The sequence below is a fragment of the Bufo gargarizans genome, chromosome 2 (assembly GCF_014858855.1).
Source record: "Bufo gargarizans isolate SCDJY-AF-19 chromosome 2, ASM1485885v1, whole genome shotgun sequence".
Classification (NCBI taxonomy): Eukaryota; Metazoa; Chordata; class Amphibia; order Anura; family Bufonidae; genus Bufo; species Bufo gargarizans.
In genome coordinates this window covers 439179937-439252025 of record NC_058081.1, presented here as the reverse complement: position 1 = coordinate 439252025, position 72089 = coordinate 439179937, and positions in this window count along the sequence as shown.

The following is a 72089-nucleotide window of genomic DNA, read 5'->3' as shown; positions in this document are numbered from 1 at the left end:
ACTGTGCATAACATCATCCGAAGATTCAGAGAATATGGAACAATCTCTGTGCGTAAGGGTCAAGGCCGTAAAACCATACTGGATGCCCGTGATCTCCGGGCCCTTAAACGACACTGCACCACAAACAGGAATGCTACTGTAAAGGAAATCACAGAATGGGCTCAGGAATACCTCCAGAAACCATTGTCAGTGAACACAATCGACCGTGCCATATGCCGTTGCCAGCTGAAACTTTACAGTGCAAAGAAGAAGCCATTTCTAAGCAAGATCCACAAGCTCAGGCGTTTTCACTGGGCCCGGGATCATTTAAAATGGAGTTTGGCAAAATGGAAGACTGTTCTATGGTCAGACGAGTCACGATTCGAAGTTCTTTTTGTAAATCTGGGACGCCATGTCATCCGGACCAAAGAGGACAAGGACAACCCAAGTTGTTATAAACGTTCAGTTCAGAAGCCTGCATCTCTGATGGTATGGGGTTGCATGAGTGCATGTGGCATGGGCAGCTTGCATGTCTGGAAAGGCACCATCAATGCAGAAAAATATATTCAGGTTCTAGAACAACATCTCTTTCAGGGAAGACCCTGCATTTTTCAACAAGATAATGCCAGACCACATTCTGCATCAATTACAACATCATGACTGCGTAGGAGAAGGATCCGGGTACTGACATGGCCAGTCTGCAGTCCAGATCTTTCACCTATAGAGAACATTTGGTGCATCGTAAAGAGGAAGGTGCAACAAAGAAGGCCCAAGACGACTGAACAGTTAGAGGCCTGTATTAGACAAGAATGGGAGAGCATTCCTATTTCTAAACTTGAGAAACTGGTCTCCTCGGTCCCCAGACGTCTGTTGAGTGTTGTAAGAAGAAGGGGAGATGCCACACAGTGGTGAAAATAGCCTTGTCCCAACTTTTTGGGGATTTGGTGACACCATGAAATTCTGATTCAACATATTTTTCCCTTAAAATGGTACATTTTCTCAGTTTAAACTTTTGTTCCGTGATTTATGTTCTATTCTGAATAAAATATTAGAAGTTGGCACATCCACATCATTGCATTCAGTTTTTATTCACGATTTGTATAGTGTCCCAACTTTTTTGGAATCCGGTTTGTAAGTAGTGTTAGATAGTAATAGGGAATTGTGTAGCTGGTCCAGTGCAGGGTGTAGTGTAGGTTATAGAGAAAGTTAGCTGAGATATATAATCCATATAGTCAGTGTTAGATAGTAATAGGGAATTGTGTAGCTGGTCCAGTGCAGGGTGTAGTGTAGGTTATAGAGATAGTTAGCTGAGATATATAATCCATATAGTTAGTGTTAGATAGTAATAGGGAGTTGTGTAGCTGGTCCAGTGCAGGGTGTAGTGTAGGTTATAGAGATAGTTAGCTGAGATATATAATCCATATAGTTAGTGTTAGATAGTAATAGGGAGTTGTGTAGCTGGTCCAGTGCAGGGTGTGGTGTAGGTTATAGAGATAATTAGCTGAGATATATAATCCATATAGTTAGTGTTAGTTAGTAATAGGGAGTTGTGTAGCTGGTCCAGTGCAGGGTGTGGTGTAGGTTATAGAGATAATTAGCTGAGATATATAATCCATATAGTTAGTGTTAGATAGTAATAGGGAATTGTGTAGCTGGTCCAGTGCAGGGTGTAGTGTAGGTTATAGAGATAATAAGCTGATATATATAATCCATATAGTTAGTGTTAGATAGTAATAGGGAATTCTGTAGCTGCTCCAGTGCAGGGTGTAGTGTAGGTTATAGAGATAGTTAGCTGAGATATATAATCCATATAGTTAGTGTTAGATAGTAATAGGGAATTGTGTAGTTGGTCCAGTGCAGGGTGTAGTGTAGGTTATAGAGATAGTTAGCTGAGATATATAATCCATATAGTTAGTGTTAGATAGTAATAGGGAGTTGTGTAGCTGGTCCAGTGCAGGGTGTAGTATAGGTTATAGAGATAGTTAGCTGAGATATATAATCAGGGGCGGACACAGACAGCAGAGGACCCCTGTGCAAAGTATGTACCTGGGCCCCCCAAAAAAAAAAAATACCCACACAGATATAAATATATACGTGCAAAATAAAAAATACTAATATATTTTTTTCATACTAGGTCACGCCTCTAACTCCTCCCAAGGCCAGCACATAGTAGTAACCCCCACACTATGCCCCCTTCACAGCACCTATGCCCAGATATGTGCCCCCTTTCACAGTAGCTATGCCCAGATATGTGCCCCTCACAGTAGCTATGCCCAGATATGTGCCCCTCACAGTAGTTATAACAGATATGTGCCCCTCACAGTAGCTATGTCAGATATGTGCCCCTTCACAGTAGTTATACCAGATATGTGCCCCTTCACAGTAGCTATGCCCAGATATGTGTCCCTTCACAGTAGCTATGCCAGATATGTGCCCCTCACAGTAGTTATACCAGATATGTGCCCCTCACAGTAGTTATACCAGATATGTGCCCCTCACAGTAGCTATGACCAGATATGTGCCCCTCACAGTAGCTATGACCAGATATGTGCCCCTTCACAGTAGCTATGCCAGATATGTGCCCCTTCACAGTAGCTATGACCAGATATGTGCCCCTCACAGTAGCTATGACCAGATATGTGCCCCTTCACAGTAGCTATGCCAGATATGTGCCCCTCACAGTAGCTATGACCAGATATGTGCCCCTTCACAGTAGCTATGACCAGATATGTGCCCCTTCACAGTAGCTATGCCAGATATGTGCCCCTTCACAGTAGCTATGCCAGATATGTGCCCCTCACAGTAGCTATGACCAGATATGTGCCCCTTCACAGTAGCTATGCCAGATATGTGCCCCTTCACAGTAGCTATGCCAGATATGTGCCCCTTCACAGTAGCTATGACCAGATATGTGCCCCTCACAGTAGCTATGACCAGATATGTGCCCCTTCACAGTAGCTATGCCATATATGTGTCCCTTCACAGTAGCTATGCCAGATTTGTGCCCCTTCACAGTAGCTATGACCATATATGTGCCCCTTCACAGTAGCTATGACCAGATATGTGCCCCATCACAGTACTGATATCTAGATATGTGCCCCCTAGGGGTGGAAACAGAAAGCAGAGGGTCTGCCCCCCCTTCCCCTAGTCCCCCCGCAACCACACATACAGAAATTAACATAGGCCATAGGCAAAGATTAATACATAGTGACGTGTGACAGCAGAAGGCACACCAGATTGTCAGCTCCTTCCGATCCTTTAGGGGGAGGAAGGGGTGATCAAGGGCATCAAAGATGGTGGAGACCGTTCAGATCCTGTGGTCCATATTAATGCCCCCTTAATGCCCTCACACAGTAATTATTGCCCATTTGTGCCAGCACACAGTAGTAATATCCACATTGTGCCCTGTCACAGTAGTTATGCCAGATATGTGCCCCTCACAGTACTATGCCCTGATATGTGCCCCCTCACACAGACCCATTGAAATGAATGGGTTTGGATTCAGTCTGGATGATATGCATTTGCTGCACACATCGCATCCAGTAGGAAAATTCGCTATTGAAAGAGGATTTAATCTGGCATCACATGTGGAGGGCGCCGGTGCATGCCATTTGTCGACACCAGACAAAGCAACCATGCAACGCTCAGCAAGTATCGTACATGGACCCTTCTGATTTGATAATTGTTGGGTCTCAGAAATGTTTTTGCTCTTTCTCCGTCTCTGATCAGAAGAACCTGAGGGGGTCATTTATTATCCCAAAATACGCCTATATTTCAGGTGCAGTCGCCGCAATCTGCGACTTTGCCCCGCTCACGCTATGTCTAAATGAGTAGACGGGGAAGGGGAGGGGCCGACAGGCCGGTCTCATTCACCATTGTCTACGCCTGGTTTAGGGTTAGAAAATGATCTACATCTAGAACTGGAACATGTAGAACTGGCGGAGGATCCGCCAAGGGTTATGGAGAGGCCGGCGCCTCTCCATAACTTCGGCGGAAGCACCGCCAGATATAGGGGTTATTAAGATGGGGGTCTAAAACACTGGTCTTAATAAATGACCCCCTGAGCAACACTTTTAACCAATTTACACGACACAAACCATATGCATTTTGTGATCTGCAAATTACGGATGACGTCCATGTGCCATCTACCTTTTTTTTGCAGACCCATTAACTAGCCTGCATGTTGGGGACCAGTATAGGACATGTCACATTTTCTATCCTCTGGGGAACAGACATACGGATGCAGAAAGCAAATTACTTCTATATGCTTTCCATATCCGTATGTCCGTTCTGCACAAAACAGAAAATGTGACACGTCCTATACTTCTCTACAAAATGCGGACTGCAGGCCCATTTAAGTCAATAGGTCTGCAAAAATATGCGGATCGCACTGAGACCACATCCATATCTTGCCGATCCACGGACCGCAAAATACATGAGTGTGGGCCAGGGCCAGTCATAGGAGGGCCAGAGGGGGACAGGGGTGATGGGTGGGGTAAAACAAATAACATACCAAGTGTCAAGTTCAGTGTTTGGCAGGGACAGTGGGCACAGGGGACACCTCCAGTCCTCACTTACTTTCTCCTGAGTTGCTGGTTTGCTGCAGGCCTCACACATTAAGCACCAACTCTGAGGTGCTGAACAGCTAGGAGAGGACCAGATGTGGGTGAAGTGACCGATGAGTGCGACCATCATCACTAGACGGGGGCGGAGCTACCGTCATCAGTAGCCGGGGGCGGAGCTACCGTCATCACTAGATGGGGGCGGAGCTACCAACACCGTGAAGTGGCTCAGCACAGGCCTGCCACAGGAGGCAGGGCGATCACAGATACAGCTCAGGACGGGCTGCCCAGGCCCTGCTGCTCAGAGCCCATTAGAATAATCACCTGTCTGTGCGTCCTGTGGAGGGCCCCCTCCGATGCTGGGCCCCTGTGCAGCTGAACCGGCTGCACAGGCGGTATGTCCGCCCCTGTATATAATCCATATAGTTAGTGTTAGATAGTAATAGGGAGTTGTGTAGCTGGTCCAGTGCAGGGTGTAGTGTACGTTATAGAGATAGTTAGCTGAGATATATAATCCATATAGTCAGTGTTAGATAGTAATAGGGAATAGTGTAGCTGATCCAGTGCAGGGTGTAGTGTAGGTTATAGAGATAGTTAGCTGAGATACATAATCCATATAGTTAGTGTTAGATAGTAATAGGGAATTCTGTAGCTGCTCCAGTGCAGGGTGTAGTGTAGGTTATAGAGATAGTTAGCTGAGATATATAATCCATATAGTTAGTGTCAGATAGTAATAGGGAGTTGTGTAGCTGGTCCAGTGCAGGGTGTAGTGTACGTTATAGAGATAGTTAGCTGAGATATATAATCCATATAGTCAGTGTTAGATAGTAATAGGGAATAGTGTAGCTGATCCAGTGCAGGGTGTAGTGTAGGTTATAGAGATAGTTAGCTGAGATATATAATCCATATAGTCAGTGTTAGATAGCAATAAGGAATTGTGTAGCTGGTCCAGTGCAGGGTGTAGTGTAGGTTATAGAGATAGTTAGCTGAGATATATAATCCATATAGTTAGTGTTAGATAGTAATAGGGAATTGTGTAACTGAATAGCTGATAGGGTCCAGTGTAGGGTGTAGTGTAGGTTATAGAGATAGTTAGCTGAGATATATAATCCATATAGTTAGTGTTAGATAGTAATAGGGAGTTGTGTAGCTGAATAGCTGATAGGGTCCAGTGCAGGGTGTAGTGTAGGTTATAGAGATAGTTAGCTGAGATATATAATCCATATAGTTAGTGTTAGATAGTAATAGGGAGTTGTGTAGCTGGTCCAGTGCAGGGTGTGGTGTAGGTTATAGAGATAGTTAGCTGAGATATATAATCCATATAGTTAGTGTTGGATAGTAATAGGGAATTGTGTAGCTGGTCCAGTGCAGGGAGTAGTGTAGGTTATAGAGATAGTTAGCTGAGATATATAATCCATATAGTTAGTGTTAGATAGTAATAGGGAGTTGTGTAGCTGGTCCAGTGCAGGGTGTGGTGTAGGTTATAGAGATAATTAGCTGAGATATATAATACATATAGTTAGTGTTAGATAGTAATAGGGAATTGTGTAGCTAGTCCAGTGCAGGGTGTAGTGTAGCTTATAGAGATAGTTAGCTGAGATATATAATCCATATAGTTAGTGTTATATAGTAATAGGGAGTTATGTAGCTGGTCCAGTGCAGGGTGTAGTGTAGGTTATAGAGATAATTAGCTGAGATATATAATCCATATAGTTAGTGTTAGATAGTAATAGGGAGTTGTGTAGCTGGTCCAGTGCAGGGTGTAGTGTAGGTTATAGAGATAATTAGCTGAGATATATAATCCATATAGTTAGTGTTAGATAGTAATAGGGAATTGTGTAGCTGAATAGCTGATAGGGTCCAGTGCAGGGTGTAGTGTAGGTTATAGAGATAATTAGCTGAGATATATGATCCATAAAGTTAGTGCTAGCTAGTAATAGGGAATTGTGTAGCTGGTCCAGTGCAGGGTGTAGTGTAGGTTATAGAGATAGTTAGCTGAGATATATAATCCATATAGTTAGTGTTAGATAGTAATAGGGAATTGTGTAGCTGAATAGCTAATAGGGTCCAGTGCAGGATGTAGTGTAGGTTATAGAGATAGTTAGCTGAGATATATCTTCCATATAGTCAGTGTTAGATAGTAATAGGGAGTTGTGTAGCTGGTCCAGTGCAGGGTGTAGTGTAGGTTATAGAGATAGTTAGCTGAGATATATAATCCATATAGTTAGTGTTAGATAGTAATGGGGAATTGTGTAGTTGGTCCAGTGCAGGGTGTAGTGTAGGTTATAGAGATAGTTAGCTGAGATATATAATCCATATAGTTAGTGTTAGATAGTAATAGGGAATTGTGTAGCTGAATAGCTAATAGGGTCCAGTGCAGGATGTAGTGTAGGTTATAGAGATAGTTAGCTGAGATATATAATCCATATAGTTAGTGTTAGATAGTAATAGGGAATTGTGTAGCTGGTCCAGTGCAGGGTGTAGTGTAGGTTATAGAGATAGTTAGCGGAGATATATAATCCATATAGTTAGTGTTAGATAGTAATAGGGAATTGTGTAGCTGGTCCAGTGCAGGGTGTAGTGTAGGTTATAGAGATAGTTAGCTGAGATATATAATCCATATAGTTAGTGTTAGATAGTAATAGGGAGTTGTGTAGCTGGTCCAGTGCAGGGTGTAGTGTAGGTTATAGAAATAGTTAGCTGAGATATATAATCCATATAGTTAGTGTTAGATAGTAATAGGGAGTTGTGTAGCTGATCCAGTGCAGGGTGTAGTGTAGGTTATAGAGATAGTTAGCTGAGATATATAATCCATATAGTTAGTGTTAGATAGTAATAGGGAATTGTGTAGCTGGTCCAGTGCAGGGTGTAGTGTAGGTTATAGAGATAGTTAGCTGAGATATATAATCCATATAGTTAGTGTTAGATAGTAATAGGGAATTGTGTAGCTGGTCCAGTGCAGGGTGTAGTGTAGGTTATAGAGATAGTTAGCTGAGATATATAATCCATATGGTAAGTGTTAGATAGTAATAGGGAGTTGTGTAGCTGGTCCAGTGCAGGGTGTGGTGTAGGTTATAGAGATAGTTAGCTGAGATATATAATCCATATAGTTAGTGTTAGATAGTAATAGGGAATTGTGTAGCTGGTCCAGTGCAGGGTGTAGTGTAGGTTATAGAGATAGTTAGCTGAGATATATAATCCATATAGTTAGTGTTAGATAGTAATAGGGAATTGCGTAGCTGGTCCAGTGCAGGGTGTGGTGTTGGTTATAGAGATAGTTAGCTGAGATATATAATCCATATAGTTAGTGTTAGATAGTAATAGGGAATTGTGTAGCTGGTCCAGTGCAGGGTGTAGTTTTAGTTATAGAGATAGTTAGCTGAGATATATAATCCATATAGTTAGTGTTAGATAGTAATAGGGAATAGTGTAGCTGTTCCAGTGCAGGGTGTAGTGTAGGTTATAGAGATAGTTAGCTGAGATATATAATCCATATAGTTAGTGTTAGATAGTAATAGGGAATGTGTAGCTGGTCCAGTGCAGGGTGTAGTGTAGGTTATAGAGATAATTAGCTGAGATATATGATCCATATAGTTAGTGTTAGATAGTAATAGCGAATTGTGTAGCTGGTCCAGTGCAGGGTGTAGTGCAGGTTATAGAGATAGTTAGCTGAGATATATAATCCATATAGTTAGTGTTAGATAGTAATAGGGAATTGTGTAGCTGGTTCAGTGCAGGGTGTAGTGTAGGTTATAGAGATAGTTAGCTGAGATATATAATCCATATAGTTAGTGTTAGATAGTAATAGGGAATGTGTAGCTGGTCCAGTGCAGGGTGTAGTGCAGGTTATAGAGATAGTTAGCTGAGATATATAATCCATATAGTTAGTGTTAGATAGTAATAGGGAATTGTGTAGCTGGTCTAGTGCAGGGTTTAGTGTAGGTTATAGAGATAGTTAGCTGAGATATATAATCCATATAGTTAGTGTTAGATATTAATAGGGAATAGTGTAGCTGATCCAGTGCAGGGTGTGGTGTAGGTTATAGAGATAGTTAGCTGAGATATATAATCCATATAGTTAGTGTTAGATAGTAATAGGGAGTTGTGTAGCTGGTCCAGTGCAGGGTGTAGTGTAGGTTATAGAGATAATTAGCTGAGATATATAATCCATATAGTTAGTGTTAGATAGTAATAGGGAATTGTGTAGTTGGTCCAGTGCAGGGTGTAGTGTAGGTTATAGAGATAGTTAGCTGAGATATATAATCCATATAGTTAATGTTAGATAGTAATAGGGAATTGTGTAGCTGATCCAGTGCAGGGTGTAGTGTTGGTTATAGAGATAGTTAGCTGAGATATATAATCCATATAGTTAATGTTAGATAGTAATAGGGAATTGTGTAGCTGGTCCAGTGCAGGGTGTGGTGTAGGTTATAGAGATAGTTAGCTGAGATATATAATCCATATAGTTAGTGTTAGATAGTAATAGGGAGTTGTGTAGCTGGTCCAGTGCAGGGTGTAGTGTAGGTTATAGAGATAGTTAGCTGAGATATATAATCCATATAGTTAGTGTTAGATAGTAATAGGGAATTGTGTAGCTGGTCCAGTGCAGGGTGTAGTGTCGGTTATAGAGATAGTTAGCTGAGATATATAATCCATATAGTTAATGTTAGATAGTAATAGGGAATTGTGTAGCTGGTCCAGTGCAGGGTGTAGTGTAGATTATAGAGATAGTTAGCTGAGATATATAATCCATATAGTTAGTGTTAGATAGTAATAGGGAATTGTGTAGCTGGTCCAGTGCAGGGTGTAGTGTAGGTTATAGAGATAGTTAGCTGAGATATATAATCCATATAGTTAGTGTTAGATAGTAATAGGGAGTTGTGTAGCTGGTCCAGTGCAGGGTGTAGTGTAGGTTATAGAGATAATTATATTGATCATTGGCCTTGTCTCTTGCATACATGAACTTCTTAGTGTAGTTTTTTTTGCAGATTGGTGAACCTCAGCCCATCTTTGCTTCTGGGAAACTCTGCCTTTTTGACATACTCTCTTTATATGACTTACTAGCAAATTGCTCCTGTAGTTGTTTTTATTAGTAACACTTGCTATTCTAGCCCCTATCCGATCTATTTTGAGATGCATTTTTTTATGAAATGGTAAAATGTAACTTTCAACATCTTAGGTGTTCAATGATCTAGTGTAAATAAAATATAGGTCTTTGAGATCTACAAATCATTGTATTCAGTTTTCTTTTTTCATTTTACACAGTGCCCCAACATTTTTTTTATTTAGTTTGTGGTTCATCAAAATAAAGTGTTGCTTTGTGAGCTACTGTGCGTGTTGTTTTTTTAAAGAAGACAATTTAAAAAGGTAAATGAATTGTGGATTGTTGCAAATAAAAAACAGACAACATTTTTTTGGCAAAAACAAAATGTAAGCAAAATATGGTAAAATGTCACTTTTAACATCTTATGTGTATTTGGCCATGGGGTAGGCCGTACTGGGGGTGTGGGGCGAAAGAAGGCGCTTGGGTGGGTTGTGTCTGAATTTGGAAGTGTCCAGGTCTTTGGGGATGGCCGGCATTTTCTAAATCATTCTTCCAGGAGTTTAATTTTCCCAGAATGTCGCCATGATTAGGCAGTGAGAACATTTTCATGACGACTGCTATTGAAGCCACGCACTCGTGATGCTCATTTTCATTGACTTTCTTCATTAGGGACCCTAATCCCCTGAGCATCTTCTCCTCCACACCATCACTCCGCCTCTGGGCAAGAAAATCAATGACGTGTGCGTCAATAACCTCACGACTCTCTTGCCCAGAGGTAGAGGGAGGGACTTGGTGGCGACGTCTGGTCTGTGGCTGAATTAACCGGGGTGGACTGGCCAGTGGTTGTGGGGCCTGGGCCAGTGATGATTCCTCCGGATCCTCTGCCGGCGTCGGTGCTGGACTTGTTGCTGGCGAAAAAATTGCAGGGGTTTCACTCCCAGCAGAATCTGAATCGTCAGAGGCATCCAGACTGTCCACAGTACTGTTTTTGAAATAAAAAAATTAGATCATTTTATTTCAACATTTCAAAATTACATCATTTATATTAGGTGTAACCAGCCGTGTATATACAATATATATACGGAGTGGCACCATACAACAAAAATTTGAGTTTACACAATGAACACAAACATCTATGTGAATGGTGCAATTTCTAATGTAATTCCAATTTAAATGCCACGATGGGACACTTCTTGCAAAGGGCTAATGGTAATGTAATGGGAAAACATTGATTGCCGGTTGGAGCTGTCCAGCGTCAGAAGAGGATTACTCATTCAAGGGCCAAAACCAGTGCGGATATTGACGCCATCTCAACAGTATGTGGCCTGCTTCAACCATACCAACATACAAGATGTAATATTTAACTTGTAGAACTTCATTTACGGCTAAGAATTAACATGTACTAGGCCACACTTGAGCATGCTGAGAGTAGTCGTTTTGAGCCGGCTGGTCAAGCCTTGTTGGAACATCATTATAATCCATTATCATAGGATTCTGTTATTGTCATTTTATAGGAGCAATGAAAGGAATCCATGTTGTGGTTGGTGCTATACCATAAAACCAATATAAATGACATGGGCAATACCTAATGGGTATCAATTTCCAAAATTACAAAAAGTAAGATAATAGGTATCTATGTGAAAAAAATTACGGCACCCTATAAAGGCAAAAATGATACACTATTCTGGCTTCCCATAAAAATGGGAGACATTAGCACAATTTTTAGAAGAACAGACCTATCCCGAGGATATGTACCAAAGAATATATTGGTGTATGACCAACAGCCGACAAACACGCTGAACATCTGTATGATGCATCTCGCAGCGAAATTCATTATCAGATTGAAAACATCTATGTTCCAGGACCGTCCAAAAATTGGTGCAGCAGGAACAAAACAGAGAGGGGGGTGCTATGTGCGCACTACACGTGTCGTCTCATCATACAGCTCATCAGCGGGGTTGACTGGCGTGACTCCGCCACATAAATGATGGACACAACCAACACCAGGCATGTACAAACTGTTGCCCACCATCTGATGCACAACGACAACTCCGAGCAGGACTGGTTAACTTACAGCTATTCTGGCATGCTTGGCGTTTAACTTTAAAAAAAGCTGGATGGAGTCAGTTATGACATGGCAGGCCTACAGAAAGTATATGTCTTCAATAGTACAACACAAATGAACCCATTACTTTCGTGTACACTTTAGGTGAGCAATATACAAACGTAAGTTTCTGCAAAATGTGAAATGGAACTACAAACCAAAAAATACTTACGGCCTCAAGTCCATTACAGGTTTTAAAAACTGCAACTGTGCAGTGTATATGTAGGGCTGCTTCCTTGAAGTACCCTCTCCACTCCGGCCTTTACTGGATACCTCACGCCGGAACTGGTCCCGGCAACTGGCCCAGCGGGTTTTAGTTTGTTTCACTGTCAAAAAATGACATAAAAATAAATTGTGCACCAAATAAAAATGTACCGAAAAAATAAATTAAATAACATTTGTTTGGAAAAAGAAAAAAAAAGGAAAAAACAATAAAACATCCAAAATGGACAGAATAAACAGCACATGGTACACTCCAGCAGGTGTCTGGATACTAATGAAGAATAACAAGATGGAGGAGACTAGTCGTGGAAGCCATTTGGACAAAAATACTTTACAATATGTGAAGGTGACAACTGTAAGATGCTCAATTACAGGGACATGTGTCAGGCAAAAAAAAGGGCACAGACATGTGATTATATACATGAGTACTGTATGCTGTAGCAAAGGGAGGGACAGCCATTTAAATATAGAAATGGTGTTGTATGGTATCTAATAGACGTCACTTTTACAAACCATGTTCAGCCCTTTATGGAAAATGAACTGGACCACCAAAAAAACACTATTGTGACCTCAGGGATTTTAAAACTATATCTTGTTGGCACCCAGAGGGCAAGGACAGCACAACAACATTGCTCTCACTTACCTAATTCTGCACGGCCTCGGCTATCTGCTTTGGCCCATTCATTTTTGCGCAGGCTCCGGGCCACTTGCTCCCACGCAGCATCCTTTCTGGTACGGTCCAAGTATGCATTGCTTTCAAGTCAATGGGGCCGCGAACCGTTAGCCGTGAAAAAAATAGGACAGGTTATATTTTTTTCACGCCCAGGAAATACGGGTCACGGGCATGGGTGACAAAACGGTGCAGAAGCCGAGTTTTCAACGGTCCCATTGAAAGTCAATGGGACCGCAGAAAATCACGTCAAACGGAACAACGGCGCGGATGCACACAACGGTCGTGTGCATGAGGCCTAAAGGTGTTGACAATGGAATGTGTATGGGGCTCCAATGGCAGATGTGAGAGTAATAAAGGAAACTCCATATGGATTTCACCATGCAGCTTCCTTTAATCAAACATACGCAATAGACCCCATGTTTTTGTGGCATTCTGGAGAATTAGTTGTCAGGGAAAATCACTTGCCAATTCAATGTGTATAGCCACCTTTACTCCTTCTACTGCAAAACAGTACAACAGCTATTGAAGGAATTAAATACATAAATATGATTGCTGTTGAATTATTAAATGGAGTAATAATGTTATGCTCAATTTACTTTTGCACTCAATTTGTTTTCTAATCGCTAACATTTGCTTTTGAAAATTGATCAATAACGTTTCAGTGAATTATTGTAGTACACAAAATTATTACACTTTACACTAAAACTGACATTTTTCCTTGGCAAAGAATTTGCCCCATATGATGTTATTTCTGCCTTTTTAAGAGGCTTTTAAAATATTTTACAGTTATAATGCTGTTAATGAGATCTCCTGGAATAAAAAGTAGTGTAAATAATGAAAGCAGCAGTCATAAAGTTGCTAATAAAGCTAGCACCACTGCTTTGATGCAAATTTTCACCCATTCCCCATACTCACTCCCACACACATGTTCACAAAGCCTTTGTAGTGAAGTGAAATCTGAGGTTGAGTGGTAATATATCTGTAGAATAATCTATGGTATTGATTACTCTAGTACACTAGAACCAGAACATAACCATCAACTTCACATTTATCTAATGCTAGTAATTTCTACCCCTTCTCCAGCCAGCATATTGATGGAAAAACTTGACAGCTACAAGTCAAATACAGAGGGTTCTGGTGATATCTGAAAATACTTATATCAATTTTGCTCCTGAAAGAGACTATGAATACAATAGATAGCACTGTTCATGAGTAGTGTAGATTGCAAATTTTCCATGCAAATGGTTTTTCAGCTGAAAAACAAGGCAGATTCTGCTCATTTGCATGTCTTTTGCATATGTGCATGTTTATGCAAATTAGTTTTTACATGACAAAACTGTATAGAATGGTTATTGAATATTATGTTAGTACAATCAGAAAACGTTTGGTCACCCTAATGATAATGATCTAGGTGCACAGGTCCACCCAAGCTATCAAACAGATGTGAAGCAACTTTGAGGCTTACTGGCTCTCAGTTAGATGAGAGCTGGTTTGGAATGTATCATAGTGCGCAAGGCTGCCATTGTAAGGTATGCTGACTGTTATCTGTCTCATGGATATATTGTTGGCTTCTACATACCTGGCTGTTGGCATATAGGCTTTGTGTGGTTGTCTATTGTATATCATAGATAATAGGAGTCCAATACACATCCAGCCATCCTCTTAATGCTGTTTCCAAACCATTTTGATGGGGTTTGCATCAATTTCTAACCTTTTTGGGTGAACCAGACACACTCTTCTCTTCCAAACAGGGGGTGCCTGGGGTTCTCCCATTGACTTCCATTATGCTCAGGTGCTCAGTAGAGCACTCGAGCATACCAATGTGCTCGGCCAGAGCACACGAGCACTTTGGTGCTCGATCAACACTAATAGCTATTATCCCCTTACTCTCTTAGGTGTATGATATTACAACGCAATTCAGATACAAGTCAGCCAAATACTGAATGTAAGCTGATACATGCAACTTGGATGACATAGAATTGCGTCCAAGCTGCCTGCCAAATGCTTACTTACCACTCTCCAAATCTACAGGTCAGAGACCACTATTTCAAAAAAGGGAAAAAAATTAGAAAAGGCATGGATTGCACATCCCCATGCTATATTGCTCCTCCGCACAATTTGCGTCACTTCTCAGCATAAACAATAGTATACCAAGCCCTAATCTACATAATGTACATGAGGCATTAGTATACATTTTGTTAAAAATGCATAGGTCCACTCACCACGCCAAGGTTGTGTCACCGCCAGCTCTCTGAATAGGTCTGGCAGACGTTCTTCTGTACCTATTGCATGATGTTCTTTGTTTTGGTTTCACTTTGTTATCTCCTTTCCTTCTCCCAGCTGTCACCTATTTACACTAATTGCCTCCCTTTTATTCCCTCCCATACTGCCTCACTTTGCGGTTTATACTACTTCCTGGATTGAAGTGATCACTGCTGGAGACTTCTGTTACTGTTTGTTCAGATAAGTCCTTTCATGTATTGTGTTTCCTTGCTGGCTTGATTCTAGGTGACCCTGACTCCCTCCGTATTTAGTGCAGGGAGCCGGTGGTCGTGTCCCCTCACTATTATAGGGTTTTCAGGTGTCACACAGTCTAGGTATGAGGGCATGCAATTGTCTACCTCTGAGACCCTTGTATGTGCTAAGCAGTCAGGGTGAGCTCTTAGGGTTTTACAGGGGTCACCTGTATGCTCCTTAGTTTGGGATCAAGCCAGTCAGATGTTTATCCATAACTTCCAGCTATCTGCAACATCATCCTTGACAGGTTGCCGCTACGAGTGGGTACCTACTCTAAATTGGTGCAGTGACACATGGTAACCACCATCGATTCAACACCACGCCAGCAGGCGCTGTAACCCTACTCTCCGTGGCACTGGGCAGCACCAACCCCCAGAAACAGCACCGCAGCCACCACGCAGCACTGTACCATGTGAGCAGATTTTAAAAGCCCACCTTTCCATGTGATCTCAGGAACTATAAACTGGGACCTAGTAGAAGTTTATTAAACCTTCTGCGGTCTCCTGTTAAATAAATGCAACTGGGGCACATGGGAGGAGTGCTGATACCATAGGAAAGAGAAAGACTATGATAAAATTCCAAGAAAAAAGCATGGATTGCATATCCCCATGATATGCATTTATCTATTATTGCTTCTCAGCACAATTCATATCGCTTCTCAGCGTAAACAATAGTATACCAAGCCCTAATCTACATACTGTACACGAGGCATTAGTATACATTTCGATCAAAATGCATAGGTCCACTTATCACGCCTTTTTTACTGCTTCACCTGACTGGAACACTACACTACCAATGAACATTTCTAAAGACACAAGACCATGTGATATTTGCCTCCCCAATGGAACTATTCCAGACAAACCTGACGTGTCAACCATACTTGACTGTCCACATCTTCATTTTCTACAGTAAACTAAACTCTCTAACTGACAATATTCAACATGCAGACTCAAACAGAACTTCTTCCTAGTTTGAAAAGATTGTATTGCAATATAAGCCCCTACACAAAGTAATTGCACAAACATATAGTGCCCTCATACATGAACAGGGGATGACAGAACTGCCTTACATTAAGGCTTGGGAAAGAGACCTAAATTGCTTGTTCACTGACCTCCAACTCCAACATCTATTAGCGACCCCAAAACTGGTTTCTCGATGTGCCAGGACACAGGAAAACACATACAAAGTGCTAACTAGATGGTACTTAACTCCTAAATAGCTGAATAAAATAATCCTCACATACCCAACGGGGTTGGTGGAAATGCAAAGAACGAGATGGCTCATATACAGTCAGGTCCATAAATATTGGGACATCGACACAATTCTAAAATTTTTGGCTCTATACACCACCACAATAGATTTGAAATGAAACGAACAAGATATGCTTTAACTGCAGACTGTCTGCTTTAATTTGAGAGTATTTACATCCAATTCAGGTGAACGGTGTAGGAATTACAACAGTTTGCATATGTGCCTCCCACTTGTTAAGGAACCAAAAGTAATGGGACAGAATAATAATCATAAATAACTTTTTAACTAACTTTCACTTTTTAATACTTGGTTGCAAAGCCTTTTCAGTCAATTACAGCCTGAAGTCTGGAACGCATAGACATCACCAGATGCTGAGTTTCATCCCTGGTGATGCTCTGCCAGGCCTCTACTGCAACTGTCTTCAGTTCTTGCTTGTTCTTGGGGCATTTTCCCATCAGTTTTGTCTTCAGCAACTGAAATTAATGCTCAATCGGAGTCAGGTCAGGTGATTGACTTGCCATTGCATAACATTCCACTTCTTTCCCTTAAGAAACTCTTTGGTTGCTTTTGCAGTATGCTTTGGGTCATTGTCCATCTGCACTGTGAAGTGCCGTCCAATAAGTTCTGAAGTATTTGGCTAAATATGAGCAGATAATATTGCCCGAAACACTTCAGAATTGATCCTGCAGCAGTCACATCATCAATAAATACAAGAGAACCAGTTCCATTGGCAGCCATACATGCCCACGATATGATACTACCACCACCATGCTTCACTGATGAGGTGGTATGCTTAGGATCATGAGCAGTTCCTTTCCTTCTCCATACTCTTCTCTTCCCATCACTCTGGTACAAGTGGATCTTGGTCTCATCTGTCCATAGGATGTTGTTCCAGAACTGTAATGGCTTTTTTAGATTTCATTTGGCAAACTGTAATCTGGCCTTCCTGTTTTTGAGGCTCACCAATGGTTTACATGTTGTGGTGAACCATCTATATTAACACTGGTGAAGTCTTCTCTTGATTGTTGACTTTGACACACATGCACCTACCTCCTGGAGGCCTTTCTATCTCTCTGATCAGTTTGTTTTGTTTTTTTAGCCTAATGATGGCTTGCTTCACTGATAGTGACAGCTCTTTGAATCTCATCTTGAGAGTTGACAGCAACAGATTCCGAATGCAAATAGCAAGAAAGAAAACAAAAGATATTTTGTGTGGTCTTCCAAGTGGCCTAATCAGCAGCAGTCCCAAACAACAGGAGTAGGTCTCTTCTCCTTTTTTAACCAAAATAAACTGCAATTCAGGGTCCGGCTTGAACTTCATCAGTAAGGAACATTTCACACACAGCAACGCTTCCACAATACGATTTTATCTCGATCTCCTCGGTCACAATAGCCACCAGCAATCACAGCTCTTTTATTATTTAAAAGGAACACGACATAGTGCAATACCCACGGGTTATTGAAACACTACATATTTTTTTTTACTTACAAGATCGACACTTGTTCACATCACATATAAAATCAATTTGCCCGACCCGGGTTTCGCTGTCCGCTTCTTCAGGGGCATTCCTCTCCTCTCTAATTGACACAACTGAAAAAAACTCCAATCTCTGGTCACACGTGGTAAGTCTCTGTGTTATTTCCGTTAGATCAACTTCCAAACTTTTTTTTTTTTAAATACCTAAAAAAACGTATCCCAATAAAAATAAACATCTGCATGTCATATAGCATACATCAAAATCTAAAAAAATAAAAATATAGGTTATTCCCACACAGTTAAAAATGATACCACTTCATATACAGGGCAATTATGTATGACTATACTCATTCCCTTATGTTAAAGAGAAACCCGGGTCGGGCAAATTGATTTCTTTTAAAGGATAAAAGAGCTGTGATTGCTGGTGGATATTGAGACTGAGGAGCTGGAATTGTTTTGAATCAAGATAAAATCGTCTTGTGGAAGTGTTGCTGTGTGTGAACTGTTCCTTACTGATGAAGTTCAAGCGCGGACCCTGAATTGTTGTTTAAATGCAAATAGCACACTTGAAATTTTTTCTCTGCAGATCCTCTCAAGCTCTGTCATGTTTGATGGGGACCATAGGTGATAGGCTATTTTCAGGTGTCTCCAGAGATATTCGATTGGATTCAAGTCAGGGCTCTGGCTGGGTTACTCAAGGACATTCAGAGTTATCCCTAAGCCACTCATATGTTGTATTGGCGGTGCGCTTAGGATCATTGTATTGTTAAAAGGTAAAAACTTCAGCCCAGTCTGAAGTCCAGAGGACTGGAAGCATAATGCTTCACCGTAGGGATGGTTTTGTCGGGAAGGAAGTTATTGGTTGGCTTACTTTGAGAGATTTTTTTACCCAAATATTGACACTAAATATTGATACTAAGCGTCCTATGAAGCTTTGCTCCACCCCCTTTCAGGGGAATTGGAAAACAATTATTTAAACCCTAGTTGCACCAAATTATCCCAATTTGTGCCACTTTTTAAACAAATTCTAAGCACAGACACATTTGTAAATCTGGGGGGATATATGGAAGCAAGATTTATCTTACTCACTTATATAGCACTGACATATTCTGCAGCACTTTACAGAGATTATCATTGCTTGCTGTCTCCAATGAAGCTGACAAACTAAGTTCCCTATCAGTATGCCTAGTGTGGGAAGAAACCGCAGTAACCTCATGCATACACAGAGAGAACATACAAACCTCATGCATATGTAGCCCAGATTTAAACCTAAAACCCCAGTGCTGTAAGGCACCAGTACTAATAACCACTGAGCCCCAGTGCTGCCTAGAAATCATAGTCCACACTAACACAAAAAAAAGCAACCTGCAAAATACTATATATTCATGTCAGAAGTTGTGCTTTTTTAATTTTTAGAAGATACAGCCATTTTATTTGATACTTGTGTTCTGATTCTTTTTTCTCTCTATATTAAGGGACACTATAGTCACCAGAACCACAACAGCTAAATGTAGTAGTTCTGGTGTCTATAGTATGTCTCTGCAAGCTTTTTTATGTAAACACTGCCTTTTCAGAAAAAAGGCAGTATTTACATTACTGCCAAGGAACACCTCTAGTGGCCAATCATCATTATTAAAGTTTACTACTCCACGAGGTGTATGGATTTTTTGTGTGTGTGTGTGTGTGTTGTGGTGGAGGGCGTGATTGCATGCTAGGGTGTTGGAAGAAGGGATCCAGGGGGCCCAGGATCCAATCAATATTAAAGACGGCCCTGACTGGTCCACGTATCTGTGGTTAGGTGGACCTTGCCACAGATGGCATTGCGCAGTGCACACTTGATTTTATCCGATACTTGATTGTGCAGGGAGGGCGCTGCTCTCCTGGAGAAGTAGTGGCGGCTGGGAACGATTTACTGTGGGACAGCAAGCGACATGAGCTGTTTGAAGCTGTCCATCTCCACCAGCCTGAATGACAGCATTTCAAAGGCCAGTAGTTTAGAAATGCTGACATTCAGGGCCAGGGATCGAGGGTGGCTTCCGTGTGACATGGTGGAGATGCTTGGTGATGGAGGTGGTGTTGTTAGTGGCACATCCTCTGTTTGCTGGGCGGCAGGTGCCAATGTTCCTCCAGAGGCGGAGGAAGAGGCCGAGGCAGCAGCAGAAGAGGGAGCAGGAGGGGCCTGAGCCCTTTCTCGGTTTTGAAGGTGCTTACTCCACTGCAGCCCGTGTCTTTCATGTAGATGCCTGGTCATGCAGGTTGTGCTAAGGTTCAGAACATTAATGCCTCGCTTCAGGCTCTGATGGCACAGAGTGCAAACCACTCGGGTCTTGACGTCAGCACATTGTGTGAAGAAGTGCCATGCCAGGGAACTACTTGAAGCGGCCTTTGTTGTGCTTGGTCCCTGTTGACGGTGGCCAGTAGCAGGCAAACTGTTTTGGCGACGGCTGCTCTGCTTTTGCACCCTGCTCCCGCTTTTGCTACGCTGCTGGCTCGGTCTCACCATGCCTCTTCCTCTGAATTCTGAAAGTCAGTGGCACGACCTTCATTCCATGTGGGGTCTAGGACCTCATCGTCCCCTGCATCGTCTTACACCCAGTCTTCCTCCCTGACCTCCTTTTCTGTCTGCACACTGCAGAAAGACGCAACGGTTGGCATCTGTGTTTCGTCATCATCAGAGACGTGCTGAGGTGGTATTCCCATGTCCTCATCAGGAAACATGAGGTAGCAGCTTCAGTAGGACGTGTAGCTGTGGCAGAACGGCCACGTCCTCTCCCTGCACCAGAGGCTCCACCAACACCACGACCATGACCGCGTCCCTTATTAGATGTTTGTCTCATAGTTAGCGTTCACCAAGCAAAGTAAAAAGTGGTTAAGTCTGTTAAAAATAATTAACCGCCAATAAAAACCCTGATGTAGGGTATTGCACTAAATTTTTTTTTTTTTTTACTCTATAGCGGTATTTGTGGCCTAAATTTCACAGTCACTTATGCACATCTAATCCCAGATTTGCACTATATCAGAGGGTTTTTTTTAACCCCAGTAAGCAAACAGCTGTATTTCTGGCCTAAATGTGACACTCACTTATGCATAAGTAATCCCAGATGTGCAGTATATCAGAGGCTTTTTTCACCCCAGTATGCCAAAGCCGTATTTCTGGCCTAAATGTGGCAATCACTTATGCTTGTCTAATCCCAGATGTGAAGTATATCAGAGGGTTTTTTCACCCCAGTAAGCACAAAGCCGTATTTCTGGCCTAAATGTATCAATCACTTATGCACATGTAATCCCAGATTTGCAGTATATCAGAGGGTTTTTTCACCCCAGTGAGCACAAAGCCGTATTTCTGGCCTAAATGTGACAATCACTTATGCATGTGTAATCCCAGATATGCAGTATATCAGAGAGTTTTTCACCCCAGTATGCCAAAGCCGTATTTCTGGCCTAAATGTGACAATCACTTATGTATGTGTAATCCCAGATGTGGAGTATATCAGAAGCTTTTTTCACCCCAGTAAGCAATGCAGATAGCCTGTAATGGTGCACTATCGTTGCATAAAATGGGCAGGGGCATCTTCAGCATAGGATCCCATTGTAAAAAAAATCCTTTTTGTATATTTTTTAATGGACTCCACAGGATGTTAAGTGCACTATACTATGCTTTTTCCTTATTTTTTACCAGCAAATACAAAAAACGTGGTACAAAAAAACGTGATGGGAACAGCCTTATACATAGTCAGTGGACATTATATGGCTTCTGTGATCATTTCTATCAGATCAGGAGTGAGGATATTTTGTGAGATATCAGCATAAATATATCATACAGTTATCTAGGCTGAAATGTGAGAAGTTCTTTAATAAATCTCACCCCTTGAGCTTTTTGCACATGAAAGAATATTCATGTAAGTAAATTACACATATGGCTGACTTGCTTTAAGAATGAGAGTTTGAACAGCAATACCGTTCTAGTAAATACCAAAGTAGATTCTCATAAATTCCCAATGTTTAAATAGTTTCAAGCCTGGAGGCATCAGTAATTGAACCATATCCCTTTTCATAAGAAAAAAGTCCCATTCTGTTTTTTGTTTATAAAAACACAAATACTCGGCACTTATTTATTTTTTATATATATATATTTTTTTTACGTTTTCAGTTGTTTTGTTTTTCATCGTAACTTGTTCAGTAGGGCAAAGAGGAAGCAAAAATATGCACTCAGTCAATTACATCTGTAACTACAAGTCTGATGTGAACATGAAATCTGTATATTTTAGCCTGCTCTCAAATGGAACAGGCTACAGGTTTCCTGTATTTTTAAATGAATACCTAGCATTCAATCAACGTCATTGTGTGGTTTTTTTTCATAGAGATATGATTGGGAGTCAACATAACTTACCTGTGCAACCACTGTGATAATTATCCTGGTTTGAAATTACAGGTAAGCGCAGAAGGCATGACAAGTCTGACAGAATAATTGTTGGATTAGATTTCTCACCACAAAGACAACGTGAAATTGAACAGCTACTAGCATTTAGACATGTTGCCTGGCAGATGTATGTTGGTGTCATTCACCAATAAGCTTATCTGTGCACTGGTAGATTTTCTTTTTTGTAGTGGTTGGCTTGGTTTCAGCTAGTTATGATCCATTTAAAGGACAATATTCTTCTACTCTTTAACATGTAATAGCAAAGCTCTTTTTCTGCTGGTACTGTAGAACAAAAATAGTCTCTAAAAGGCAAAACTAGAATAAAATTCACCTCCGTAATCCTAAACTGAGCACTGTACTCTAAGGTGCGCACGTATCACTTTGCTTTCTCTTTATCATGGAGCACACAGCTGATTTCATGAATTAGCTGTCAATGAAAGCACATAGTGTGGACTATGTCTATTATAGGCTGAGGGTTTCAATGCAAGCTCTAGACTTAAAAATTACCCACAAAGTTTCAAAACATCCATTAAAGTGGTACACATTAAAAGAACAAGCCATTGTTAATATTGTCCTTATTCTTGAAGTGATGTGTGTTTGAAAGTTCAAAAGGCCTGAGGCTACTGTAATGTGGCAATGTCAAGATTTCCATGCTTACCATCAATAAACTAAAGTTCTAGACATTTAAGCCTCACCTCTAGACCATCTGTACAGCACCTACAAAAACAGCACCAACTAACAAAAATATATGTAAAATATAATCTTTATTAAATTTATCATAATAAAAGTATTAGTCCGCTAATATATATAAATCAATCATAGCAAGTATATACAATCACAGTGCTTACAATATATATATATATATATGTGATGGTCAACACAGAGTAGATCTTCTGGAAACACCCCCAAAAGGAACTGGAATTCTTGCAATACTCCCGCCTGTTTCAGAACAGGTTTGTAAATGATAGAAGTGATTTGATTTTTTGCTGAGCAACTGCAACAATTTTTTTTTTGTCAGAACAGTCTTTATACATAAGGCTCAGTGGAGCTGACTTACTAATCCTATCTAAAATGTAGATCACAAAAATGTGATAAATTTATCACAGTGACTCAGGCTCTCTGATACATTTGGTGAATGGCTAGACACATTTGTCTAACTTTATATAAAAAAAGTAAGTCAACTAAGTAGTTGACTGAAGGCGAGTTTAGGCGGCCGATTGACAAGAAGTGTTCCTTACCAACAGTCGGCTGCTCGTTCATGTAAATGCAGTGATCTCCATCACAGTATGAGAACGAGGGATTGCTATGGTGATCCCTTGTCCCCATACAGAATCATTGCTTCTGGGCAGCAAACTGCTGTTTAGACAGCACGATCCACTGCCCAGAAACGATAATTGGTGCGCCTGGATGAAAACAGGATCACCCAATGAACAAACGTTTTGCTCATTTATCGGGGGATTGGCACCACATTTAGACACATTTAGGGAGCATAATAAATTCTTGGATTTTATTCATAATCTTGCTGTACTTAACTATTTGCTCCCCTTTCAGCTTTGAGTAATAAGAGCTTGAGGAAGGAACTACTGAGAAGTTAATAACTGCATAGAATGAAAAGCAGTGATTACATGGATCTTTCCATGTAATCATCGGTGGAACCTTTTTTTCCTGAATATGCCCTGTCGTGAGAACCGCGTAAATCCGTTTTTTCTTATTTATGCTAACTATGTGAATGGGACCCACTTCCCGGAGGATCCTGCAGCGTTCATAGTAAGAGACACATTAAGGACGTTTTATATAGAACATTAGTAAATGTGGGTTGATATCTTTATGAGAAATCTGAGGAAGGTGAGAACACAAGTAGAATGGGACATAGCAGTACTGCAGCCTCAGGCTCTATACATGCAACATTAAGCTCTGATAACTCAGATTAGACATAAGCTATTAAAAAAAATATTCATTTGACAGGTGTTTAACCCCTTCAGGACCCAGACATTTTTCACCTTAAGGGCCTAGCCTAATTTAATGAATCTGATGTGTGTCATATTATGTAGTAATAACTTTGTAATGTTTTCACTTATCCAATCGATTCTGAGATTACTTGCGACACATCGTTCTTCATATTATTGGTAAAGTTTACCTTTATTTATTTAAAAACATCCCAAATTTACAGAAAATTAAGAAAAATGTACATTTAAAAAAAAAAAAAACTTTCTTTGCTTTTAAGACATAAAAAGTAGTTATTCATTAACAGTTACCATATGTCTATTTTATGGCAGCATAATTTTGTATATGTCATTTCATTTTTTAGGATGTTATAAGGCTTAGACTTATAAGAGGAATGTTTCAAGGATTTTAGTGAGCACTTTGGACAAATAGGTATTTCATAGAATTTAGAAACACTTGGCTGTGAAAATTTAAAATGAATTAAAATAAAATATTGCATTATGCCCAAATTTATCATTTCACAAGGGGTAACAGGAGAAAATCGCCCCTCAATTTTTTATTTATTTTCTCTTGAACATGGCAAAACACCATATATGGTTGTAAACATATATTGGCATACAGAAGGGTTCAGAAAAGAAGGATAATTGAATGGCTTTTGGAGTGCAGATTTGGCTGGAACAGTTTTGGGATGCAAGTCGCATTTGAAGAAACATTGGGGTACCCATACAGAGGAAACTTCCTAAAAGTGACTCCATTTTAGAAATTACATCTCTCAAGGGGTATAGTGAGCACTTTAAATCTACAATCATTTCATAGAATTTAAAACAGATTTTACTGAAATAGTTTTTGAGTGTTACATTTATAGAGACCTTCAGGTACCACTACAATGGAAAGCCCCAAGGGAATTTTTCAAGGGATGTCATGAGCATTCTGACCCCAGAAATTAATGTGCAGTGGATGGAGAAAAAAGAAAATTACACTTTTCCACAGATATGCCATTTCAGCGCCAAATATGTTGTGCCCAATTTGTACCACTGTGAAAAGTCAGCTCTCTAATTATTATACTGTGTTTCCTGATTGTAAAAATACCCTACATGTGGACCTTACTGGTAGACTGGAAATACAACAGGGCTCCAAAGTGAAAATGCATCATGCACATTGGAGGCCAACTATTGGATTTACACTAGATTGGCTGATAATTGTTGAGCCTCTGATGTAAAATTAAAAGAGCCCCTCAAAACTACGAAACTACACCCTTCAATAAATCTTTCAAGAAGTGGAACTTGGGTGCTGAAAGAACAGTGGTGACATCCTCATTGCTGCAAAGGCCTAATTTGCATATTGGTAAAAAGGATAGTAACTCAGGACAGGAGCCTCAGATCAATAAAATTAAAACAGTATTTTAACCCCTTCTACCCCAAGCCAGTTTTTGCCCTTCTACCCAGGCCATTTTTTGCAAATCTGACATGTGTCACTTTATGTGGTAATAGCTTTGGAACACTTTTATTTCTGAGATTGTTTTCTCGTGACACATTGTACTTCATGATAGTCATAAATTTGAGTCAAAACATTTCACCTTTATTTAGGAAAAAATCCCAAATTTACCCCAAAAATTTTACAATTCATAATTTTCTAAATTTCAATGTCTCTGCTTTTAAAACACAAAGTGATACCTCATAAAAAAAAAAATATTAATTATCATTCCCCATATGTCTACTGTCACAGGTTAAGGGGACGGGAAAACACCATATACACAACACAACGAATAGACAACAATCTAGGCCTCAAAAGCTAAGGAAGAAGGATGTGACCTCCTAGTAATCCCTAGGACTTTCCATAACTCCTGCCAGTATGAGCATATCCTGATGGTGAAAGAAATACTCATACACCGGATACCTAAAGCCCTGCTAAAACTGACGAGCCCTAGGAAAGGTAGCAGGGGATGAGACAGCTGGTTCCTTCCAGAATGAAGGAACCTGCATCTCCCTAAAGCCTAGAAACAACACACTCCAGCTAATAATAAACAGCGAAGGCAACAAGTACTTAGCTTAAAGATGTATGGAGAAGCAGGAGATCCAAGACAAACCAGCACTATCAACTCCAAGCAGAAACTATCAACTGCATGGTCAGCAGCGTGAGGCAGATCTAAATAGAGCCTCATCACTGATAACGAGCGGCACCTGAGGAGAGGTGAGATCCTGCCAAACAACAACGTACATAGAGGAAAACAGAGAGACCTGTCAGATAGCCTCACGTGCAGCAAGTCTATCCGATCTTCTCACCTCTTTCACAGGACCATAACATTTACTTTATGTTGGCATCATTTTGTAAATGTCATTTTTTTTTTTTAGGACGCTAAAAGGCTTAGAATTTTCAAAGCAATTCTGAAACTTTTTAAAAACATTTCCAAAACTTTTTAAGGACCAGTTCAGGTCTGATGTCACTTTGTGGGGCTTACATAGTGGAACCCCCCCAAAATGACCACATTTTAGAAACTACACCCCTCAAGTTACTCAAAACTGATTTTTCAAACTTTGTTAATCCTTTAGGTGTTCCACAAGAATTAAAGGGAAATGAAGATTAAATTTCTAAATTTCACTTTTTTGGCAGATTTTCCATTTTAATCCATTTTTTTCTTTAACACATTGAGGGTTAACAGACAAACAAAACTCAATATTTATTGATTCTTCGGTTTATAGAAACATCCCACATGTGGTCGTAAACTGATGTAAGGGCACACAGAAGACGCAGAAGAAAAGGAGCGGCATTTGGTTTTGGAAGGCAAATTTTGCTGGACTGGTTTTTAGATGCTATGTCCCATTTGAAGCCTCCCTGATGAAACCTTACAGTAGAAACTCCCAAAAAGTGACCCCATTTTGGAAGCTAGGGAATAAGGTGCCAGTTTTATTGGTACTATTTTGGGGTGCATATGATTTTTTGATCATTCATTATTGCACTTTATGGGGCAAAGTGATAAAAAATTGGTTGTTTTGGCACAGTTTTTATTTATTTTTACAGCATTCACCTGAGGGGTTAGGTTATGTGACATTTTTATAGAGAAGATTGTTATGGATGTGGCAATACCTAATATGTATACTTTTTGTTATTTATTTAAGTTTTACACAATAATAACATTTTTGAAACAAAAAATTACGTTTGAAATTACGTTTGTGTCTCCATAGTCTAAGAGCCATAGCTTTTTTATTTTTTGACCGATTGTCTTAGGTAGGGTCAAATTTTTTATTGGTACTATTTTGTGGGATATATGCCTTTTTGATCTCATGGTGTTGCACTTTTTGTGATGTAAGGTGACAAAAATGGCTTTTTTTACACTGTTTTTTTTTTTTATGGTGTTTATCGGATGGGGTGGATCATGTGATATATTTATAGATTCGGTCATTACGGACGTGGTGATACCTAACGTGCATTTTTTTTCCTTTTTTTCTATTTTTTATTATAAAATTAGGGGAAAGAGGTGTTTTTTTCATTTTTTTACTAAAAACTTTATTTTTTTAATTAAAAACAGATTTTTTGGCTTTTTTTTTACTTTGTTTCTGTCTCACTCTGGGACTTCAACTTTTGGGAGTCTGATCCCCTTTGCAATGCATTACAATACATTTGTATTGTAATGCATTGCCTGTTAGTGTATTACACTGAGTATCTGGATCTCCTCGGCCACCATAGAAGACAGGTCCTGATGCCGTGAAAGGCATTGGGCAGCCTGTTCATGGCATCGAGCTACCTTGTCACCCATCGGGTCCCCACCACAGCAGCGCAGGGACCCGATGGGCTCCCTCACCCGCCGCATGCACCTTCTATGCCGTGGTCAGCGCAAACCACAGCATAGAAGGGGTTAATACATCTGCATTGGATTTTATAGCGATGCCGGCAGATATAGCAGGGGTTTGACTATCAGGGACTGATGGGCCCCTGCAGTGATCACAGGGGTTAATCAGGTGAATCACTGCTATACAAGTGGACAAATTGTTAGCATTTGTCGATTAAAGAAAGAAAACCCCACAAAGGTCACTGAAATAACTTGAAACTGACAAAAGTAACAATAAATAAAAATTTACTGTTAATCAACTAATGAAAATTAGATTAGTATATATTTTTCTTTTACTGCCATTTCAGGCAAAATTGATTCTTTACCACAACATTATTCAACTAAATAATTTATAAAACAAATTAACAAAACTGGTCTGGAAAAAAATCATGGAATCCTTAAATTAAAGGGGTTCGCCACCTTCCAGCTACTGTTGATCAATGTGTTTGTAAGATGTATATATGACACTTACTAATATAGCCTTTGTTGATATTCTGTTCCACTTTCTATTTTTCATAAGTTACTCTCTCTTTTATGCCAAGTCTTTTGTGCTGTCCACACAGAGATCCTTTACCTAAAATGGTTGCTGATGGACGGTCTTGTGACCAGGCAATCACTCAATCTCCTCTATTAAAATACACTACACCTGCACTAAACTCTCAAGATTGCAAGTGCAGATGGCAGATTTGGTGTATTTGAGCTGAGGAGACTGAGTGATGTGTCTGCAGTTGATTTTGCCCGGTCTTATGGACAGTTCTCCTGCCTTACAGCATAGACAATTTGCCCATCAAGGAGATGACTTATGAAATATAGAAAAAGGAATAGAAAATCAACAAAGGCTATATTAGTAAGTGTCATATAGTCATCTTACATGCACATTGGTCAAAAGTATCTAGAAATTGGACAACCCCTTTAATAATTTGTTGCACAACCTTTTGAGGCGATCACTGCAGTCAAGAGATTTCTGTAAATATCAATGACACTTCTGGACCTGTCCACACATATTTTGGCTGTCTCAGGTTTGAAGGGTGCCTTCTCCAGACTGCATGTTTTACCTCCTTACACAGATGTTCAATAGGATTTAGATAAGGACTCGTAGAATGCCACTTCAGAATGGTCCAATGCTTTGCTCTTAGCAGTTCTTGGGTGTTTTTAACTTTGTGGTTTGGGTCATTATCCTGTTAGAAGACCCATGACCTGTGACTGAGAGCAAGCTTTGTGACACTTGGCAGTTATTTCACTCCAGAATGCCTTGATAGTCTTGAGATTTCGTTGTACCCTGCACAGATTCAAGACACCCTGTTCCAGATGCAGCAAAGCAGCCCCAAAACATAACAGAGCCTTCTCCATGTTTTACAGGGGTCATTTATCAAACTGGTGTAAATTAGAACTTTTGTGGCTTGTCAATATACATTTAGTGAAATTCCATTCTCACTTTTTTATTATTTCCTTTCAACAGTGGTTTCCTCCTCGGTCATCTTCCATTAAGTCCACTTTGGCTAAGACAGTGACAGATGGTGTGATCTAACATTGATGTACTTTGACCTTGGAGTTCAGCTCTAATGTCTTTACAGGTTGGTCATGGGCTACCATTCATAGTATTTGTCTATTCAATTTGTCATCAATTTTCCTTCTGCTGCCACATCCAGGGAGGTTAGCTACAGTCTCCTAGACCTTAAACTTCCCAATAAAATGTGCAACTCTAGTAACAGGAACATCAAGCTGTTTGGAGATGGTCTTATAGCCTTTACCTTTAACATTTTTGTCTATATTTTTATTTCTAAACTCCTGAGACCAATCTCTCCTCAGCTTTCTTTGGTCCTTGTTCAGTGTGGTACACAGCATAATACCACACAGCACAGTGACTACTTTTCACCCTACAAATAGACAGACTGACTGATTACAAGTTTGAAGACACCTGTGATTCTAATTACAGGACACACTTTGGTTGTCTGTACGGTCAAATTATTTTCAATCTTTTTTAGGGGTAGCATCATTTTTGTCCAGGAAAGTTTCATTAGTTTATGTTATAAATTATTCTGTTGATGCACAATTAAAAAGCAATGTCTTATTTTAGTGATCATTGTGGGTTTTTCTTTCTTTAACAGAAGGCTACCAACAATTTTGTCCATGTGTGTATGTGTCTATGCAAACAGTCAGACAAGGAGATTGCTGGTGACAGATTCCCTTTAAATAGTGTTAGGCTGGTTTAATAGTTACCCCCCTCAAAGGTGATAACCCTGATCCATTAGTGGTTGCATTAAGTCCCACACTATTTTCGCACTAACTCGTTGGATGGGGAGGAAGCATTCTGTGGGTTCAGTCTGGGTTTTCTTCTCATTTGCAAACCCGTAACTTGTGGGTTTAGGGTCCATTCACATGTCCATAAGTGTTTTCTGGATCCTGACACCGGCATTGTGCATATTCTTGTTCGCTATTGTGGACAAGAATAGGACATGTTCTGTTTTTTTGCGGAACCGCGGACCGGAAGTTCGGGGCCGTGGACAGCACACTGTGTGCTGTCCGCATCTTTTCCGGCCCCATTGAAAATGAATGGGTCCGTACCAGTTCTGCAAAATTGCGGAACGGATCCAAACCATTCATACGGACATCTGAATGGAGTCTTAACAAGAGGTACTTTGGCACAGCTTGTACATTTTATTACTATACCTTGTCCACTTGCTAGATATTGGAAGAATTTTACACTCCCTTTAAAAATGACTGCAGTAAAAAATCAGCACTCAAAATACCTTAAATATATATATATATATATATATATATATATATTGATATAATATTTTTGGGACTATAATACGCCCTGTAATATAAGATTCAGATAGGATTTGGAGGAGGAAAATAAGAAAAAAATATATTTTCCATCAGACCTCAAATCAGACCCCCAAATCAGACCCCTATTCTTCATCAAACCTCAGATCAGACCCTCATCAGACCCGCAATTCTCATCCAAGCCATAAATCAGATCCATATTCTTCATCAGACCTAAGATTAGTCCCCAAATCAGAGCCCCAAGCTCTATCAGTCTCAGATCAGCCCCCCAACCACCATCGGTCTGAGTTAAACCTCCCATCAGACCCCCCCAGCCTCTGTCAGGTCAGCCTCCATCAGCCTCAGAGCAACCCCCTATCAGTTACTAGTTCTTGCTGCGCCCGTTTATATACAAAAGGGCAGTTTCCATGAACATTGTTGTATATATATACTCCACTTGTCCTTAAAGGGACACTGACAGGCCCAATTAGCATATTTAGGTATATATATGTCAGTACAGGTCTTCTAAAGTCTATTAAAATCATCTAAGTAGCCCCCCTGTCCACCTTATAAATACCGAAATATAAAGTTTTATAACCTGCTTGTCAGGTCACCAATCTGCCCAAGGGGCGGCGTTTCCTGTCAAAATGCGCCCAGCCAGCCGCTCCCAACTGCCGTTCTGAAGCCCTGCCCAGCTCATCAATATTCACTTCGCTGGGCGGCGGCTACAACTCTCCCGATTCACGATCCTGCGCATGGCCCATTCAATCCTCTGGGCACGTCCTCTGTCCAATCTTCAGCGCATGCGCCCGGCAGGGGTCACATCGCGCCTGCGTACAGAGCGCTGCAGCCTCTGCTTTATGCGCATGCGCCGGACACTTGAGTCGGGAGAGTTGTAGCTGCCGCCCAGCTAAGTGAATATTGATGAGCTGGGCGGGGCTTCAGAACGGCAGTTGGGAGCGGCTGGCTGGGCGCATTTTGACATGAAACGCCGCCCCTTGGGCAGATTGGTGACCGGACAAGCAGGTTATAAAACTTTATATTTCTGAATTTATAAGGTGGACAGGGAGGATACTTAGATGATTTTAATAGACTTTAGAAGACCTGTACTGACATATATATACCTAAATATGCTAATTGGACCTGTCAGTGTCCCTTTAAGGAGTTAAATAAATTCCATAATGTACAGCTTAGCTTTCCTAAAACAGAGGGTATTCAAATCATCCATTGAGGATCTTTACTAATCAGTGCAGGATATGAAGCCCATCACTCCATGGAGTGCAGCTTGGGAAGAAAACAAAGATGATAACCAGTAAAGATGGCCATCAATATGCGGTATATGTTGAGCCTAACTTGGCAATTTCAGCAGGATGTGAAGATGATCTAATGTGTTTTGAGACCTGCTGACAGATGACTTATATCTTGAAGAAACCAAGACTGAGGCATGTTGACATCCAACATGCCTGATCATTTTTCCTTCAGGATAAAAATTGCTGTGGTGACTTGTTCCCTTTATCCCTACTGAAAAAAAACATGAGTGTCTATGATAGATTCTGGAGGGAAAGATGTCTAGTCAACAAGTGCTTGAATGATAGTTATCCTCTGTGTAAGTTAGGACGACGATAAAGTGGGGGAAAAGGAGCAACATACAGTATATCGATGAAAGTTGACAAGTCTCAAAGAGCCCGTTGCTACTTGGAATAAATCATCTTTCTAAAGTAATAATAATAATAGTATGTCGCAATACATGTCCAAACCCAAGAGAATTATATTTACCACAAATCTACAAGAGAACTGACACTTCCCACAGTGTGACTCAGAGACTGAGGAAGATAAATTCATCTATGACTCCACATGTCAAGTGGTAAAAACGTCTTCGAATTTAACAAAATAAATGTTTGATTGCTTGCAGTGCAATGGCTGTACTATTCATCCCACATAATCTCCCAAACAGTCATCAGAATATGACAATGCACAGTAAAACGATACTACAACACAAGTCTTTTCATGCTGCATTCCACCGCTTCCTAAAAAGAAGAGCTGTTTTAATATTAAAACCATCTATGTGTGTGGCAAGCTGGAGAAAAGAAAACATCACTGGTATGTGAATGCAGATCTATTCATATGCCACTGTAAGCCTATTTTATTAAACTTCCTTTCAAGACAAAATTTCTGTTTATCAAGAATTTGCTTATATTATCATCATAGTGAGGCATTATTATATTCAGCCCTTACTTTCTTCACAGGACTTCAATCAAAACACCAGTACTGTTTATCCATGAAGCTTTAAAGGGGTTCTCCGCTATTGCCAATCCCTACTTGTAAGGGTGCATTCACGCAATATGTATTCTGCAGTCTGCAAAATGCGGATCCACAAAAAATACGGATGACATCCTAATAATTGTATACATCCATTGTAACAAAGCCTATTCTTGTCGTCAAAACATATGAGAATAGAACATGTTCAATCTTTTTTGTGGGGCTGCGGAACAGACATACGGATGCGGACAGCACATGATTTTTTGCGGCCCCATTGAAATGAATGTATCTGCATTCAATACACAAAAGATGCAGATCGGATGGTGAACAAAAATATGGTCATGTTCGTTCAACCATTGGCTGTGGCTTGGCCACATGTGGCCAGCCGCACAGTAGAGTGTCACCCTGAGGCCCCTTTACACAGGCCAATCAACTTCCTGCTTGTTAGAGAAGTTGAAAGCTACACAGGCCAACTAACTTCCTGCTTGTTAGAGAAGTTGAAAGCTACATTTAGATGCAGTGATCACTCATCCCCATAAGGCCCCTTTCACACGAGCAAACTTTCTGCGTGGTTGCAATGCGTGATAAGAACGCATAGCACCCGCACTGAATCCTGACCCATTCATTTCAATGGGTCTGGTTACATGAAAGTTTTTTTCACACATCAGTTCTGCATTGCGTGAAAAACGCAGCATGTTCTAAATTCAGCGTTTTTCACGCAGCCCTGGCCCCATAGAAGTGAATAGGGCTTCAGTGAAAAAAACATTGCATCCAGAAGCAAGTGCGGATGCAATGCATTTTTCACTGATGGTTGCTAAGAGATGTTGTTTGTAAATCTTCAGGTTTTTTTCACGCGCGTGAAAAATGTATCAAAACGCATTGCATCCGTGCGGAAAAAACTGAACAACTAAATGCAATCGCAGACAAAACTGACTAAACTTGCTTGCAAAATTGTGCGAGTTTCACTGAACGCACCCTGAACGCCTTAGGGCCTAATCCGTATTGTTTGTGTGAAAGAGGCCTAAAGATTTATCTTTTCTGACCAGAAGATACCTATTGACACAGCAGGATCTTCTGCCTAGAAATTATGATTTTAGTGTCTGCATTAACTATGCTTTAAATCATGACCAAGCCCTTTCTTTGGGTGATCGGCAAAGATGAGCAGAGTTTAGAAAAATTCAATTTTGCAGTTACGCTGAATTTTGACAAGAAATTGGATTACTTATTAATTACTTTGTCACAAATCTCTTTCCATTGTATGGAGGGAGCACAATGAGGGGGAACGGCGATTATGCTGCCCCCCCCATCATTTAACTCCTCAAATGCCACAGTTCAACACTGATTGCGGCATCTGTGACCCACAATCAGCTGCTCATGGATTTATAAGGGGTTAAAAAATTATACTCACCCCATCCGCTTGATCGTTTAGTGTGATCCCGTGGTGAGGTCATCATGCTCACCACAAGTTCTTAGTCCAATTTGTATACTTTGATTTTCTCAACACTAGGCAGCACCTTTAACCTGTTGGGGACACAGGGTGTACAGGTACACCCTGATGTCCTGGTACTTAAGGGCACAGGGCATAACTGTACGTCCTGTGTATTCCCGATCACCGCTGCGCGGCAGGAGGTGATCGGAACAGAGTGCCTGCTGAAATCATTCAGCAGGCACTCTGTGAAAATGCAGAGGGGGGTCCTGTCACCCTCCCGTATCGGTGATCGCGGCAAACCGCAGGTCAATTTAGACCTGCGGTTTGCTACGTTTCCAGGTTATTCGGGTCTCTGGTGACCCGATAACCCGGAATAGGATGGTGATCGGTGGTGTGATAATACACCAACAATCACCTTGCTTAGATCTTGCCACTATTTTGGGGTGCATATGACTCTTTGATCACTTGCTATTACACTTTTTGTGATGTCACCTTACTTCACAAAAAGTGTAATAGCAAGAAATGAAAAAGTCATATGCACCCCAAAATAGTGCCAATAAAACCGTCCTCTCATCGCGCAAAAAATGAGCCCCTACCTAATACAATTGGCTAAAAACATAAAAAAAACAACTCTCAGACTATGGAGATACTAAAATGTGTTTTTTTTTGTTTAAAAAAGGATATTATAGTGTAAAACCTAAATACATTTAAAAAAGTTGACATATTAGGTATTGCCGCGTCTGTACGAATCTGCTCTATAAATATAACACATGACATAACCCCTCAAATGAACACAGTCCCCAAAAAAAAGGTGCCAAAACAGCAATTTTTTGCCAAATTTTCAATTTTAATCAATTTTTTCTGTTAACAAAGCAAGGGTTAACAGTAAAAAAAATCTATATTAATTGCCCTGATTCTGTAGTTTTCAGAAACACCCCATATGTGGTCATAAAATGCTGTATGGCCCAACGGCAGGGCGCAGAAGGAAAGGAGCGCAGATTTTGCTGGACTGTTTTTTTTTACACCATGTCCCATTTGAAGCCCCCTGATGCACCTCTAGAGTAGAAACTCCATAAAAGTGACCCCCATATAAGAAACTACACCCCTCAAGGTATTCAAAACTGATTTTACCAACTTTTTGACCCTCTAGGTGTTCCACAAGAGTTATTGGCAAATGGAGATAAAATTTCAGAATTTCAGTTTTTTGTAACCTTGCCTCACAAAAATGTAATATAGAGCAACCAGAAATCATATGTACCCTAAAAATAGTCCAAAATAATCCTCCACCTTATCCCGTACGTGTTGAGTTTCTACTCTAGGGGTGCATCAGGGGGGCTTCAAATGGGACATGGTGTAAATAAACCAGTCCAGCTAAATCTGCCTGCCAGAAACCACATGGTGTTTCTTTCCTTTTGCGCCCTGCCGTGTGCCCGTACAGTAGTTTACGACCACATATGGGGTGTTTCTGTGAATTACAGAATCATGGCAATAAATATTGAGTTTTGTTTGGCTGTTAACCCTTGCTTTGTTACTGTAGAAAATGAATTAAAATGGAAAATCTGCCCAAAAATTTTTATTCTGAAATGTCATCTCCATTTGCCAATAACTCTTGTGGAACACCTAAAGAGTTAGCAAAGTTTATAAAAATCAGTTTTGAATACCTTGAGGGGTGTAGTTTCCAAAATGGGGTCACTTTTTTGGAGTTTTACTCTAGGGGTTCATCAGGGGGGCTTCAAATGGGACATGGTATAAATAAACCAGTCCAGGAAAATCTGCCTTCCAGAAATCATATGGTGTTTCTTTCCTTCTGCGCCCTGCCGTGTGCCCGTACAATAGTTTACTACCACATCTGGGGTGTTTCTATAAACTACAGACTCAGGGCAATAAATATTGAGTTTTGTTTGGCTGTTAACCCTTGCTTTGTTACTGGAAAAAAAATGGATTACAATGGAAAATTTGCCCAAAAATTTAAATTCTGAAATTTCATCTCCATTTGCCAATAACTCCTGTGGAACACCCAAAGGGTTAACAAAGTTTGTGAAATCAATTTTGAATACCTTGAGGGGTGTAGTTTCCAAAATGGGGTCATTTTTTGGTGGTTTCCATTATGCAAGCCTCACAAAGTGACTTCAGACCTGAACTGGTTCTTAAAAGTGGGTTTTGGAACATTTCTGAAAAATTTCAAGATTTGCTTCTAAACCATGTAACATCCGCAAAAAAAAATAGCATTCCCAAAATAATCCAAACATGAAGTATGTCTAGGGAATGTAAATTAATAACTATTTTTGTAGTTATTACAATGTATTATAGAAGTAGAGAAATTGAAACTTGGAAATTTGCAATTTTTTTTCCAAATTTTGGGTAAATTTTGTCTTTTTTTATAAATAAAATGATTTTTTTTTGCAAAAAATAGCCTGGTCCTTAAGGTGAAAATGAGCCCGATCTTTAAGGGGTTAAATAGGGCAATAATTGGGAACAAGCTTTTTTAGGAACACTTCTTCCCAATAATTGCCCTGAAGGGTATCTTGACAATAAAGAGATCACAATGTATTCCTTTCTTGGGACCCCTGGCGGTAATATGTTCAAAAACCTGTCAGTAAGTGTTCAGTTTCCCTGCAGCACCCCCACAGGAGAATTTAAACATTACACAGTGCACTGGAAAGGTCCTCCAAAGGGAAGTTCTTTGTAACTGCTCTTTGATTTTCCAAACTGGACAACCCCTTAAGGCCTCATGCACACAACTGTGGTGTGTTGGGGGCGGTCCGCAAATCGCAGATCTGCAAAACACGGATGGCGTCCGTGCGCATTCCGCAATTTGCGGAATGGCATGGACAGCCTTTAATATAAATGCCTATTCTTGTCCGCAAAGCGTGGACAAAAATAGGACATGATATATTTTTTTAGCGGGGACACGGAACGGAGCAACAGATGCGGACAGCATACAGAGTTCTGTCCGCATTTTTTGCGGCCCCATTGAAGTGAATGGGTCTGCATCCGAGCCGCCAAAACGACGGCTCGGATGCAAACCAAAACAATCGCCGTGTGCATGAGGCCTCAGGCTGACCATAAAAAATAGATGCATGTCATCTGAAAATACCATATGTGTGTGGGGACCACCCATCAAAGCTCCTCTGAGAAAGAAGAGTCCTACAATTTAGAATTTATCATTCCTGATACTTTTGTTTTTAGAGAGAAGTGTCCAGCAGTGGCTTACTCCCCTGTCCCTATTGAGAAGACATGCACACTCAGTAAAGTGTAGCAAAAAAATAAAAAAAATAAAAAGAAGCTTCCAAGTTTAATCTGTAAGTTACTATGGAGTTCTATGGACCAAATGTAAAATAAGTTGTATAGAGCAATGGCAAAGCATGCACACTGTACAGAAACAGCCATGTGAGTGATGGGGTCTTCCAGATCAAAATACTTATCTTATACAGTGGCCAGGGTTGCTGGATATTTGGAAAGAGCCAAGTGGACTTTGCTTTGCAGTTTTTATAACTCCCATAGAAGTGTATGGGAGCTACAGAAAAAGTCAGGGGCGTAGCTATAGGGGGTGCAGAGGTAGCAGTCGCTACCGGGCTCAGGAGCCTGAGGGGCCCCAAAGACCCTTGTACCACATGAGAAGACACCTGTTTTATAGAAGGTGCATGCTGGTCAAGTTACAAATCTGGCTGGAGGGAAGGTGTTAGGTCATGAATTTGGCATGGTGGGGGATGCAGTTTAAATTTTTGCCTCAGACAGCAGGAAGGCTACGTACTTCCCTGCCCCTGGCCACAAAGCAATGAGGGATGGGGGGCCCCAAGCGGAACTTTTGCACCAGGGCCCATAAGCCTTTAGCTACGCCCCTGGAAACAGTGCTGTACAGTGTTTCCATAAATATGGTCACTGTGGCCACCACATAAAAGGGGATTCTAGTCAAACCTATCTAACCTATTTAAATCTATCCTTTTAAAGGTTTGAATAGTCCTATGTGTATTGATCTCTTTGAATTAGTGTTGAGCAAATTGAGCTTTGGATCCTAGATCTGAAATCGATTCGCTCCAGACTTAATTTTAATTCTGTGAAAGACAGACATGCAATGTGACAATGCACTGCAATATAAAGTACAAAAATTGCATGGAAATAACAAGTGCTACACTATAAGTGCGAGATACTTGGCAAATTATTTTGTACAAAATTATTTGAGCCCGTCTGCCAAGCGTCAAGGCGTTCTCTGTTAGACGGGTTCCTACGCTAAATTCTACCTGTTAGGTGCCATAACAGCTACCGTACACTTCAGGGAGTGTAGGTTCCACGTACCTGCATTGTAACCTACCTGTTGGGTGCCATGACGGCTACCATCCACTCAGGGAATGCAGGCTACACAGCAGGCCCACTCCACAACACCACCGGCGCCTACAAGCCACCAAGGACCGCAGTGGGAGTCCTGGTGCTGTGGCTTCAGTGAATGAAGTGGAGCAGGCCTGACTATGCACTGACACTAATTAAAATCAGCCAATGGGGCAGACAGGGTGGTCAGAAATGTGAAACTGAGGAGGCAGCCACACCTCAATTACAGACTACAAGGGAAACCAAAAAAGGGGCTCAGTCACATAACAACCGCAGGAGCACATTGCTGGGGCAAGGAAATAACATGAAAGACAGACATGCAATGTGACAATGCACTGCAATATAAAGTACAAAAATTGCATGGAAATAACAAGTGCTACACTATAAGTGCGAGATACTTGGCAAATTATTTTGTACAAAATTATTTGAGCCCGTCTGCCAAGCGTCAAGGCGTTCTCTGTTAGACGGGTTCCTACGCTAAATTCTACCTGTTAGGTGCCATAACAGCTACCGTACACTTCAGGGAGTGTAGGTTCCACGTACCTGCATTGTAACCTACCTGTTGGGTGCCATGACGGCTACCATCCACTCAGGGAATGCAGGCTACACAGCAGGCCCACTCCACAACACCACCGGCGCCTACAAGCCACCAAGGACCGCAGTGGGAGTCCTGGTGCTGTGGCTTCAGTGAATGAAGTGGAGCAGGCCTGACTATGCACTGACACTAATTAAAATCAGCCAATGGGGCAGACAGGGTGGTCAGAAATGTGAAACTGAGGAGGCAGCCACACCTCAATTACAAACTACAAGGGAAACCAAAAAAGGGGCTCAGTCACATAACAACCGCAGGAGCACATTGCTGGGGCAAGGAAATAACATGAAAGACAGACATGCAATGTGACAATGCACTGCAATATAAAGTACAAAAATTGCATGGAAATAACAAGTGCTACACTATAAGTGCGAGATACTTGGCAAATTATTTTGTACAAAATTATTTGAGCCTGTCTGCCAAGCGTCAAGGCGTTCTCTGTTAGACGGGTTCCTACGCTAAATTCTACCTGTTAGGTGTCATAACAGCTACCGTACACTTCAGGGAGTGTAGGTTCCACGTACCTGCATTGTAACCTACCTGTTGGGTGCCATGACGGCTACCATCCACTCAGGGAATGCAGGCTACACAGCAGGCCCACTCCACAACACCACCGGCGCCTACAAGCCACCAAGGACCGCAGTGGGAGTCCTGGTGCTGTGGCTTCAGTGAATGAAGTGGAGCAGGCCTGACTATGCACTGACGCTAATTAAAATCAGCCAATGGGGCAGACAGGGTGGTCAGAAATGTGAAACTGAGGAGGCAGCCACACCTCAATTACAAACTACAAGGGAAACCAAAAAAGGGGCTCAGTCACATAACAACCGCAGGAGCACATTGCTGGGGCAAGGAAATAACATGAAAGACAGACATGCAATGTGACAATGCACTGCAATATAAAGTACAAAAATTGCATGGAAATAACAAGTGCTACACTATAAGTGCGAGATACTTGGCAAATTATTTTGTACAAAATTATTTGAGCCCGTCTGCCAAGCGTCAAGGCGTTCTCTGTTAGACGGGTTCCTACGCTAAATTCTACCTGTTAGGTGCCATAACAGCTACCGTACACTTCAGGGAGTGTAGGTTCCACGTACCTGCATTGTAACCTACCTGTTGGGTGCCATGACGGCTACCATCCACTCAGGGAATGCAGGCTACACAGCAGGCCCACTCCACAACACCACCGGCGCCTACAAGCCACCAAGGACCGCAGTGGGAGTCCTGGTGCTGTGGCTTCAGTGAATGAAGTGGAGCAGGCCTGACTATGCACTGACACTAATTAAAATCAGCCAATGGGGCAGACAGGGTGGTCAGAAATGTGAAACTGAGGAGGCAGCCACACCTCAATTACAAACTACAAGGGAAACCAAAAAAGGGGCTCAGTCACATAACAACCGCAGGAGCACATTGCTGGGGCAAGGAAATAACATGAAAGACAGACATGCAATGTGACAATGCACTGCAATATAAAGTACAAAAATTGCATGGAAATAACAAGTGCTACATTATAAGTGCGAGATACTTGGCAAATTATTTTGTACAAAATTATTTGAGCCCGTCTGCCAAGCGTCAAGGCGTTCTCTGTTAGACGGGTTCCTACGCTAAATTCTACCTGTTAGGTGTCATAACAGCTACCGTACACTTCAGGGAGTGTAGGTTCCACGTACCTGCATTGTAACCTACCTGTTGGGTGCCATGACGGCTACCATCCACTCAGGGAATGCAGGCTACACAGCAGGCCCACTCCACAACACCACCGGCGCCTACAAGCCACCAAGGACCGCAGTGGGAGTCCTGGTGCTGTGGCTTCAGTGAATGAAGTGGAGCAGGCCTGACTATGCACTGACGCTAATTAAAATCAGCCAATGGGGCAGACAGGGTGGTCAGAAATGTGAAACTGAGGAGGCAGCCACACCTCAATTACAAACTACAAGGGAAACCAAAAAAGGGGCTCAGTCACATAACAACCGCAGGAGCACATTGCTGGGGCAAGGAAATAACATGAAAGACAGACATGCAATGTGACAATGCACTGCAATATAAAGTACAAAAATTGCATGGAAATAACAAGTGCTACACTATAAGTGCGAGATACTTGGCAAATTATTTTGTACAAAATTATTTGAGCCCGTCTGCCAAGCGTCAAGGCGTTCTCTGTTAGACGGGTTCCTATGCTAAATTCTACCTGTTAGGTGCCATAACAGCTACCGTACACTTCAGGGAGTGTAGGTTCCACGTACCTGCATTGTAACCTACCTGTTGGGTGCCATGACGGCTACCATCCACTCAGGGAATGCAGGCTACACAGCAGGCCCACTCCACAACACCACCGGCGCCTACAATTCTGTGTGGAGACGGGCCTCCATATAGCATTAAAATGTATGGGCTCCAGCAAGGTGAATAATTTTGGCCATTGGTTTTGCAACTTTAAAACCATTTTAAAACATGGATCCAAAGTCCCTTGGTACTGAGGCCTACTTCAGAGCTATGTTTTAAAGTTGAAAAGTCAAATCCTGAAGTTATTAATTTCTTTGACACTTTGCTGATAACAAATTTGCCTCAGCAGATCCCACACATTTGAATGCTGTACGGAGAGGACTGTCCATACAGTATTCAAATGAAGTTTTGAATGAATCGACTTTAGATCTAGGATCCAAAGCTCAATTCGCTCAACACTACTTTGAATGTTGAATTGTAAAAGGTATTACCAAAATGTAGGTTAAAAACAAAATCCTACTCTTGAAAACAAGTACTTTCAAAGAAAATGTCTCTATTCATTTTATGCTTGAAGGAACCATGGTAATACAGTAGTTTCAGATAATACCCCTAGGATATATTGTCAACAAGACGTTTCTATGTTGCTTTTCTTTGTGATACATTTACACTAGATCATTGTATTGTGGTTGAACAATCCAGTAATTATTATTAGCACTATTACGCATATTGGTAGTGTTGTGTTTTATACCTATTTAAAAAGAATTTATTTACTGACATCATCGCCTGGAAAAATTTTGATTATTTCCCAGTCATGTACTTACATGTCTTTACATATTTGTGAGACAATTACATCCCGTTTTACATTACTTTTTTATTTTCGGTCTAGCCTTTCTAATTTATTTCCCATTTAATGACATTTACGACTATATACACACCAACATAAATTAGCTCTTGATTGATTAAAGGGATTCTGTCACCAGTTTTTTGCGCCCGTGCGGACTTCTCCGTTCGGCTTCATGGAGCGAAGTGCGCATGCGCCGGCACTTCGCTCAACCTCCCGATGACCTGAAAACTGGCGACAACCTGTGCGCATGCACGAGATGTTAGAGAAGAAGAGGGGGTGTGAGGGAGAGCCGGAGGCGTAACAAAGGATTCTGAGGCGGCGCTGATGTCAGAAAAGGAGGAGCAGGGCACGAACGGCGGCGGGTGCGTGCGGCATCTGGAAGACATGCACATCCCCTTGGGCACCTTAGTTGGATAAATGACAGGTTAGTTATAACGTTTTTTAGACAAAATGAGCCTACAGATTTCAGTTATAAGACCACATTAGGAATCACTAAAGCTCCCTGAACATAACCATATTTTTAAATGGAGGGGCAAAAAAATGGTGACAGAATCCCTTTAAAACTGTAGTAATACATATATAGATGGATTTCTTGTGGATAATCTTTATTGGCCCAAAGTAAAACTTCATATGTCCCTGGAATAATTAGTCATTAATGGCACCCTTTTCCATTTAGATGTTTTTCGGTTTTTCATCTGCATTGAGTAGACAAAACTATACATCAATAACTTAAAATGATATTATGCACTCCAGTCCTTTATAATGATGTATGATCATAATGAGCATTTATAGATATTCCATATATGGTACAAATCAGATGCAATTGACAAAGACTTTCTAAATCTAACAAGCATGCTTCATAATTTTAGTTGACCATTGGATTCTATGTAAAGATCATTGAATCAGTTCTAAACTAATCAGAATCATACAAAAATATGTCTGCCAAATAAATCCAAAGTTTTGTTGACTAATAATGGATAATAGTGCTCAGTGTTAGTTTACTGTGAAAACTGCCAGGGAAAACGACAGGAGGGAAGAAGATGGGGGATTCACATAACCCTTGCCCTGCTCAGAGGCTGACAGACAACCCGATCAGCCAATCAGGAGGTGGTATTCAGCCAGGTCCTTTGGCTCAGAACAAGCCAGACACCATTGTATTCTATGAATGTGATAGGATGTGTTGTGGCTGTGTCTGACAAAAACTATTACAGACACAAGCCAGTTACTAGGGACACTATAGAGACACTAAGGCACCATAAGGAGACAAATAGAGATATAATTGGGTAGATTTTAGAGTTATATCAGGGAAAGCTCAGCATAGAGAGTGAATGAGGAACTTGTCATTGTGTCAGTTGTTTCATACCCCTGGCTGGCAAGTTCTGCATTATAAAAGTTTGCAAGAAATTCGGATTTATTTCTGTATGAACAGCCAGCAATTTTTTTCTTTTTTAAAAAGATTCTGCAGTTTACAGACTTATTGCCATCTGCATTACAAAAATCTGCAAGAAACTTATATATTTTTTCTGTATGCACAGCCAGCCTATTTTTTGCAAAAAAAGTTTCTATGGTTCACATACTTTTTGCCATCCCCCCAGTAGCATATATTCTGCTGCAAATGCTGAGCAATTGCCCCTTTTTTTTCTCCTAAAAATCACACCGTGCATTATTACTGGACTTGTTGTACTGCAACAACAGCTTTTTTATACCAGTTAACCACTAAGCAGGATTAAAATAAGCCGAGGGCGTTCAAACACAAGCATAGGTATCAGGACTGCAGCACAGGGGGTGGTATCACTTGATCCTGTGTGATAAAAGGACTGGCCAGCATTGTGAAACTGAAAAAGTCTGTCCTCCTTCTCCTGGTCTTCTTTGTGGAAGCCAGGCCACATCCCCATGTAGTACAGTGTCTCATCAGCAGCAGCTGCTTCTTCTCCTGCTCAGTCTCCTCCTACCTCTACTTATCCTCCTCTTTATCTTAAGATAGAAAACCAGCAAGTAGCTTGTGTGCAAGCTGAACTCCCACCCAGTCAAAATGCTGGCAGTGCAGTTGCTGTCTAGTTGCGGTAAATTACTGTACTACTGTATTTCTGGCTAGCTGCCCGTAAAAACTGTATCATTTTTAGTTCCACACACATGAGGCATCATTACCATATCCAGTTGGAAAATAGAACTGGTTAGCAATTGGAACAAGTCCGTCCTTTTTCTCCCAGTCTTCTTTGTGGCAGCCACGTCTACAACCAGTACAGTGTCCTTGTCTTCCTCATCAGTTACTTGTTTTCTCGCATAGACTCCTCCTCCTCTACACTGTTGTCAGTCATCAATAATGGAATGTGTGGCCAGAAAACAACTCTACTTGCTTAGCAATTCATTTGTGAGCAAGCTGAACTCCCACTTGGCCAAGTTGTTGGTGGTGAAGTTACTGCTGTACCACTTAGTTGTGGTAATTGTGGCACAGTTCCACGCCTTCCACGAAATTTAATTCTTCTGTAAAATGTAATTCTTCTCTATGCCATCAACTGCAATTCTTGAACTTTTGGACAGATGTCCATTGTGGTGCAGTTCCATACCTTCACCAAAATTTAAAGGGATTGTTCAGGGTTTTTAGATTGATGACCTCTCCTCAGAATACATAATCAATATCAGATTGAGGGGGTCATGCACCTGGAACCCACACTGATCAGCATCTCGGAAGCGAGCATTCACTTTAATGGAGCAAGTACTTGTAATTATACTGCTCTGCTGCTGCAAGGGTGACGATGATTAGTGCAATGAAGAGGAAGCAGCAGTCACATGGAGTACTGACTTCTCTTTAAACAGCAGTCCAACACTCTGCCGCTCAGATGTGGATGACCAGGATCCCTTAATGGCACAGTACTATACCTTCAGCAAAATGAAATTCTTTTCAAAAATTGAAAGCTGCAGTTTTTCTCATGTCCCATCTGTTCGACTATTGGCCAGGTGTCCATAGTGGTGCAGTTCCATACCTTCCCCAAAATGCAATTTGTCTCTATGCCATCAGCCACAGTTTTTGCTGTATCCTATATGCTGGACTTTTTGGCCAGGTGTCTGTAGTGGCACAATGGTCTCGTCTTTATTGAAATGTGGGGCAGTTCTGTGCCTTTACCAGCATTTAATTCTGCTGTATGATATTTGTACTTCTCCCCTGCTGTCCATTTTTTTTTATGTCACCATCCAACAATAATTCTGATGTATGGCATGCTCTCATTTTTTAAATGTTGTCCGATTCCACACCCTGACCAATATGTAATTATGCTGTATGAGATTCGTGCTTCTGCTCAGCTGTCCCTGCAAGGACCTAGGATTTCCCAGCAGAGCATTTTCAAGACCAGAAATACCCAACCTGCAGCCCTCCAGCTGTTGCAAAACTACAACTCCCAGCATGTCCGGACAGCCTACAGCGATTGTCTAGAGCAGGGGTGCACAACGTTTCCTGGTTGGGGGCCACATTGCCAGACTGACCCAATGACGAGGGCCGAAATTAAAATTTAAAGGTGTATTAACAACTGAAATTTAGTACGCATGGCATATTGAACACACATTATATACCTTTAATGTCTAGTTTCACTTCCAGGACTCCAATCTAATGGGAGAAATACATGAAAAATACATGTGAGCAGCCACAAGACATAGACATCATAGACATACATGTCTGTTACCAGATGGTTGGGGGCCGCACAGAATGGTATCAAGGGCCGCATGTGGCCCCCGGGCCGCAGGTTGTGCACCCCTGGTCTAGAGCATCAAACTGCTTCTTCCAATTTGTTCAATGTGCATTCTTATATTCTATTACTACAGACACAGCGGTTGATTAACTGTGATTCCTCATGTGTTTGGTATGAGCTATTCTCAAAAAAACATGTCTTATCTACTTTACACATGGATGTTTTTATGCTGGATCCAATAAAAGTTATATTCTAATCAGAAGTGGTGCTGGAATTGCTTTACTATGTTTATAACTAGGATAAAGTCGAATTTCCTTGTGCTTCGTGGTAGTTCGATAGTAGTTATCTCTATTTATAAGGCCTCTTTCAGACGGGCGTTGCGGGAAAATGTGCGGGTGCGTTGCGGGAACACGCGCGATTTTTTGCAAAATATCGCAATGCGTTTTGCACTTACGTGAGAAAAATCGCGCATGTTTGGTACCCAAACCCGAACTTCTTCACAGGTTATAAGGGAAAATAATAGCATTCTGGATACAGAATGCATAGTAAAATAGCGCTGGAGGGGTTAAAAAAAATCTAAAATATTTTAACTCACCTTGATTGCATAGCCCGGCTTCTCTTCTGCCTGTCTTCTGTGCTGTGTGCAGTAACAGGACCTGTGGTGACGTCACTCCGGTCATCACATGATCCATCACCATGGCAAAAGATCATGTGATGGATCATGTGATGACCGGAGTGATGTCACCACAGGTCCTGTTGTTGCACACAGCACAGAAGACAGACAGAAGGAGATGCCGGCTACTCGATCAAGTAGATTAAGGTGAGTTAAATTATTTATTTTATTTTTTTAACCCCTCCAGCGCTATTTTACTATGCATTCTGTATTCAGAATGTTATTATTTTCCCTTATAACCATGTTATAAGGGAAAATAATAATGATTGGGTCTCCATCCCGATCGTCTCCTAGCAACCGTGCGTGAAAATCACACCGCATCCGCACTTGGTTGCGGATGCTTGCGATTTTCACAAAACCCCATTCATTTCTACGGGGCCTGCGTTATGTGAAAAACGCACAAAATAGAGCATGCTGCGATTTTAACGCAACGCACAAGTGAAAATCACCGCTCATGTGAACAGCCCCATAGAAATGAATGGGTCGGTATTCAGTGCGGGTGCAATGCGTTCAACTCACACATCGCATCCACGCGGAATACTCGCCTGTGTGAAAGGGGCCTAACAGTGATAGCGCAGAAGCAATTATATATTAGTGCGCTACAGAATTCTATGGATTTATAATACGTTTACATATTTATCTACATATTAATTCATGTAACCATTAAAAAGAACATGCATATGATAATCACTGGGTTTATAACTAAGGTTAAGGCCTAGTTCACACGAACGTGTGTGACCCGTGCCCATGTTGCGGCCCCCAAATAGCGGGCTGCAGTGCACGATCGCCGGCCGTAGCACTTTAATGGGTCCGCGATCCACCCGTTCCGCTAAAAGATAGGACATGTTCTTTCTTTTTGCGGAACGGAAGTACGGGATGTAATCCCACGGAAGCACTCCGTAGTGCTTCCGAGGGGTCCCGTTCCGTGCGTCCGTTCCGCGATTCTGGATTTGCGGACCCTTTGAAGTGAATGGGTCCGCATCCTTGATGCGGAATGCACACGGAACTGTGGCCGTGTATTGCGGCCCGCAATTTGCAGGCCGCAATACGGCCACGGATCACACACGTCTGTGTGAACTAGGCCTAAAACTAATTTATGTGTAAAATGTACACGTATCTTTTATACACTACAACCAAGATTCGATTGTGTCACCAGGAAACCAGAGTATTATCCTGGGGCCCTAGCTTCTGTGGTCCAGATAAAGACAACGCTGTTTGGAAATAGCCTTGTAGCAAATTCCTCCTAGAGGGTGTGAGAAGGTACAAGGAATAATTGTGGATGATAGGTACGTGTCATCGAGGTTCCTGGCCTCGGTGGAGTAAGTGCCGGTTTTTATGTGTCAGCAGCAGTTGTTGTTTGACACCTTGGTAATTAGCATGGCTGTAATAGCTGATCTGGGACAGCTCTTACTGGGATAATTCAAAGTGCTGGGTGGGTGACTGCTCCCCACGTACCAGGCCCGGTTTTGCCAGGCATAAAACCAGCCAGCACTGCCAGGTGGAGAAGATTATCTCCGTCTGACAGTGGAGCTCAGGAGGTCTGTTGCTGGGATCTGAGGTCTGTGTTGGGCTGGAAAGTGGAGACTCGTGTGACAGGAGAACAGGCCATCTAAAGCCTGTATTTGAACTTTCTGAGGCTTGCCATTGGATGTGAAGTAACACCAGCACTGCAAAAGTGACATTTTGTTTTTGCATCATGTGTGAATAAACACTGAAGTTTGAATTACGAACTTGTATTTTGCCTCTGTACTGCACCCGCTTATCCTAACTACCAGAGCGAATCCCCAAAATTGGTGGAGCATGTGGGCATGAGCAGTGAGGCTGGCGTGAATGACAAAATATTTTTTAGTTAGCATTTTTGGGCTCGAGTGTATGTCATACATCAAACCAGTGGTATAACAACCTGTGTTCCACAATAAAATGGAGGCTGTTGGGAAGGCCCTCAAGGAGGCTAATCTGCAGCAACGAGAGACAAACCTTCAAGAATAGGAGGCTAACAAACAGCAGCAAGAGACAAACCAGTTAGTGCTACAACACGTGATGGCTTTGCAGATAGCAGGACCCCGATTGTCCACGATGCCCAGAAGGCATTCTGTGCGGCGATTCCTAAGATGACACCCGCAGACGACATAGAAACCTACCTGGCGATGTATGAGAAAGTGACCACAAGGGAGAAGCTACCCCGAGACCAGTGGGCTGAGCGGGTTCACAGCGGGTGTATTTCAACTTGCTGGACTAACAAGCGGACGACTACCAAAAAGTGACGGGTGAGATTTTGGTAAGACTGGGGGTGAATGTGTTGGTTCGGGCCCAGCGGGTACATCGGGGGGGGGGGGTTAAGCCGGCTGAGCCCGCGAGACCCCAGTATTATGATTTTACTCCACCTTTTGCAAAAGTGGCTACAGCCTGAAGTGCTGAGTTCCATGGTTATGTTGGATAGACTATTGGCTGATAGGTTCTGGAGAGCTTTGCTACCCCCTCTCCAGCAATGGATCGGCCAGGTCTCTCCAGGTAATGCCCTTGAGATGGTCGACCTGGTGGAACGATATGAGGCTACCCGGAATCCACAGGGGGGTTCCTTTGGGAGGGGGGCAGTAAAATCCCGTAAATCTCCACCCCAGACCCAGCGACTTGTGTCAACCAAACCTGTCCAGGATGTATCCCCTATGGACCCGGCTCCGATAGTCTGCTGGCAGTGTCGGGAGCCTGGCCATGTACAAGCTGACTGTCCACATCAGGTGGAACTCATGGACACGAACTATGGCTTCAGTCAGTCGTTATATGTCAGGAAGCTGTGTGCAGCGGGTACCCCAGAAACTCTAAATCACTTCTGCCAGGTTGAAGTGGGAGTCTGGTATCCCTAGTAAGGGCTCCCCTGGTACGGTCCGCTGAGTATACTGGTCATAAATTCGGGGTCATGTGCATTCATGGGGACCTAACAGACTATCCCACCGCCCTGGTGTCTCTAACCACGGGGGTTGGCAGGTGGACTCATGAAGTAGCAGTTGCCACAAACTTGCACTACGAACTTATAATAGGGAGAGACTTCCCTGGTTTCCCTGAACTGTGGCCTGCTACGAAAGTGACTGATACCCATGAGACAGGGGTAACCCCAGCAGAGTGGCCTTGCACCGGGAGGGAGGGCAGAACCTTGGAAACTAGTGTTAAGCACAAATATTAAAATTGTGAATTTTTATCGCGAATGTCACGATATAGTCTGGTAGAAAGGTTTAACCAAACATTAAAAAATATGCTCAAAAGGGTGGTGGCTTAAAATGGGAAGGACTGGGACCTTCTTCTGCCCTATCTCATGTTCGTAGTGTGAGAGGTACCCCAGGTCTCTACTGGGTTCCCGCCCTTCGAACTGCTATATGGCAGACACCCTCGCGGTCTCTTGGATGTAGCCAAAGAGGAATGGGAACAACAGCCCACTCCTTTTAAAATGGTATTGGGGTTACCCAGATGCAAGAACGGAGAGAGACAGTGTTGCCTCTTGTTAGGGAGCATATGGAGGCAGCTCAGCGAGCCCAGAGTTTGGTATATAACCGTCAGTCTCGTGTCATGGAAGGTGTACAGAAAACTAGAAGACACAAAATGAAGATCCGACTGACTGGATCCAAAAAAAAAGGGATAGCCCTGCAACAGACCTGGCTCTCTCCCTAACTGCTCAGCCTATGCAAAAACCTCAATGGTAGATGATCGCATATCCTCGTTCCTCGACTGTATAACACCTGAACACCCTATAATAGTGAGGGGACACGACCACCGGCTCCCTACACTAGATACGGAGGGAGTCAGGGTCACCTGGGATCTAGCAAACAGGAAAATACAAATGAATGAACAAAACTTATCTGTAGAAGACTCAGTAGTAGCATCCAACATGCACACACTCCAGGAAGTTGGATCTTCATTTTGTGTCTTCTAGTTTTCTGTACACCTTCCGTGACATTATAAACCGCCTCCGAAAATTCAGAGAGAAAAGATGGTACAGTCTTAGTAGAAACCTCAGAAACAGATGTCGTGAGGCAATTCTCTCTGCAAAAGTCACACATAAACACACACTTCACCTGTTGCCGGGCAACGGCATGCGTGGCAATCATGTCCTGGGGATCAGCCATAGGGCTGAGACACTGCCACCACATGCACACAACACCACACGTTGCCACGGGCAACCAAGTGAAGGAAAGTGTCACAAAACACACAATAGGCCGTGACAGCTCGGGTCCGGATCTTTAACTCGGGTGATTGGTTTTGGTTCTGGTACCGACCGTGGACAGTAAGTTCCTGGCTAGATGGCAAGAGCACTACGAGGTACTCGAGAAAGTGAGTGAGATGTGAACTACAAGGTTCACCAGCCAGGGAGGCAAAAGCCGGAACAGATCTACCATGTTAATTTACATAAGTTGTGTAAGAATAGGGAGACCTCTATGGAAGACAGCCCGCGTCTGGGTTTTCTAGGCAAAGAGGTTCTGGTCCCATTGTCTGATGCAAGGGAAGCGGTTGCTGCTGTAAAAGTTGCTAACTGCCTCTCCTCTAAACAGGCTCAGGAGGCCAGGGAGTTTGTTAGTTGGAACACGGATGTGTTCTCAGACCTCCCTGGATGCACTTCCACAATCCAGCATGACATTGTCACGAACCTCAGGCAGAAGTCCGGTTAAAACCATACCGGGTACCCGAGGCTCGGCGACAAGCCATCTTGGAGGAGGTGCAGTTAATGCTGCAACTAGATGTCATTGAGGAGTCTAAAAGTGGGTGGGCCAGTCCTATAGTCTTAATACTCAAGCCAGACGGGACGTTATGGTTCTGTAACGATTTTCGTAAACTGAACAAGATTTCCAAATTCAATGCATATCCCAGGCCCCGGTGGATGAGCTTATCGAGAGGTTAGGACAAGCCCGGTATTTTTCTATTTTGGACCTCATGAAAGGGTACTGGCAGGTGCCCTTTAACGGAGGCTGTCAAAGAGAACACTGCCTTCATCACACCTGAGAAGCTATATCAGTACAAGGTGCTACCCTTTAGTCTGCATGGTACCCCCGTCACTTTTCAATGGCTTATGGACATTGTGCTGCATCCACATTGTCGATACGCTTCAGCTTACCTGGACGATATTGTCATCCACAGTACTGACTGGGAAAGTCACCTACCCAAAGTTCAGGCTGCAGTGGACTCCCTTCGGAAAGGCGGGATTATCTGCTAATCCCAAAAAATGTGCGATAGGGTTAGAAGAGACTAAGTACCTGGGGTATGTCTTTGGACACGGAGTCATCAAACCTCAAGTGAGCAAAATAGAGGCAATACGAAATTGGTCGACTTCTCATCACTAGGCAAGTAAAGTCATTTCTGGGAATGGTGGGCTATTACATGAAGTTTGTCCCCCACTTTGCTATGGTGGCCGCGCCATTGACAGGGCTCAAGTCAGTGATGGTTCGCTGGGATGATCGGGCTAAAGAGGCTTTCTCCGCTTTGAAGTCGGCCCTGTGCGGGTCCCCGCTTTTGGTGATACCCGACTTCAAAATGGAGTTTACAGTACAGACCGATGCCTCCGAAGTAGGTCTCGGTGCTGTACTGTCTCAGGGAGTCAAGGGGGAGGAGCATCGCGTTGTCTTCTTCAGCCGTAAGCACACCCCAGCCGAGACCCGGTATAGTGGAGAGAGAGTGCCTGCCTATCAAGTGGGCACTCGAGTCTCTCCACTATTATTTTTTGGGGAGAACATTCCGCCTGGTGACAAACCACTCCCCTCTCAAGTGGATGAGCTAAGGCAAAGAGAGAAATGCCCGAATTACCAGGTGGTTCCTGTCCTTACAAAACTTTCAGTTCTCCGTAGAACACAGGGCAGGGAAACGTGGATGCCCTGTCCCGAGTATACTGTATGGCATGTGTTCATCCCCTCAGGGTTGAACAAAAGGGGGAGGTATGTAAGAAGGTACAAGAAATCACCGTGGATGATAGGTACGTGTAACAAGGTTCCTGGTCTCGGTGGAGTAAGAGCTGATTTTTATGTGTCAGCAGCAGTCGCTGTTTGACAAATTGGTACTTAGCATGGCTGTAATAGCTGATCTAGGACAGCTCTTACTGGAAGTAGTCAAAGTGCTGGGTGGGTGACTACTCCCCACGTTCTAGGCCCGGTTTTGCCAGGCATAAAACCAGCCAGCACTGCCAGGTGGAGAGGATTACCTCCGTCTAACAGTGGATCTCAGGAGGTCTGTGCGCTGGGATCTGAGGCCTGTGCTGGGCTGGAATGCAGAGACCCGTGTGCCAGGGGAACAGGCCGTCTAAAGCTTGTAATTGAACTTTCTGAGGCAGAACTGCCACGTGACTTTTGTTATATTAACCTGCCATTGGATGTGAAGTAACACCAATGCAAAAGTGACGTTTTGTTTTTGGCATCATGTGTGAATAAACACTGAAGTTTGAATTACTAACTTGTATTTTGCCTCTGTACTGCGCCCGCTTATCCTAACTACCAGAGAAAATTCCCACAAGGGGTATAGCAATTTTCAATGCATTTTGTTTATATTAACAGTCTGTGATATATTCATATTCCTTGTATAGCTAAAATGCAGTGGGCCTTCAGAAACATTCCCTCTGTTATAATTAGTTTTCCTCGGCTGAAGTTATCATTTTACAAATGCATCATCATCATCTTGATGTGTGAGAATAATAACTATCTAGTCATAATACACCATCTCGTTGAGGTTAAGCATTACACTATCTCTACGATAAAATGCTTATAATGCATGGACTAGCTCGGTCATCCAAGCCTCTTGCTTTTGCTAAGCTATGAACATCCTGAATGGGAGGGCTCTTCAATAAGTTCATAAGTCTTCAAAAATTCTTAAAAATATGTTTTTTTCTAAACCAATAAGCCCTTTAAGCTATAAGCCGCTGTTCCCTATATGTAATTAAATTGGAAGCAAGTGTACAAAAGTGGTTATAAGAAAATATGCACACAGCAGAAAAAGCCACCTTACAGAATAGCTGTCAACTACTACTGTCTCACTAGTGATGATCTGGCAGTGTAATACTTCTGACGATTACAGTTGGAAACAGGTTTAAAAATCATTGTTTGCCAGCGGCAGATCATGCTATATAATCACGATCTGCTGCTTTCAAAAAACGAGTCAGTATGGGGGACGAGTGATGGCATTAGCGATCACTCTTCCCCATACCCTGAACGATATTTATTTATGTAATATCAGCGGTCTCCTCCACAAACTAGTAGGCAATTGCTGGGAAGGAAGCTTACCTCCCGACAATCGCCTGCATGATCGCTGTATGTAATACAGCCTTTAGTTAAAGATGTATCAATATTAGTAAGATATGTCATAACAATGTGATCAGTGGCAGCCAGCCTCTTCAACCTCTGCCGATTCCAAGAATGAGGGGACTGAGGTCGACATGGCTTTCTTCTGGAACAGCAGCAGTCAATACATTCAAACAGCTGGACACATAACTTCAAAACAGCTCCATTCAAGCACTCACTGCAGTTTGTGAAGTTGCATTATTGGTTTCAGTTGTTCTATCTGCAGCAGTGCATGTTCCACAATGACTGCAGTCACTGTGGCTGGATTGGTCATTGTTAGTAGTCTACAATAGGATGTAATCTTCATTTATTTGGCATAATCCCATAATCCACATGAAGCCTTGGCCTAACAATAGCTAAATGTAACTGAAACTTTTTACAGAGCTGAAAAAACACTGGTATAAACATACTAGTGGACTATGAATGTCCTAAAGTGCTACCATTTGAATACAATACTTTGTGCCTGTTAGGAATTCATATGAATAAACATACATTAATACATCATCCACATAGTCAACTGTGGAGAAAATCTCAAGCATTTTTTTTTTCACTAAGAATTACCTCTTAGACAACTCTTCTCTCAGATATGACTCCTCATGGTACATCAAAACATGTAAATCAGAGTAGAAGTCAAAGTAAACCTTAATTTAAAGCAGAAGTACCTGGCATGTCTCCATGTTGGTGCCAGAGGAAAAAAAAACATTGTCAGTGTTTCTTCTCAGTTTTATAACCTTTTAACTGAGTTGATGTTTGGTACTTTTATCAGAACATGGCTTCCACACATCTATTGGGAAGTGCTTGTAATAAACAATATGCCCTCTGAATGCACTGGCTGAACAGATACTGCCTTATCAGGTAATCAAGATAAGGCTACTATTTCTCCACAAACTAGCAATGACCTGGTCCTCTGGATTCAAGTTCTGGTATGTGAAAGAATTTCAAAGACAGGCCATAAATTGATATGTCTTCAAGTCATGAAATGTTCACATTTGTGGTCAAGTATTTAGTCATGTAGCTTCCTCACAGAGCAAAATATATCTGGAGAGACTGTTTTTAGAGATCATATTACTTTATTTTCATTTTATCTCAGATGATTAAATCTATATAATGGTAAGTATTTAAAGGATATTGTCAGTTATTGTGCATTTATTAAAAAAGTACTTACAGGTAAGGTAAAGACAAGCACGGTAAAATCCACAACACTTTTAACTCAGGAGCTGAAATACAAAAAACAATACTATAAGCTTTGCAGAAACAAACGGGGAAAAAAAGATATGTATATATATATATATATATATATTATTATTATTATTTATTTTTATCCCTTAATGGCTGTGAAATTTTCCATTTTTTTTAATTTTCGTTTTTTAATTCCAGCCTTCCCAAAGCCTTAACTTTTTTTATTGTCCATTCACGTAGCCATATGGGGGCTTGTTTTTTTGCAGGACAAGTTGTACTTTCTAATGGCATTATTTACAGTTGCATACAATGTAGTGGGCAGTGGGGAAAAAATTCCAAATAAGATGGAATTATAAAAATTAAAAAAAATGTCATGGTTTATGGATTTTGTTTTAACAGTGTTTCCTATGCGGACCTGTTACTTTCATTCTCTGGGTAAGTACAATTACAATGATACACATGTATAGTTTTTCTCGTGTTTTAATACTGAAAAAATAATAAAAACTTTGGAAAAAAATGTTTTTTCTTTTGTATCACCAGGATCATACCACATAACTTTTTTTTATTTCTATCTGTACAGGATAGAGTGTTAGGGCTCATTTTTTGCGGAAACAATACTTTTCATGGATGCCATTTTGGAGGGTGTATGACTTTTTAATTTTTTATTCCATTTTTTTGTGGGAGCTGAAGGGACCAAAAAGTGTTGAATTGGCCATTTTGACTTGATTTCTGTTTGTCTCTACATATCTTGCTAGATGGATCTCCAGATCCAAGCCCTATAATGACTCCCAAAGGATATATATGTACTCATCTAACAACATAGATGTGGGGCACTGAGTATGTTTCCATACTAGTATAGCATCAGCTATCAGAATATCTTAAATTGAAAAGGTAAAGTCCCAATTCACTTTCTTAGGCCTCATGCACACGACCGTTGTGTGCATCCGTGGCCGTTGTGCCGTTTTCCGTTTTTTTTCACGGACCCTCTGACTTTCAATGGGTCCGTGGAAAAATCGGAAAATGCACCGTTTGGCAGCCGCATCCGTGAGCCGTGTTTCCTGGCCGTGAAAAAAATATGACCTGTCCTATTTTTTTCACGGCCAACGGTTCACGGGCCCATTCAAGTCATGGGGTCCGTGAAAGAACACGGATGCACACAAGATTGGCATCCGTGTCCGTGATCCGTGGCCGTAGGTTTTAGTTTCATACAGACGGATCCGAAGATCCGTCTGCATAAAAGCTTTTTCAGAGCTGAGTTTTCACTTCGTGAAAACTCAGATCCGACAGTATATTCTAACACAGAGGCGTTCCCATGGTGATGGGACGCTTCTAGTTAGAATACACTACAAACTGTGTACAAGACTGCCCCCTGCTGCCTGGCAGCACCCGATCTCTTACAGGGGGATATGATAGTACAATTAACCCCATCAGGTGCGGCACCTGAAGGGGTTAATTGTACTATCATATCCCCCTGTAAGAGATCAGGGCTGCCAGGCAGCAGGGGGCAGACCCCCCCCCTCCCCAGTTTGAATATCATTGTGCGGCCCCCCCCTCCCCTGTTGTTAACTCGTTGGTGGCCAGTGTGCGCACCCCCCTCCCTCCCTCCCTCTATTGTTTTAATACATTGGGGCCAGTGTGCGCGCGCCCCCCCAACCCCCCCCCTCCCTCCCTCTATTGTTTTAATACATTGGGGCCAGTGTGCGCACCCCCCCAACCCCCCCCCCCCTCCCTCCCTCTATTGTAATAATAGCATTGGGGCCAGTGTGCGCACACACCCCCCCCCCCCCCCGTCATCGGTGGCAGCGGAGTAGAAGATTTTCATACTTACCTGGCTGCTGGCTGCTGCGATGTCTGCGTCCGGGCGGGAGCTCCTCCTACTGGTAAGTGACAGCAATGCGCCGCACAGACCTGTCACTTACCAGTAGGAGGAGCTCCCGGCCGGACACAGAGATCGCAGCAGCCAGCAGCCAGGTAAGTATGAATCTTCTACTCCGCTGGCACCGATGATCGGGGGGGGGGGGGCACACTGGCCCCAATGCTATTATTACAATAGAGGGAGGGAGGGGGGGGGGTTGGGGGGGCGCGCACACTGGCCCCAATGCTATTATTACAATAGAGGGAGGGAGGGGGGGGGGTTGGGGGGGCGCGCACACTGGCCACCAACGAGTTAACAACAGGGGAGGGGGGGCCCACTGGCCACCAATGAGTTAAAAACAGGGGGGGGGGTCTGCCCCCTGCTGCCTGGCAGCACCTGCCAGGCAGCAGGGGACAGTCATGTACACAGTTTTTTTGTATATTCTAACCTGAAGCGTCTCCATCACCATGGGAACGCCTCTGTGTTAGAATATACTGTCGGAAATGAGTTTCACGATGTAGCTCATATCCGACAGTATATTCTAACATAGAGGCGTTCCCATGGTGATGGGGACGCTACAAGTTAAAATATACCATCGGATTGGAGAAAACTCCAATCCGATGGTATAACAGAACTCCAGACTTTACATTGAAAGTCAATGGGGACGGATCAGTTTGAAATGGCACCATATTGTGTCAACATCAAACGGATCCGTCCCCATTGACTTGCATTGTAATTCAGGACGGATCCGTTTGGCTCCGCACGGCCAGGCGGACACCAAAATGACTTTTTTTTCATGTCCGTGGATCCTCCAAAAATCAAGGAAGACCCACGGACGGAAAAACGGTCACGGATCACGGACCCACGGACCCCGTTTTTGCGGGCCGTGAAAAAAAACTGTCGTGTGCATGAGGCCTTATTAGTACACATTTACTGTTGTGAATTCTGGCTTAATTTGTGCCAAAATCTGGAAGTTTATTGGCACAGAAGGTTGCATCTTGTTTTGCGCATATAATTATGAAGCAAATTAGCCAATTGATGAGGGACATGGCTTAGTGGGTAAGAAGGGTGTGGCTTTATGGAAAAGAGGCATGACAACACTTTTTGCCAAAGCTTTGGCACAGAATTCTGTTGCAAAGTAAGAAAACCAATAGTTGGTGTAAAGCTAGTCAAAAGTGTCTAGCCCTGAATCAAATGTATCATACTGCGTACATCTTTAGACTGCCTTAATAAGGGTCCTTCTAAATAGCCTAATGCCAAGCCATAATGAGCATTGATTGTTGAAAGATAAATCAATTGGCAATTGTTTAACCTCCATAATAGTACGGCGCTGCGGGAAGTGACTTACTGCTACGGCACACTGATCGGGTGGGTGCAGGAGCTGCGTGAGCTGCATGAAAACACTGATGCCAACACATTAACCCTTGCTATGGCACTGTCAGCACTGACCATGGCATGTGTGGGGTGTGGAGGGAGGGAGTTCCCTCCCTGTCCCCATCGGGTCCCCGTGCTGCCTTCCATGTAAGCCTGTGAGATCCAACCCCCTGGGTCTCAAAGGTAAGCAGGCTGTAAGTGTATTACACTGTGTAGTACACTTTTAGACAATGCATTACAATACAGATGTATTGTAATGCATTGTACATAGGATCAGACCCCCAAAAGTAGATTTTTTTTTTAAAGTGTTTTACAAATAAATAACAGTTCCAAGTAAAAAAAATGTGCCCTTTTCCCATAATTATTGCCGCGGCCATATCAACCGGCCCTATAAAAATACCACATGAACCACCCTATCAGGTTAACTACATTTAAAAAAAAATCCAAAACAGACAATTTTTGTCACATTGCCTCACAAAAAGCATAATACCAAGTGATCAAAAAGTCATGTCTCCCAAAATGGTACCAACCAAACCATGATCTCATCCCGCAAAAATTGAGACCCTACCTAAGACAATCGTCCAATAAATAAAAAATATATATTTCTCTCAGAAAATGGCAACACAAAAACAAGATTTTATTCTTTCAAAAATGCTTTTACTGTGTAAAACTTAACAAATAAAAATAATAGACACATTGGGTATCACTGCATCCGTAAAAACCTGCTCTATAAAAATATCACATGATATGTCCCCCCAGGTGAATGCTGTAAAAAAAAAAAGTCATACAGCCATTTTCTGGTCACCTTGCTTCATAAAAAGTGTAATACCAAGCAATCATGAAGTTGTATATACTCCAAAATGGTACCAATCAAACCATCATCTTATCCCGCGAGATTCTACATAAGACAATCGCCAGAAAAATATGGCTTTTTGAGGATCAATTTTACTTTCAGACCTCCAGGACAGCTATGAGCTGTAATGTGGCACCTACCTTCACAGTTCTGTACATGAATCATTTTGTATATACCAATGAGTTGTTCTGCAAATACATGAAATGTTGGTATAGATATATCGATGATATCTTCTGTATTTGGCAAGGTCCATCAGAAGATCTATATACATTCCACAGAACCATTGACTCGGCCACAGACTCCATCTCTCTCTCCTTGGCTTGCAGCGATACCGAGATTTATTTTTTGGACGTTCTACTCAAGGTAAGAAACAACACACTACACACAGATCTCTATACCAAACCCACATATAGGAACAGTCTTCTAAGACACAATTCTTTCCACCCCCTCAGGACTTATCCGCTCTCTGCCACGTTCACAACTCATGAGAGTCAAACGTATTGTGTCTGATCCAGATATTGCCAATTCCCTACTATTAGAAATGTCCAATAAATTCCTCAATAGAGGGTTTCCACAACAGGTTTTAGAAGACCACATTGAGAGAACGACCCATCTTTCCAGAACTGATCTACTCAAACCTAGACCTAGACCTCCTAAACTTGACCACCCACAGACACGTATCCCATGCGTTACCACATTTTCTCACTTAAGTCCTGATATTAAACGGATCATATACAAACATTTGTCAACATTATCAGATAATTTTCCGAATATATTTCAAGAAAAACCCCTAATGTCATACAAGAGGGCAAAAAACATTAAAGACAGAATTGTGCGATCCAACCTCGGTTCCAACAAGGTACACAGCATTCAAAGCACAATTACTGGCTCCGCAATTAAAGGAACATACCCCTGCCTTTCTTGCGCACAATGTGGTAACGTCACAAAAGGCCCTACTTTTACACATCCATCTACTGGTAAGACATACAACATCAATGGACATTACTCCTGCCTCTCTAACCATGTAGTCTATTTAATCAAATGTCCGTGTGGCCTAGGATACGTTGGTGAAACTATTCAAAACGTCAAAGAACGCATGTCGCAACATAAATCTAACATACGCACTGTCAAGATAGAGGCCCCCTTGGTACAACACTTCACAACACACAACCATGTAGTCAGTCAACTTTGTTTCCACGTTATTGACTGGATACCCCCTCTAAGACGAGGTGGTAATCGTGAGCTGCAATTACAGGAGAGAGAGATGTTGTGGATCCAACTTCTCAACACCCTTGAACCTAATAGTCTTAATAAAGATTATGTTCTAGATTATTGAAAAATTAATCCTCTTCTTCCATGCTAAAAATTTTCCTTATATTTTATTCTAGGGCCAGAGCCATCTAATAACGGGTGGCGACACCCGTGAAGCACGCCCTAGCCTGTTGGGTTTGTATACCCGGCCCTGAAGTTGGTGTATGACTCATGTATGTCTCATTGATGTTTGTGTTTACACTATAACCATGTTGCATAATCTGTATTACTGAGGTTGTATTATTCTTCTGATATATGCTCATATGAGTTTAACTCTAAGGTCTGACGTACAGTACATGTTCACCTACTCCTTGATAGGGCTCTTGTACATACAAACATATATTACCTACATGCAGGATTACGCTTTAGCGCCACCTAACTTGCGCAGCCATATACCCTTTGTGATTATATCACCCAAATGGAGCCAAGATAAATTTGCGTAGGCACACACGATTGTTTCTATATTAACGTGCTTCATACCATGGTAATCACACATCCCATATATAACATAATGTTGTGCCCCCTAGGCTGTGAGGCCACAAATTAATAATCCTGCTTTATATTCTCATTGCAATAAAGTTATTCCCCATCTAGGCTATGCTACATATGCAATTTTATTTAACATGCGATTCTTCCAGTCATACGATTATATTCAGATCATTTTCCAGCATATGATCAATTTCCCTATTCTAAGATGGCCGCCGTCTATCCTCCAAGTCTTGTGCGCATGCGCACAGCCGCAGGTCTTACTAGACGTCACTCGACTGGGCCGGCACTTCATAGTGGCATACTCGCGATATTGCAAGATTTTGAGCGCACGCCGGCTACATGGCGCGAATCCGCCTATTTAAAGAGTGGAAATGCGTGCTTAGATTATACCGGCCATCCATAACTTTATATACGCACAACTAGGTAAGCTACCTCTACCTTACTCTATAAAAAACGGACAGTGACCTTCCTCTTGGCTCTTTTCTGTCCTTTACTATCATTTACATGGCTCCCCCCCCCCTTCCAGACGGCTTCTCACTCTCTTCCATTCATCCCTAATAGGATGAGTAGGCTCTGCCCCCGCCCTAGATATATATATATATATATATATATATATACACACGATGCACTTAGTGTGTATATATCTAGTGCCCTTTCCTTTATATCATCACCTCCCTTCACCCCAATTGTTGTACTTTTTACCTAGTGGTTAGCTTGCTCTGATGTTTGATGTAATTAAGCTGATGCATGTTCTCTTAAATATATCACCCTTGGTATAATGTACTCATACAGCCAGATTTATGTGTTCTTTTATCCCATGGAGTAAATGGGATTAATTATTTCATTAGAATCATGTATCCTATTAATTTTTTATGAGAATCATGCAACATATTATTACGATAATTTTTTCATAGGTACCATGTACTCTATGAATTATGTATGTATTTACATAGGTTTTTCCTTTCTGTTTTTGTTTCTTTGTATCACAAAATCATGTATCTCACAAATCATGTATTTACAGATGTTTAGCTCTTATTGTTTATTTCTTATTATTTTTCACATCAGCCTGATGAAGGGCATGCTTTTTGCCCGAAACATTGTTTTAAAAAGGACCACTATGTCCAGCTAATGCAAATAAAAATCACTTAACCAAAATCTGGAGTGCTGTCTGAATTGTTGAATACTCATACGTTCCAAAAGGTGGAGCCAGGAACATACCAAGACGTGCACCCAAACCAGTCAGGAAAGATAGAGTGCTGTGATCACTATGAGATGCCATATCAGCATGGCTTCATGAGGGATCGGTCATGCCAGACTAATTTAATCACTTTCTATGAGGAGGTCATTTTTAGACTTGACAGCAGCGAATAAATGGATGTTGTATATCTGGACTTCTCCAAAGCATTTGACACTGTACCACATAAAAGGTTAGTATATAAAATGAGAATGCTCGGACTGGGAGAAAACGTCTGTAAGTGGGTAAGTAACTGGCTCAATGATAGAAAACAGAGGGTGGTTATTAATGGTACACACTCCGATTGGGTCACTGTCACTAGTGGGGTACCTCAGGGGTCAGTATTGGGCCCTATTCTCTTCAATATATTTATTAATGATCTTGTAGAAGGTTTGCATAGTAAAATATCAATTTTCACAGATAACACTAAACTGTGTAATTAACACTGAAGAGGACAGTATACTACTACAGAGGCATCTGGATAGATTGGAGGCTTGGGCAGAGAAGTGGCAGATGAGGTTTAACACTGACAAATGTAAGGTTATGCACATGGAAGGAATAATGCAATACACGCGTACATACTAAATGGTAAAACACTCAGTAACACTGACATGGAAAAAGATCTAGGAATTTTAATAAACAGCAAACTAAGCTGCAAAAACCAGTGTCAGGCAGCTGCTGCCAAGGCCAATAAGATAATGGGTTGCATCAGAAGGGGCATAGATGCACATGATAAGAACATAGTCCTACCACTTTACAAATCGCTAGTCAGACCACACATGGAGTACTGTGTACAGTTCTGGGCTCCAGTGAACAAGGCAGACATAGCAGAGCCGGAGAGGGTCCAGAGGAGGGCAACTAAAGTAATCACTGTAATGGGGCAACTACAGTACCCTGAAAGATTATCAAAATTAGGGTTATTCACTTTAGAAAAAAGACGACTGAGGGGAGATCTAATTACTATGTTTAAATATATCAGGGGACAGTACAGAGATCTATCCCATCATCTATTTATCCCCAGGACTGTGACGAGGGGACATCCTCTGCATCTGGAGGAAAGAAGGTTTGTACACAAACATAGAAGAGGATTCTTTATGGTAAGAGCAGTGAGACTATGGAACTCTCTGCCTGAGGAGGTGGTGATGGTGAGTACAATAAAGGAATTAACGAGAGGCCTGGGTGTATTTCTGGAGTGTAATAATATTACAGGCTATAGCTACTAGAGAGGGTTCATTGATCCAGGGAGTTATTCTTATTGCCCGATTGGAGTCGGGAAGGAATTTTTTATTCCCCTAAAGTGGGGAAAATTGGCTTCTACCTCACAGGTTTTCTTTTGCCTTCCTCTGGATCAACTTGCAGGATGACAGGCCGAACTGGATGGACAAATTTCTTTTTTTTGGCCTTATGTACTATGTTACTTTGTTACTGTGTAAAACTTAAAAATAAAAATAATACATAATAGGTATTGCCATAACAACCTGCTGTATAAAAATATCACATAATATACCCTGTCAGGTGAATGCTGTAAAAATAAATAAATACATAAATAATCTAGGGGGGAAGTATGTGCGCAATACTTCCAAAGAGAAGAGACTGGCAATATCTCTATTAGAAATATGCTGATATGCGTTTTTAACACATCACTCTCATGATACTAAAGAGATTCTAAAATAAGTTGTAAATAGAAGCTACGTTTTATGAACTAGTGGGTGAAAAAAAAGGGTGAAATTAGTGGTCTAAATGACTATAGGAAAATGAGGCTTCCATTACATAAGCTCCTCAAAATCAATTTATAACTGAATTGGTGCTTAAAAATCTGATTTTGGAAATTGTCTTGAAAATTTGAAAAATTGCTTTTACATTTCTAAGCTTTCTAACATCCTAAAAAAAATTGTGACACTTGCAAAATAATGGCAACATAGAGTACTTGCAAAATAGAAGAAGAAGTTGTAGCAGCACTAACGGGTATGCTCCTTCAGTCAATATAGTGGTGGTGCCAACGGTGTTGCCTAACAATCTATAGTATCTATAGATACTCCCAGCACTCCCAGTTCTTCAAGCAATGCTGATTTAGTCACCAAAATGTGTGACATTTTGACCTCATTTGGTCTTTCTCAAGAAAGAAAAAGACTAGGTGTGGTCGGAAAGTCGTACATTTTGGTGAATAAATCATCATTGCTTGAAGACCTGGGAGTTCTGCGGTTTATTAAAATTTCTGGCAACATAAAGTAGACATATGGGGAATGATGACTCATAAGTATTTTATTTACTATCTGTCTTAAAAGTAGAAAAAATCAATTTAGTTCAATTTTTTTTGTAAATTTGGGATTTAAAAAAAAATAAAGGTGAAATATAATGACTCAAATTTACCACTGTCATGAAGTACAATGTGTCACAAGAAAACAAGAATGGTTTGGATAAGTAAAAGGGTTTCAATTCCAGTTCCACATTCTCGTATAATTGATTGATTTTAGAACAGACACGGAGGCTTCGTATTGCTTTTCTCTTTCTTTACTAAAATATAGCAGCAAGCACACAGGAAGAGAAAAAAAAGTGCCCCTGTAACCTAGGCAACCAGCCACTCCCCCGGACTAGCCGGTATAAGAGTCAGCCCCAACCCATAGTCCTCCTCTTTCTTGCTGCTCACAGGAAGATAAGTACCTGATTTGTGTGCTGTTGTTTTCTGATGTGTACATGTAAAGGATTTTTTCCCACAGGGATCGCGGTTTAATTCCCTCACTTGTCGGCGTCCCCCTGTGCGTTGTTTCGCCAGGGGGATCCCTTATTTGCCTTATTCTAGCCACCTTATCGCTCCGGTAATCGCTCCCCTGTTGCGGCCGCTTCCCTGCCCCATCTTGTGCCTCGCTGCGGCTCTGGCAGTTGCGCCGGAAGTCTCGCGAGATTTCGGCCGTACGCGCCTCCCGCTGCCCCGTTCTCTCGCGTGACTTCGGCGGCCATTAGCTTCAGTCGCCTGCGACCTGCTGTGCCCTGCGGACCCTGCTCCTTGCTGTGTCAGGTTTTTTCTTAGTGAAGTGGCCACATTAGGACCCTTAATATGTCCTCCCCGGCGATTAACCCCCCTTCTCCTGGGGACACCGCTCCTCCTGCTGCCCAGCTCATTCCACCTTCTGGGGTGCCTACCGCATCTCCCCCCCACATGGATCCGGCCCCTGATGCCGCATCCTTGCTCCAGAAAGCAGTAGCGGAGGCCATTGCCTCGGCTATGGGCTCTATGTCAGCCACCATCTCTCACACTTTATCCCAGGCGCTCCGGGCCCACTCCGGTGATGCGCAGGTCGCACAACTTGCGACCCCTGATCCCTCCCCGTCCACCTCCAGGTGCGAAGCCCAACTAGATACTCAGGCCTCCAGAACCCCTTTGACTGGTGACTCGTCTCACCCACAGGATAGCGTGCCTCAGACACGCAAAAGAGCCTTACCACGCCAGGCGGAACGGGCGCGGCAGTGGAAATGCGCCAGAGCGCAATTTGAGAGCGACTCCGACTCAGAAATCGGGTCTAGTGAGGAGGCTGAGGATGAGTACGTTTTTGACTCCGGGGACGCCACAGACACTGAGGGCCCGGGTCCGTCGGATCCCTCGCCCCTAACCGCACGACCTTCTGGCGCTTCATCCACCCTTCCGGTTGCTCAGGAAGGTGCGCTTCTAGACCCTTATGGGGACCCGCTTTTTGACCCTGACGCTTTACACCACCCCAGGTCGGCGGAATGGCTCCCTGCAGACCATGTTTCCAGTTACCTGGAAAATTGGGTCCGTCGCCCGCTTAGCAAAGCGGCGCGTAATAAACTAAAAGCTGAATGCCCCAGGCCCATCGTCCCTAATAAGGTGTGTGACACCCCCACCGTTGACCCCAAGATGACGCAGTTTCTTGCGAAACTTGGCTGGAATCCGCGTAAAGGACTGGATTCTGCGTTGAAGGCCTGTCAAGACAAGCTGCTTGACATTTTTGGACCCCTGGCTAAGTTATTTGACTTGGCGGAGTCCGCGCGGGCCGAGAATAGGCAGGTGGACCCGGAAGACCTCCGAGGTTGGGTACAGCGGGCGATATGTATTGCGGGTAGTGTCAATACCTCGCTCTCCATAGAGAGGCGCAAGGCCATACTCTTTAAAATTGAGCCCAAATTGGCGAATCTCGCCCTAACTGAACCGGGCAAAGACGCCCAGGGCCTCTTATTTGGAGACTCTTTTATAAAAGACCTGGGTCGTTATGTGGGTGCCTTCACAGCCTTAGATAAGGCGCAGTCCTCCATGAGGAAGGTGTTTCAGGGACGGGTCTCTTCCAGGGCCGGCAGTGTCAGGGGCCGCCTGTCCGGCCGTTCGTCCTATCAGGCCCGTACCGGGGGCCGAGGCTCCTTCTCCCAGCCAACGGGTTACCAAGGTTCCTCCTACCAGGACTCGCGCCAACCAACCCCGTTCTTCCCCTCCCGTGGAAGACCTTGGCGCTCCAGAAGTTTCAGGGGCACTCCCGGATCAAGACGTCCGTATGGTAAGACTGCCGCTTCCTCGTGTTTCTTTCAATCCACCTGTAGGGGGCAGACTCCATCATTTTTTCCCTGCTTGGCAAGCCATTACATCGGACAGCTGGGTCCTGTCAACAGTCTTGGGCTTCCAGATAGAATTGATCTCCTCCCCGGACCGCATCCCGCACCCCCATCCGCTAAGTCTTTCCGCGACGGACCGCGCCTTGGTCCAAGAAGAGCTCTCTACCCTTTCAACGAAAGGAGCCGTGGAACCTGCGCTCGCCTCCTCCCCAGGAGTGGTAAGCAATATCTTTCTGGTCGAGAAAAAGGGAGGTCAGATGCGTCCGGTTATCAACCTCCGAGCCCTGAACACTCTGGTGCGCTACAGGCATTTCAAAATGGAGGGCATCCACCTCCTGAGGGACCTTCTTCTGCCGGGGGATTGGATGGTCAAGCTGGACCTCCAAGACGCGTATCTTACGGTCCCGGTTGCGCCCCTCTCCCGAGACCTTCTCAGGTTTCTCTGGAACGGGGAGACCTGGCGCTTTACTTGTCTGCCCTTTGGTCTCTCCTCCGCCCCTTGGGGCTTTACCAAACTCCTGCGACCGGTTGTGGCTTGGCTTCGGGCCAGGGGTGTCCGTCTCATTGTGTATTTGGACGACATCCTGCTAATGGCCCGGAGCAGGAGCCTGCTCCTGTCTCACCTTCGTTGGGCGACAGATCTTCTTTCACAACTGGGGTTTCTGATCAATTGGGAGAAGTCTTGCCTGGTACCGTCCAGACGCATGGAGTTCCTGGGGTTCCTGGTGGATTCGGAATCCGAATCTCTCAGCCTCCCGGTCCAGAAGGTGCGAGCCATTCGCAAGGAGTTGCAACGTACCTTGCGGCGCCCTCAGGTTTCCCTGCGGCAGTTAGCCCGCATAATTGGTCTCCTTTCTGCATCCATACAGGCGGTTTTTCCCGCACCCCTCCACTATCGGGCGCTTCAACGCTTGAAGATCGCCCACCTCCGGGGGGGGTGCCTCCTATGCGGATGTCATCTCGTTGGATGTCGAGACTCGAGACGAGCTTTCCTGGTGGATCCACAACCTGTCGGCCTGGAACGGCAGGGCCATTTTCGGGTCTCGCCCGGAGTTCACTGTGGACTCCGATGCCAGCCTTCTCGGTTGGGGTGCCCACTGCGAGGGGGTGTCCACGGGGGGTCTTTGGTCCCTGGAGGAATCCAGCCTCCATATCAATGCCCTGGAGTTGCTAGCCGGGTCTTTTGCGATCCGGAGTTTCACGTGCAACAAAGTGAATGTTTGCATTCGCCTACGGATGGACAACGTGTCCGCCGTGAGGTATGTCAATCACCTGGGCGGCACTCGTTCCGCTTTGCTAGCGCGTTTGGCGAAAGATTTTTGGAACTACTGTTTCTCCAAGAATCTGGTGGTCCGGGCGGACTACCTTCCGGGCCTCCACAACACCGAGGCGGATTGGAGCTCTCGTCATTGGGCGGACTCCAGCGATTGGAAGCTCAACGTGGAGGTTTTCTGCGGTATCTGCTCTCTCTGGGGTTCCCCGTCTATCGACCTTTTTGCGTCTCGGCTCAATGCCCAGCTCCCGCGTTTCTTCAGCTGGAGGCCGGATCCTGCGGCGGAGGCCGTAGATGCGCTTCTCCAGGACTGGTCCAGCGGGTTCCTGTATGCCTTTCCCCCTTTCGCGCTCATTCCCAGAGTTCTCCTTCAGGTCAGGCACCAGTCGGCCGAACTGGTGTTGGTAACCCCGCTTTGGAGGTCTCAGGCGTGGTTCCCTCAGCTCCTCGAGCTGACGGTGGATGTTCCCAGGTTGTTGCCAGCCCTTCCAGATCTGCTGTTGGACCCCCTCGGTCAACTTCACCCGCTTCTGACGGAGGGTTCCCTGTCTCTGCTGGCCTGGAGGATCTCTGGATCTCCGGTGACCTCCAGGGTCTTCCGGGCTCGACTAGACGCCTACTGGCCAACGCTTGGGCCCCTGGCACTAGACGTGCATATCGTTCCGCCTGGAAGTCTTGGGCTGGTTGGTGCGTGGGAAGGGACGTGGATCCCATATCAGCACCTGTGTCAGCCGTCCTTAGTTTCTTGACGGCCTTGTTTGAGGAGGGCCGGGCTTATCGGACCATCAACGTTTATCGGTCTGCCATTTCCTCTTCCCACCAGGGGGTCGGGGGTCGCCCGGTCGGGCAACATCCTCTTGTGTGCCGGCTTTTGAAGGGCGCGCGACTGTCTCGTCCCCCTAAGCCGAAGTATTCTTCTACCTGGGACGTGTCATTGGTATTGTCACTTTTCTCGTCCTGGCCTTCTAACTCGGAGCTTTCCTTACGCCACCTTTCGGCCAAACTGGTCTCCCTACTGTGCTTGGTGTCTTGCAGACGGGTTTCCGACGTTCAGGCTCTGGATTTTTCGGCTCGGTCCTTTACGCCCGAGGGGGTGTCCTTTTCGGTTTCTAGGCGCACGAAATCCTCCTCTCGTACTATCTCTTACCCGGCGTTTGCGGCCCGGCCTGACTTGTGTCCGGTTGCTTGTCTCCGCGAGTACGAGGTTAGAACTCTAGCCCATCGCTCTTCTGCCTATCCGAATCTTTTTCTGGCCTGTCGCGCCCCCTTTGCCCCTGTTTCTTCCACCACTTTGGCTCGTTGGGTCAAATGGGTGCTTTCGCTTGCGGGGGTGGACACTTCCACCTTCTCGGCTCATTCCACGCGCAGCGCTTCGGCCACGGCCATGTTGACCTCTGGGGCTCGGTTACAGGATATCCTTAGGGCGGCTGATTGGTCGCGGGAATCTACTTTCCGGGACTTCTATTTCCGCCCGTCTCCTCATGTTTTTTCTGCGGTGGTCATGCAGCTTTGAACTTGCAATACGAAGCCTCCGTGTCTGTTCTAAAATTGTAGGATTTTACTAGTTATACGACGTAAAGTCATGATTTTAGTAAGACACGGAGGCGAGTATTGCCCTCCCTATATATTTTTCTGCTCCCACCCTTTTTGGGTCTTGGGTATGGTAAGTACTCCTATGTTTGTGATATATGGTTATTGCTGTCATTGTTTGTATGCCGATTACATGCCTGGTGTTTTCTTCCTTCCATAAATGGACGGTGATGTGATTCTTTTGCTCTACCGATTGCATGCCTCAGACATTCCTTCATTGGTAGGATGGTGTCAAGTCACCGTGTTTGTGTCGTTTGCCTTAGGTTGATTCACCCGGAAGTTGCAGTTCCAGATGTACCTCCAGGATTTACAGCTCCAGTTGTTCCTTCGGTTTCGCTGTCTGGCGGTTGGCTCTTTGTTGACAAGACGCTCCAGGACTGTTCGTGTTCTAGTTGAGGCGGTCCAGGATCGGGCACGATGAGTAGAGTTTCGTTGTTCCGGATTGTTGGTTTCTTCCTGTTCGTTAGGAGAAGTTACAAGAAAGAGGAGGACTATGGGTTGGGGCTGACTCTTATACCGGCTAGTCCGGGGGAGTGGCTGGTTGCCTAGGTTACAGGGGCACTTTTTTTTCTCTTCCTGTGTGCTTGCTGCTATATTTTAGTAAAGAAAGAGAAAAGCAATACTCGCCTCCGTGTCTTACTAAAATCATGACTTTACGTCGTATAACTAGTAAAATCCTACAATTAACTGACGAACAAGCATTTGCTGACTGATTGCTAGCAAATTTACACGCAACAATTATTGGGAATGAGCGATTACATGAATCATCATTCCTGATAATTAGTCCAATGATCTCTGTAAAAGGGACCTAAGTTTACACCACCTATATTTTAAGGCCACTTTACACAGGTCAACACAACAGGAAATTATCAGGAACAAACTGCTTTCACCTGATGAAGAAGCATTTGCTTCATCATCAGGTGACAGTGGCAGCTTTACACACAGCAATTATCGCGAATGCTCGTTCCTGACAATTGCTCCAATGTCGTGCAAGATCGTTCATTACCATCTAAAACAACTCACTGAAACTCAAACAACATAGGAAAAAAATCTATTTATAAGTAACGACAATAAAAACATGTTTGCTATGAGTAATGTCAGGATAATGTTAGCATTTTCCTAGTTTTTTTTTTACGTCTTTTGTGGTTGTTCACAAACTGCAAATCAAATTCACAGAATTATGTCATAAAAAATGTTTATGCCTCTGTATAGTTTATCATTAAACTGTTTGTGAGAAAATCCATGCTATTAGACATTAACATTTGTTTAACCCGTTAAGCACCAACCTATTTTGGGCCTTAAGAGCTATAGTTGTGAGGCCTGGTTGTATTTTTCAATGTCAACTTTTTGTTCATGTCTTAACATTCCTCTACTCTACAGCATACAGTATATCTTTAAAACAGCTTTAAAACTGCTCATGGTGCATATAAAAAAAAAAAGACTTACTCACCTCACCGATCCACTGCTGCTCCTGTTCTGACATTGTCCTGTTCCCCTTATTCTCCATCCTGCTGAAAGTGATGATATCCCAAAGAACAGACATGTGACCACCAATCACAATGTACATCCAAATGCCTAAAACTAGTCTGAAATTTCTATAGCAGGCAAAAATGTAACAATTTTCTCCTCATCTGACCAACTTTCTGATATGTTTCACTAATGAAATAGTAGTGGGCAGTTCAATGTATTGTGCCAGAAGTTTAAAAATGACAGTGAGACAAAATGCCATTAGGCCAAGAGATCATATAAAGCCAAGGGTTCTATGCAGGAGAGATTTCTGGTGATGCATGACTGCCTAAGAAACTGATCTGCCCAGCCTAGTCACCTGTCATCACTCCTAAATGGATTGTGCCATTAAAAGTATTATACATTTTTCAAACCACCACCTGGATCTGATCCCCTTTGTATTTGCATGTAATTACACATTCAGTATAGTCAGTGAGCTAGTCAATAAAATGTATCTGTATAGTGCCACCCACTGTTTGTTCTCTTACTTATTTCTCTGTCCACTTCAATAAGGTGGTTGCTTGCAATCAGTTTAAATTAATAGCCATCAGCCATATCTTCTGTTAGAAGCCGTTGTAATTACAGGGAAAAAGCTACCGAAGGACATGCCCCTTGAGAAAGGAAATGCCCTCTGAACTACCAGCCTAATTTAAATCAAGCAGAACAATTAGAGAAATAAATGGGGAGATCTTTGGTTCCATGTAAGGTACTGTGCAGTTCTAGATTTGTTAGGCTAGTTTCATACTA